Consider the following 72,089-nt stretch of genomic DNA (forward strand, 5'->3'; position numbering starts at 1 on the left):
ATGTGTACCAATTTTACTCTCAGCCTTTTCTCTGATATCATAAACTGTTTGTATCCTTTTGTCCTGAGTTAAGATGAAAAATAGAAAATTACTGAATGAGAAAGATTGAGTAGCTTCTCAGGGTGTCTTCACTACACTAAAACCATTAAGATGCAAAGTAAAATATCTGAAATATCTGAAGGGGCATGTTCAATGATAACACAAAGGCACAAAGTAAAAATGTCAGTGTGAAAATGAAAATCAGGAATTCTGTGAATATTTATGTGGAGACGTGTTCCTCATCTCGTTATCTTGCATCTACACAGATATTCTTTAATTTCCATTTAATTCTCATAAGTTCTTGGAGTATGAATTTATAATCCTGAAGTATTGAATGATTCTTATTTTGTTCTTTCTATTGTTATTCAATTTTTTCAATAGACATGCATTTTGTATAATTATATGTAGATTGTATTTCTAAGCACCATTATATAAAATGTAGATTACAACAATTTTCTGTATCTCAATTAGGTATCATATATTTGTAGTTCTCTCACCCCTAAAGAAGTTAGCGGACCAGAAGGTAAACAGTAGCTCTCTGTGTGGTGGGGATGTGGCGGAATTTTAAAAATATTGTAACTCCTTTTAAATTTCAGATTTTATACATGTGTTTGTTACTTTTTCAACAGAAAAAAAAATTTTTAGCTTTCAAATGTATCACAATCATTTTATGAATGGACTATGAAGTCCAGATCGGTAGGGTGTGAATCTCAACTTCTCCCTTTCCTCTCTGTGTGGTCCTGGGCAAGTTACTTAACCCTCTGTATCTCAGTTTTCACGTCTGTAACATGGGGGGAGATAATAGAATCTACTTCCATAGGCTGCTGTGTGGAATAAATGAATCAATACTTTGAAAGGACCTGGAGCAAAGTCAGTAGTCTGAAAATATTAGCCTTGGTGACAATTATTTTTTAACTGTGGAAGTGTTTTATTGATGAATTTGGAAGAATACCATTGCTAGAAGGACTTTCCCAAGTAAACACTTTAATCCTGGAGTGGGAGTAGTTCCTCAGAAATGTTGTACTGCAGCTTGGAATCTAATGCTGCTTAAACGTGGCTTTTTTGTCCTTGCTTTTTCTCTGACTGTGAGGTGCTGGGGTGTGTCATGACTCCTGTGCCTACTGTGTTGTACCTCGCATTGTGTATGCAATAAACGTTTGTTAAATACGTGGACCTAGGCGTCTTAATCAATGTTTCAGGGAACAGGGGCCTTGGTCTCTGCCCCAGCAGTTCTGAAATATTCGCACACTGCAGCCACTTTCCGTGAACCGGTGGGACTGCAGCAGTGGCTTCCTCAGTGTGGTACCCCATCCTGCAGCATCAGCATCACCTGGGAACCTGTTTAAAAATGCACATTATCAGGCTGCACCCCAGGCTGCCTGAATCAAACACTCTGGGCCTGGGGCCTGGCAATGTATGTTCAAAACAAGCTCCGCAGATGAGTTTTGACCCACATTAAGCCCCAAAGAGTCTGACACAGCAGGTCGCTTCAAGCCCTGCTGCCAGGATGGCCACTGTTCCCACAAGAGGGAGGCAAAGGGCAGGGAGCAGAGGCAGACGACCGCGAGGGAACACCCTGCAACCCTGGCCAAGGCTGTCCCAAGCCAAGTGCAGATGCAGCCTGCAGATGGGAAGGGATCCCCAGGGTGGAGACCCGATTACTCATGGAAGCCGGGTCAAGCTGGGGACACAGGGCGTGGGTGGACCCAGGGAAGTGGAGCCCTGGATGAAGATTGAAATGTTGAAGGGGAACTAAATTAGATGTAGATCTAAGCCCGTAAAGCAAAGCACAGCCCATAAGGCACAGTACAATAACGACTGTAAGGTGCATTTGGGACCCGAGTCAGATTTGCCTGTTTTCTCCTGGGGATCACTCCCCCTTCTGGGGATCAACTGGGTTCCTAAGCCCAGTTGCAGGACTTGTGTTTCTAATTCTTAACTTGATAAGTAACATCTGAGCTGGGTTTTGAAGTGATATTCTGTCTCCTGTTCCCTCTCACTGAGTCCTCGGGTGTCCAGCAGTGAGAAGGTTGTGAGTGCTGGGCTGTCATCTGAAATTCTGCTTTCTATACCTTACCAAGCGCCTCCTCTACAATCTGGGCAATGGTGCTTTAGTACCGTCGCACATATCAAATGAGACATGGATGTGAAAGTCCCTTGTAAACTGAACTTTGTCCAAATGGAACCTATATTTCAACCAGGGTTCTCCGTGACTCAACTTTGCCTCCCCATGTCCCCAAGATTGGTCCACCAATTCTTCTGATGGATTCATTTATTTTGTGAAAGGTGGTGTGGTTATTAGAACAGAAAAGAACAGATTCGATTCCACCTTAGCTTGGTCAGTTACTAGCTCCATGACTCTGGGGAGATACTTACCCTCGTTACCTCTAAAACAAAGCAGAGATCATAAAACCTAACAGCGGGCTTACGTGGGAGGATAGGCCTGGCCCACAACCACACTTGTTGCCTTTTTTTCCAAAGACAACACAACTGAGGTCAAGAAAGAGCTCAAAGAAGAAGCCAGTGATGAAGTTAAAATTTGTGCCGTTTCCCTGTTTGGAGTCCTACAGTGACTTCCCATCTCACCCGGAGTAAGAGCCAACATCCTTAAAATGTCCCTTAAGGCTATTCCCTTAGATAGTTTGGGCTCTGCTATCCCTGGCTCCATCTTCTACTCCCTCTACCGCCCACCTCCCAACCCCCTCAAGGCACTGCAGCTGCACTGGCCTCAACTTTACCCAGCTATCACCCTTTGGGAAGGCCTTCCTTGCTACTTTACCTAAAGTTCTCACCCTCCCCAGTACGTATACCCCTCCTTTTTGTTCTGCTTTTCTCCTTGCATGTCTTTTTATCTAAAGCACAAGTTATTTCACTTATTCGTCTTGTTTATTTTCTCCTCCCTTACTACAAGTTCCATTGGGTTGGGGAATTTTTATATGTTGCTCGTTCCTTTATCCCCAAGGCCCAGAACATTGCTTGGCATGTAGTAGGCACTTATAAATTATTTACTGGACACAGGAAGGGGAACATCACACACCAGGGCCTGCTGGGGGGAGGGGGGAGGGGGAGAGGGATAGCATTAGGAGATATACCTAATGTAAATGACCAGTTTATGGGTGCAGCACACCGGCATGGCATATGTATACATATGTAACAAACCTGCACATTGTGCACATGTACCCTAGAACTTAAAGTATAATTTAAAAAATTATTTGCTGGATGACTCAAGATGACAGCTCTGTCAATTATACTATAATAATAACTAAGATTTATATAGCTGTCTGGATTGACAAGTGCTTTACATGCATTATACTGTTCTATCCAAGAGTGGATGTGCAATAATTTTGTACAGCAGTGGGCTAATTCAATGTACATAATTTTCCAAAACAATTCCTCTAAATCCTTGGCATTATATTGGTTTTTGACTGGAGGAACACGCTTGAATGTTCAGGGATCATTTACAAAGGCTTCTAGTGTCTTCACTTTTGCTGCAGTGCAGAACAGGGGTGCTCTGGAACGTCAGTGTGGATCAAGGACTCTGCAGTGGGAACTGGAGTTCACGTGACATGGGCTCCATCAGCTTAATTCTGAATCCCTAGCTCAGGAACAGCATCAATGCAACATCACAAATACACTGAAGTGTGAGGAGGCTCAGGGGCACCCACACCTACAGTCCTTCACGTAACTCATGAAACTCTACTCACTCTACTTGACAATAACCGTTTAATTTGTTAGAAACTTTAAGTCCTACTTGGCCTGGACACCTATTCCATTCACTTACAGCCTGTAACACCTCTAAGTGAAGGCAGGGCCTGGCCGTTCTACTGAAAAGCAGTCTTCAGGCAACAAGGACGGATTAGCTCATTTTCCACTAGCAAAAACAGTATTATCTATCGTTTTTACTTTGAAACACAGAGATCTGTTTAACTGAAATATCTCAAAATATCTGACTGGCTTTAATCTTTAGTATTCGAAAAAGGCAAAGAAAACAAAGCAAAACAGGCCTCAGGACTCTGAAAACTCTGGCACATGTGACACTAGAAACTCAAAATTCATCACGTGCTGGGAAAAGTTGTGCAAGATTCCTAAATTAGGGCTGTCTGGCCAGGGGTTGTATCCCGAGAAATATTTTCAACATTTCCATTGCTCATTACTATTGTAAAGTCCCACACTGGGATGGTCATCTGCTGGACACAAAAACGCATACTGAGCTCTCTCTCACACCGTATCCAATGCCCAGTTAGCGTTCGCAGGCAGGTCCAAGAAGCCAGCTGCCCCAGTTAAACGTTGTGTGTTTGGGTGCTCTGCCCCTCAGGGGCTGGGCTGAGGAGCGTGCAAAGGAATCAGGTTTTGGGTCAGGACACTGGGTCACTTTCCTCAGGTCAACATGAAAGAGAATGTGTATTTGTATGTGTGTGTAAGAGAGAGAGAGAGAGAAACTTTACACTTATTATAGTGCAGGGATCTATTTCCAAAGGGAACAGAGTGACCGAGTGCAAGGTTTCAAACTACATTCCTATCCCATTTCTTAGGGCAGGGTGTTTTTGTCCCTTGAGGAGTCTTATCTGTGGTCAGGCATGTTTCCCACCAGAGATCCCCAGACATCCGTCTCTGCCTGAGGGTTGGCAGCCATTCCTGTCCTTCTACCACCACTCTCTGCCTCATGAATTTCTCAGAAGGAGGAGAAATGGGAGAGACTACTAAGTCTCCACCAAGGCATCGCATTGCTAACATCACGTGCTGGGTCACAACCCAAGAATTCACTTTGTCCTGTCTGTCCACCCTCCACTAAGCATAGCTGCACTGTGTGACCCCACTGAGTTGTCCGCAGGGTCTCTGGAAGAATGCGCACCCTCACTTGTTCACACCCTAGTCTGAACAAGAGGACCCCAGGATAATCTTCCGCCTTTCTTATGTTCCGAAATTGTGCCAGGAACCTAATTAGCATGCGAGCCTCATTGGCTATGTTGGTTGCTTACCCTTTTGCTCCCTATCAGTCACAGTTATGAACCCAGGACTTGTGGCAAATTATTTAATTTTTACATAGCTTTTGATTTATTCATTGTGATACCTGTGGAAAATTTGAATAATACAAAACGGGTAAACATAAAAGAAAATAAAACACAATCAACTACCTAGCGTCATTCTTTACTTGGCTACTTTGCCCAATTGCTTTCTGTATATTTTTTGCACAGTTGAAATCATTTAACATACAGCATATTACATTTTCTTCTTATCCTCATCCCATAAAATGTTTCCAAAGTAAAAAAAAAAAAAAAAATTATGAGGTACTATTTTCATGGCATCATAATATTTCATCAAGAAGTACTTGATAATTTATTCAATTATTCTCTAACATAGGATATTTAGATTGTTTCCAACTGTTTCTGTGGAAATTATAATTAAATTTGTATTTAATCTTTGTCTACCTTTCTGATTACATCCTTGTAATATTTTCTTAGAAGAGGAGTTATTAGAGATAGGAGTGAACACACATTTTGTTTTTGTGTTTTTTTTTTTTTTTTCTTAGAGACAACATGTCACTCTGTTGCTCAGGCTGGAATGCAGTGGCACCATCATAGCTCACTGAAACCTTGAACTCCTGGGCCCAGAAAATCCTTCCACCTCAGCCTCCTGAGTAGCTAGGACTACAGGTGTGCATCACCATACCTGGCTAATTTTTAAAACTTTTTTGTAGAGATAAGGTCGCAGTATGTTGCCCAGGCTAGTCTTGAGCTCCTGGCCTCAAGCAATCTTCCCACTTTGGCCTCCCAAAATGCAGGAATTACAGGTATGAGCCACCATGCCCAGGGAAACCACTTTAGGATCATTTTACTCTGTGAAAGCCATTGTAATGGGCACTGGCTTCACTGAGTAAAAGGGTCCTAAAGTGATTAGGCAAACATTCTCAGCCTCTTGGATACTATGTTCTAGCTAACTAGAAACTCTGTAGGTTTAAAAGTATGTATCTTTAGTGCAAGAGTCTTGCTTAGTGCATTGTGCAAGTTTTATTCAACACACATTTTTGAGGACCTCCTTTGTGCCAGGCAAGGTGTTAAGATGCCAGCAAAGAGAGAGGCAGTTCAGCAAGGCGTGGTGGCTCATGCCTGTAATCCCAACGCTTTGGGAAGCCAAGGCAGGTGCATCACCTGAGGTCAGTAGTTCAAGACCAGCCTGATCAACATGGTAAAACCTCCCGTCTCTACTAAAAATACAAAAATTAGCTGGGCATGGTGGCACGCGCCTGTAATCCCAGCTACTCTAGAGGCTGAGGCAGGGGAATTGCTTGAACCTGGGAGGCGGAGGTTGCAGTGAGCTGAGATCGTGCCACTGCACTCCAGCCTAGGTGACAGAGCAAGACTTCCTCTCAGAAACAGAGAGAGAGAGAGAGACAGTTCACGACCTTGGCATTTATCCTCTAGCAGAGGGAGGTGCCAAAGGGATCTCACAAATGCAAGCAAGCTTCCTTCTATGATAAATATGATGCAGAATTGCTGAATTGATGCATGGCGTCAAGGGACTTTATGATGGAGGGAGTTGACTTAGAGAGGTCAGGGCAGTGAGGATTGAATCGAGATTTGAAGGAGGAGGAGGATGTGTTGCCCTGCAGCAGATTTGAGGGAAATTGCAGAGATGGGGATGCAAAGATTCTGGCCAAAGACTGTGCCGTGAGCATGAGGACAGGACGGAAGGTCACCATGCAGGGCACGAAGTGAGGCAGGGAACACAGCAAACGTAGGGCCTGGTGAGAGTTCTGAATTCAATGCGTACACTGGGGGTGGGAGCAGGGTGGGTGGAAGCACATAACCAGATTTGGTTTTGAAATGGCCAAAGGGCATTATGATAGGCAAATCAGGCACAGGACTCTGCCTGCTATTAAACCATTGTCTCTCAGCTCCAAACCACCCCTCCGTACTCCGCACGTAGTTGTGATTTTCTGGCAACGTCACTGCCAACTCAATTTCTCCTTTGCAGATTGGTCCCAGTTCGCTTCTGCCACTGGGGCACTGGATCAGGCATTGGAAGGCGGGATGATGGCCGAGGGGACTGGGGGCTGTGGCTCCCTGTTCTTCCTGGTGGGGTACCTCCTTCCTGGTAGGGTCCCTCCGCAAGGACGCTTCGCCCCAGCAGCAGCATTTGGTCAATCCCCTTTCAGCAGTTCCGGGAGCAGCGCCTCTATGGCACCTGAGACGTCTAGGGCCCACCCTGGGCCGTCAAACCTGAGCGGTCCAGGCAGAGAAAAGCAGGCGGGCCGCAAAGGCCACGTAGTGAGCTTGACCGGAGGGCGCCAGCCAAGGCTCTCAGCCTCCAACGCGTGTTAGAATCCTGGGCTTGGAAGCCCCCCAAGTCAGAATCCTAGGGCAGGAGGCCGGCCCTGTGTGGATGGGTGGGATCTGGCCATGGGGATGACACAGGGTCACTCAGGAGCCAGGCCCCAACCATTTTGCTGCCGTCCAGGCACCCTCCGGAAGCTTCCCTGCACCTACTTTGAACCCATGGCTGCCAGGCGCGGTCACTCACGCCTGTAGTCCCAGCACTTTGGGAGGCCAACGCAGGTGGATCACGAGGTCAGGAGTTCAAGACCAGCCTGGTCAACATAGCGAAACCCCATCTCTACTAAAAATACACAAATTAGTTGGGCGTGGTGGTGCGCGCCTGTAATCCCAGCTACTCAGGAGGCTGAGGCAGGAGAATCGCTTGAACCCAGGAGGCGAAGGTTGCAGCCAAGATCGCGTCACTGCACTGCAGCCTGGGGACAAAGCAAGACTCCATCTCAAAACAAACACACACAAAAACAAACACAAAAGAACCCAAGGCTGAGAAATGTCGCCGGATCTCACCTCCTCTAGGCCCGCGTGTCCAGAAATCGACAAGAATTCTAACCAGAGGTTGAGAGGCATTAAGAGCTCACCCCCCGCCCCCACCCCCCCACTCCCCGCCCCCCCACTCCCCGACCCCTCCACCCCGCCTCTGGCTCCACCCCTCGCCTCCGACCTCCCCGGCCCCCCCCCCGCCCCCGACTCCCTAATCCCCACCCCCCTCCACCCCTTCTGCCGCCAGCACCAGCCCGTACGCACCGCTCTGGGAACCGCCACCGCTGCGGCCACCGCTGCGGCTTCCCTCGCAAGGCCCCAGGGCCACAGGGCCTGGAACCAGTGCGCGCCTCGGACGCAGGCTTCGGGAAGGTTCGGCAACCGCAGGGCCCGGCGCCTGGCCACCAACCTGCACTGCTCTTGCTGTGTTGTGCCAGCCTCAAACCAGATTTACGTTGTTTCTGGGAAAAAAAAAACGCATCCTTACTCACCCAGGCCCGGAAACAAGCGGCACCTCAGCCTCGCCCGCCGTCCTCTGGCTGCACAGGGCGGGCGAGTTGGGCCCGCGAGGCCAGGACTGGACACTGCCCGGGATGAGCGCGTCCTGACCCACGTCTGGCCTGCCGCCCACTCAGCCCTGCGCTATGGAAGAGTCACTCAGCGTCGCTGCACGCCTCGGTGCCCCTGTTCACAAACTTGCAGCCCAATCCTGGGCTTCCTCGCCCAGATGGAGCAGGCGGGGCTCCAGGACGTTGACTGAGTCTTCCCAGTCTTGTGTGAACCCCAGGCCCAGGGAGGTGCAGTCCTGGCCCTCTTAGGAGGAGAATCCTTAGGATCACCTTCCTCCACTCTGCGCTCCTATTGAAAAACCCACACTACAAGGGGAAGCGGGGGCCAGGGAATGGGGAGCTTTTCTTCTTTGTTTGAAATGGCATTACAGCTTCTCTGATTATAAGGGTAATACATTATCATCGCGAAAAACCAAGGCAAAAATAATTTCTGTGATATCAACTCCTAGAGATAATTTCTACTAGTATTTTACTGTATTTTTGAGGTACATATTATGAAAAGAGAAAGAGGATAGGTGTATTTTAAAATCAACAATGATTTAATCTTTTTAATTATATTTAAGTGCTTTACTTTAATGCTATTTTGTTTAATTACTTTATTTCCATCTGCTATAATCTTTTAACTACTGTTTTGTAAAAATACTAAGATAACTCCTAACACCTCTTCTACTTTATATTTTTTGCATATTTTTTTCAGTGTTTGAAAGTTGTATGGTATATTTTAGTTGGCGTGGAATAGATTTTTTTAAAGAATATGTATTGAATCAAATGGTGCACTTAATTCAGTCTTCAAGGTTTACCCATGTTGCAGAAATGTGTTAGAATTTCTTTCCGTGTAAAGGCTGAATAATATTCCATTATATGTGTACATCATATTTTCTTTTTATGGTAGTAAACATTTTATTTTTATTTATTATTTTTTAATTGATGGAAAAAATTGTATGTATCATAAACAACATGATGTTTTGAAGCACAGTATCTTCCCTTATCTGCAGTTTCCTTTTTGTGGTTTCAGTTACTTGTGGTTAATCATGATCCAAAAGTGTTAGGTGGAAAATTCCAGAAATAAAGAATCAGTTTTAAATTGTATGCCATTCTCAGTAGTGTGATGAAATCTCATACTGTCCCGTCCATCACACCCAGGATGTGAATCATCCCTTTGTCCGGCGTACCTGGGCTGTGTAAACACTACCTGCCCGTTAGTCACTTAGCTGTCTTGGTGATCAGATTGACTGCCAAGTATAGTGTGTAAACCAAAAAGTGTCTGAGAAAAGTATCCATCAATTCAGAAGTTAATTTTGCCAACTTTAAGGACATGCCTGCAAGGGAGGTCTGTGCCTTGCTCCAAAGACGATTCTGAGGGCTTTGGTATTTAAAGGGGAAAGAGGGAAGTTGTGGTTACATGACTGAATCCATGTGTGGCAAGAGGAAAGGAGCAGGTAAGGGAATAGCCTGTTATGTGTTCTTCTAGCCCTTGGTAAATTGGTGCTTCACTTAAGATAAGGTGAGGGTACAGTAGCTACCTGTGGGGATGTTTAACCTTTTATCTGTACTACTCTGCTTAGGAATAAAAGGAAAAGCAGCTTCTTGCATGACTCAGCTTTCAGCTTAATATTTTCTTTTGGCAGAGTGAAAGTAGGTTCTCAAGTTTTTGTTTTCCTTTCGCAAGTATATACAGGGTTTGGTACTATGCATGGTTTCAGGCATTTACTGAGGGTCTTGGAACGTATTCCCTTGGAATGGATAAGTAGAGACTACTGTATATATACATTGTGGAATGGCTAAATCTAGCTTGCATTACCTCACATAGTTGTCATTTTTGTGGTGGGAACACTTAACATCCTCATTCAATTTTCACACGCAGGTACTGAGTGTCTACCATGTACCAGATTCTGTTCTGATACTGGGGACAGAAGAGAGACAGGCCACACCCTGAACCCATGGAACCAGGAGAGACAATGAATAAGAAAACAAACAAAAAAATTGAGCAAGACGATCTCAAAGTGTGGCATTAGGTAGTAATAAACAAGATGATGAACGAGTCGGCAAGGGATGGGAGAAGGTTATTCAGATAGGATGGTCTGGAAAGGTCTCTGTAGAGGTTGTGTTTGAACTAAGAGCTGAAGGATAAGAAAGACTCGGGGACAGAAGGGACTTGAAATATTACAAGAATGGAAGGGAGGCTAAACTGCTGAAATACCCTTGTGTGCAGGTATGTGTATGTGTGTGTGTGCGCGCGTGTGTGTGCGCGCGTGTGTGTGCATGCGTGTGTGTGTGTGCATGAAAGATGAAAGATGAGGCTAGAGAGAGCCTTTTATTATTGTAAAATATTATGGTTGAAGAGTTTTAAGCTTATGAATGAGACAACCTGAGTATTAGATTTAAAAAGATGGTCCTGGCTACTTTATATGAATTAACGTTTGTGTAAAGTTTTACAGTTTACAAAGTATTTTCCCATTCATAGTCTTATTTTATCCTCATTCCAGACTTGTGAAAGGGTTTTCCTCATTCCCCTTTATTTTTCATTTGTGATAAGAGCACTTAACATGAGATTTACCTTCTTAACAGATTTCAAGTGTACAATACAGTATTGTTAACTGTAAGCATGATACTGTACATCAGATCTCTAGAAATTATTGATTTCGCAAAACTGAAATTTTATGTCCATTGGACAGCAACTCCCCCTTCTCTCCTCCCTCCAGCCCCCAGCAAACACCATTCTACTCTCTGCTTCTATGAGATTGACAGTTTTAGATTCCTCATGTAAGTGGAATCATGCAGTATTTATCTTTTTGTGACTGACTGACTTAGTATAATGTCTTCAAAGTTCATCCATATTTTCACATGCTGCAGAATGTCCTCCTTTTCTAAGGCTGAATAGTATTCCACTGAAGGTATACACCATGCTTTCTTGATTTGTTTACCTTCCAATGAATATTTAGGTTGTTTCTACATCTTGGCTGTTGTTAATAATGCTGCAATAAACATGGGAGTGTTAATTTATCTTCAAGATCCTTATTTCAATTCTTTTGAATAAATACCCAGAAGCTGAATTGTTGGATCCTATGTTAGCTCTATTTTTAATTTGTTGAGGCACTTCAATACTGTTTTTCATTATGGCTGCACCATTCTGCATACCCACCAACTATGAACAAGGGATTCAATTTCTCTATATCGTCACTGACACGTGTTGTCTTTTTTTTGATAATAGACATCTTAACAACAGTAGGGTGATATCTCACATTGTGGTTTTGATTTGCAATTTCTTCATGATTAGTGACATTGAGCAACTTTTCATATAGTGGTTGGCCATTTGTATGTTTTCTTTTTCATTTATTTATTTATTGAGATGGAGTCCCACTCTGTTACCCAGGCTGGAGTGCAGTGGCATGATATCTGCTCACTGCAATCTCCACCTCTTAGGTTCAAGCGATTCTCCTGCCTCAGCCTCCTGAGTAGCTAGAATTACAGGCACGCACCACTATGCCTGGCTAATTTTTTGTATTTTTAGTAGAGACGGGGTTTCACCATGTTGGTCAGGCTGGTCTCGAACTCCTGACCTTGTGATCCACCTGCCTTGGCCTCCCAAAGTGCTAGGATTACAGGCGTGAGCCACAGCGCCCAGCCAGCCATTTGCATGTTTTCTTGAAGAAACATCTATTCAGGTCTTTAGCTCATTTAAAAGTTGTGTTATTAGGTTGTGGGGGTTTTTTTTTTTTGTTTTTGTTTTTGTTTTTTGCTATTGAGTTTTAGCAAATGTGTTTCTTAAATATTTTGGAAATTAACTCCTCATCACATGTATGGCTCGCAAATATTGGAAAACTGGGAATAAATGTGGGTAACTAAGTGTATGAGTCCATTTTTGTGTTACTATAAAGAAATATCTGAGGCTGAGTAATTTATAAAGAAAAGAGGTTTATTTGGCTCACAGTTCTGCAGGCTATACAAGAAGCATGGCACTAGCATCTGCTTTTGCTGAGATCTCAGGATGTTTCCAATCATGGCAGAAGGCAAAGGGGAACCAATGTGTCGCATTGCAAGAGAAGAAACAAAAGAGAGAGGAGGTGGTTCCAGGCTTTTTTGAACAACCAGATCTTTTGTGAATGCATAGTGTGAAAACTCGAAGATGGCACCAAGCCATTCATAAGGGATTTACCCCCACGATCAAAACACCTCCCGCCAGGTTTCACCTCCAACATTGGAGATCACATTTCAACATGAGATTGAGAGAGACAAAACATCTAAACTACAGCACTCTGCAAAGGTCACAGTGGTAGAATTGCACCCATGTCTTCTGACTCAAAATGTCTTCAAGATACTTTTGGACAATCACTACTTTCTTTCACATACTTATTTTTTTATTTCCATTACAATTTTAGTTCTCTAAGTGAATGGACAAAAAATGTCAGTCAGCTGCCTGCTGCTTTACCAGAACCATGTTAAATGCTAAATAGACACTTCAGTTCAGATGTATTTCTTGTACTCAGTCTAGTTGGAGTGTAGTTGGAGAGCCCAGACATATTTTCCTGCATAATTAATAATGTGGGACTACAACAAAGAGCATTAAGAAAGTTACCAGAGATTGTCAAGAGTAATTCTTAAGGAGTTAGGACATGAGGCCTGTTTTATAAAATGAGTAGACATTGGACAGGTCATGGGATGAAGAAGTGCATTTTGAGAGATTTAAAAAATTGGTAGCCAATAATTTAACATCCCAATCCTTACACTCCATAATCATAATACCCACAACTTCCCGCTGCCCCACCAAGTTCCAAAAAATTAAACTGCAATATAAATAAAACCAACATGCCATCTTCACAAAAGTCTCCAGCTAGCAACCCTCAGTCTTTCCAATCACAGAACTGTTGCACAGTCTCTCCTTTATAGAAATTTTGAAACTACTAATGAACAAGCCAGGAATATTTGAAAACAAAAGCACTGAGGTTGAAATTTGTAAAATGCATTTGGAGGATGCAAAGGCCGATGACATTGGTAAAACAGGTTGAGAGTGTTGAACTTTGAGAGGAACATGCATAGAGCTCTGCTTTGGTAAGTTTTAATTTACAGCAGGGAGAATTCAGAATGTCATAGAGACTGAAATCATTTAAAGGGATAGGAGGTTTCCTTGAATAATCCAGGTAGTTAGAATGCAAACAAAGATGTGAAGAAAAAGGACAAATTGGAGAATCACGTTGTGGTCATGTAGAATTGAATTGGGAAGGCCTATTAATTAATGGAGCAACACTCAGCATTCAGTTTTTCTTCAAGAAGAAGGCTATGTTGTCTCATGCTTTATGACGGCAACAGTGTGTAAAGAGCTTGGAACTAGTTCCTTCAAAACAGGCTCATTTTTTTAAACTTGTTTATATGAGTCAGTTTTATTTTACTTTTATTTTAGGTTCACATCACAAAGGAAAACTTGTATCATGGGGGTTTGGTGTACAGATTATTTCACCATCCAGGTAATAAGCATAGTACCCGATAGGTAGTTTTTTAATCCTCACCCTCCTCTGCCCCTCCACTCTCAAGTAGGCTCCTGTGTCTGTTGTTCTCTTTTTTGTGTCTGTGTTTAGCTCTCACTTACAAGTGAGAACATATGGTATTTGGTTTTCACTTCCTGTTTTAGTTTGTTTAGAATTATGGCCTCCAGCTCCATCCATGTTCCAACAAAGAACATGATCTCATTCCTTTCTATAGCTGCATAGTATTCCATAGTGTATATGTATGACATTTTCTTTATCTAGTCTACCACTGATGAGCATGTAGGTTTATTCTATGTCTTTGCTATTGTGAATAGTGTTGTGATGAACATATGCATGCACCTGTCTTTATAATGGAATTATTTATATTTTTTGGATATATACCCAATAATGGGATTACTGGGTTGAATGGTAGTTCTGCTTTGAGTTCTTTGAGAAATCATCAAACTGCTTTCCACAATAGCTGAACTAGTTTATGTTCTCACCAGCTGATTGTAAGCATTCCCTTTTCTTCACAAGCTCACCAGCATCTGTCATTTTTTAAAATGTTTGAAGAATAGCCATTCTGGCCAGGCATGGTGGCTCATGCCTGTAATCCCAGCACTTTGGGAGGCTGAGGCAGGCAGATCACAAGGTCAGGAGATCTAGACCATCCTGTGAATGGTGAAACCCCGTCTCTACTAAAAATACAAAAAATTAGCCGGGCACAGTGGTGGGCGCCTGTAGTCCCAGCTTGGGAGGCAGAGGCAGGAGAATGGCATGAACCCAGGAGGTGGAGCTTGCAGTGAGCCGAGATTGCGCCACTGCACTCCAGCCTGGGCGACAGAGTGCGACTCCATCTCAAAAAAAAAAAAAAAAAAGAATAACCATTCTGACTGGTGTGAGATGGTACTTCATTGTAGTTTTGACTTTCATTTCTCTAATGATTAATGATGTTGAGTATTTTTTTCATGTTTGTTGACGACTTGTATGTCTTCTTTTGAAAAGTGTCTGTTCATGTCCTTTGCCCAGTTTTTCATGGTTTTGTCTTTTGCTTGTTGATTTGTTTAAGCTCCTTATAGATTCTTGTTATTAGACTTTTGTCAGATGCATAGTTTGAAAATATTTTCTCCCATTCTGTAGGTTGTCTGTTCATTCTGCTGATAGTTTCTCTTGCTATACAGAAAAGCTCTTTTGTTGAACTGGGTCCCATTTGTCAATTTTTGTTTTTGTTGCAATTGCTTTTGGCATCTTTGTTATAAAATTCCTTATCCAGAATGGTATTTCCTAAGTTATCTTCCAGTGTTTTTATAGTTTTAGGTTTTACATTTAAGTCTTTACTCTATCTTGAGTTGATTTTTGAATATGGTAAAAGGAAGGGGTCCAGTTTCAATTTTCTGCATATGTCTAGCCAGTTATCCCACCAACATTTATTGAATAGGGACTCCTTTCTTTATTACTTGTTTTTGTCAACTTTATTGAAGATCAGATGGTTGTAGGTTCATGGCATTATTTCTGGGTTCTCTATTCTTTTCCATTGGTCTATGTGTCTGTTTTTATACCAGTACCATGCTGTTTTGGTTACTGTAGCCCTGCAGTATAGTTGGAAGTCAGGTAATGTGACACTTCCAGTTTTGTTCTTTTTGCTTATGATTGCCTTGGCTATTTGAGTTCTTTTTTGGTTTAATATGAATTTTAAAATATTTTTTCTAATTCTATGAAGAAGGTCATTGGAGTTTGATAGGAGTAGCATTGAATCTGTAAACTACTTTGAGTAGTATGGCCGTTTTAACAATATTGACTCTTTCTGTCTGTGAGCAGGGAATGTTTTCTATTTGTTTGTGTCACCTCTGATTTCTTTGAGCAGTATTTTGTAGTTCTTATTGTAGAGATCTTTCACCTCCCTGGTTAGCTGTATTCTTAGGTATTTTATTGTTTTTGTGGCAACTGTGAATGGACTTGTATTCTTAACTTAGCTTTCATGTTGGATGTTGTTGCTGGACAGGAATATTACTTATTTTTGTACATTAATTTTATATTCTGAAACTGTGCTGAAGCTGCTTATCAGCCTTAAGAAGCTTTTGGGCCTGAACTATCAGGTTTTCTAGATATAGAATCATGCCATCTGTGAACAGAGATAATTTGACTTCCTCGCTTCCTATTTGAATGCCTTTTGTTTCGTTCTCTTGCCTGATTGCTCTGGTCAGGACTTCCACTACTATGTTGAATAGGAGTGGCAAAACAGGCTTATTTCTATAAGGAAATAGACTTTAAAGGAGTAATTTTCATCATAATAGAATCCCTTACAATGTTTCTTAACCAGGATGAGGTAAAAACAATTCATTTTGCTTAGGATCACTGTGAATTAATTGTTTAGATTATAATTATTATGAAGTTTTGAACTTCTTGCCAAAATTTAAGACTGAATTCTGCCTTTGAATACAATGATAGACTGATATTTGTTTTTCAAGGACCAAGACTGAAAGAAACCTTATACAAACAGTAGTAGATATTTTTTATAAACATTCAGTGTGGCCTTACCATGCCATACTGACCTTCATCTTTGACCTGCAGAGAAATGTGGCTTATGGTGGTGTGATGTGAAGCCAGACGAAGCAGCAGTGGAGGCTGTCTGGAGAAGCAACTCACGGTGCTAGAATTAACTGGAGAGTTTTTGAAAAGCAGAGATTCCCAGAACCTACTTGTGCGGGTCCTGCCTCAGTGTGCCTGGTGTGAACCCTGGGCACTGGTATTTAGAGAAGCTTTGCAGAAGCTTTCGGTGGTGCTGCCCAGTCTCTTGCTCACTCCCTCTGCTGATGAAGCTGTCCTAAAGGCCTGGTTTGCAGAAGGAGAAAATCTCCTTTTATATTTTTCTTTAGGTTTATTAAAACTTTCTATTAACCTGGAATCAACCTAGGCTTTTTTCCTGGAAAAAAATTTGCTCTTTATTCGTATGTTTATTCGTTCAACAAATATTTATTTAGCAAGCCTTTTTAAAAAGATACAGTGGTCACTTCTAAGACTCATGGGTCAGTTCTTTCATAATGTTTATATTCCAGTGGGGGAAGATTCTTTCAATCAGAAAGAATGAAGGGAAGGAAGGAAGAAAAGAAGGAAGGAAGGAAAGAAGAAGGAAGGAGAGAGAAAGAAAAAAGGGAAAAGAACAGAGGAAAAAGGACCCTAAGGAGAAATATGGCTAAAGGAGTGTTTACTTTCAAAAGAAATATTTACAAATGTGTATGTGTAGGAGAATGGTATGTATTGGTGCAGTGCTCCTGAGTGAGAGGCAGCCTGGTTTGTATCATGTGTAGACCTGAAGGGAGGATGAGAGTGTGGCTACTTGAATCTGGAAAGAAGCTGAATCCTGCACAGTGGGCTATTTGTAGAGAAGCTGCATCATTAGATAGAGGGGCAGAGCCTGGTATAAACTGGGAAAAATTATTCCCAGCACATATCTGATAAAGGATATGTATACAGACTATACAAATAACTCTTACAACTCAATAGTAGAAAAATAACCTAACGAATTTGGCCATTTCCCCAGTAAGTACACAAAAAGGTGTTTAAGAACATTACTCATCAGAAAACACAGATTAAAATCATGATTGACCCACTAGGAAAGCTATTTAAAAAAAAAAGTCAAACAATAACAGATCATAGCAAGGATGTAGAGCAAGTGGAACTTCATACATAGCAGGTGGGAATGTGAAATGGTACAACCGCTTTGGAATATACTTTGACTGTTTCTCCTAAAGTTAAAAATACACTTGTCAAAGGATGCAGCAATTCCTTACCAAAGCATTCGCTCACCGCCCCCAAAATGAAAACTATGTCCATATAAAGACTTAACTTGAATGTGCATTGTAGCTTTACTTATAGTGGCCAAAACCAAGCATGACCCTAATGTCCACCAAGAGGTGAATAACTATACCTTTTGTGGTATAGTCACAAAATGTAATACTACACAGCAATAAACATGAAACAAGCAAACTACTATGGCATGCAGTTCCAAGGATGACTTTCAAAAACATTTTGCTGAGTGAAAGAAAACAGACATTAAAAAGCCCTTAGATAGAATTTTAATCTGCAGGACAGGATAAAGTCTTATAGGGAGATTATGTAGACAGGGAAGAAAATGAGCCGGGTATTAATTCTAGAGTTTTCCAGTATTTCCAGGCCAAGCAGAAAAAGATGATCCAAAAAAGGAGGCTATGGAGATACAGCCCAAGGGATAGGAGGAAATCTGGAAGGAGTGGCACCACTGAAATCAAGAGTAGAAGGAAGTGGTGGCTGTCCTTGTCTGCTGCTGCCGAAAGAGCAAGTGCAATCAGAACATGGAAGTGACCATTGGATATAACAAAACAGGGCACATTGGTGACCTCGACAAGAGCTGCCTCAGTGAAGAAATGGGGAAACAGTGTGACTACACATGTTAGCAGAGGAAATGTGATGAAAGGAAGTAGAAATGGCAGCTCCTGACAACACTAGCCAGCTGTTTTGAATTGAAGGACTGCATAGAAATAGGGCACAAGCTCATGCAGGACAAAGGGAGGTTAATTTATGTTTTATTAGCTTGTGTTTTGTTTGTTCATTTTAGAATTGGAGACACTAGCCCATGGTTGTATATGGAAATGATCTGGCAAAGAGAGAGAAAGAGAAGTAGATGACTCAGAAGAAAGTATAATTGCAGAGGAAAATAGAATGGAATTGCAACAGAATGAAGATAATTAAAAATACATAGTGTCCTTTTAATTTATTGCTTTCCTATTATATATTTACTTTTTAATTCAAGTATTACAACAAAGTCCCCTTATCAATCATCTTCCAGAAAACTTTGATCTCAAAGTTACGCTTGGTTTATTCATTGTATAAACACCAATTTGATTTTACTTGCTGGAACAAGTAAGAGGGAAAGAGTTGGAAAATGAATTGATGCAAGGGCTCTTAATGGAATTAACAAAGAACAGGAAAGAATACTGCCAGAGAACTAAGTGACAACTTTCTTTCTCAAGACAACAGGGAGATAACCATGAAAAGATCAGATAGAATAAACACAAGAGACAGCTACATTCATGTATACAACTTTAGCAATGATCACTTGTATAATATTTATAAATAACCAAAATGCAACAAAACTGGAAAGAAATAAATGTTTAAAATAGCAAAAACAAGCAAAGGCAAATTTAAAAGGTAAATGATGAAGAAAAAAGAAACCACATGGTCCACAAAGGGATAATAAACTTGTAAAAGCTATAACAAGTCAATAAGAAAAAATGGAATCAATGATTGTTTAATGAATAGAAACATGAAATTACTCATAAAAAAGAAATAGAAATAGTATGCAAAGGACCTTTTATTTACTACTGATGGAAGTGTAGTTTTGGGTGACTTTTCTGCAGAACTAATTACTACTATAAATCAAAAGCCTTAAAATGCCCTTAAAAATTGACCCAATAAGTCAATTTCTGGAGATTTCCTGAGGAACTAATCAGACTTATCTATAATGGTTTTATGTACAAGAGTGTCTGCTATAGGAGAAAAGGGAATAAATGCTCCAAGCTTTCAATATGGTAAGATTCTACAGGAGCATTATAAAATTATACTGTGGTGAAATATTCATGCTGTGTTATGAAGCAGAAAAAGACATTTCACAAAGCAATATATACAATATTATCTCATTTTAATGTATTTCACATACGCTGGTAACAATGAAAAGCATATGTGACTAAATATTGATAACAGTTATTGCTGTATTATGGAATACAGTTAATTTTTACTTTTATTGTGCTTTCATATTTCTCTCCAAAGTGTTAGAGTCATAAAAAATGCCACTTTAAAAATGTTAACTTGTGTATCTATTTTTAAATCCAATCTCTCAAATAACTATTGAGTTAAGGAGGAAAAATAAAATTAATGAGAAAATAACATACTTTTTAGCTTTCACTTTGCCATCGTCATAAATGTCTTTATTATTCTGAATAAAAGGAGGAAAATAAATAAACTACCCAACCAAGAAACAAGTGTCAACAAAGACATTTTTAAGAGAACAGGAACAAGAACATAATAAACCTAAACTAGAAATAATTCAAATAAATACAATATATGTAATAATAAAAATTTATTTTATATGATGACTGAAAAAATTTTGTAACAAATCTAGAAAAGAAAAAAGAATGAAAGTGCATATATGTAAAGAGAATTTTTAAGTTTACAAATTGTAAAATAACATGTCATATAATCTCAATTTGTACGTGCATGATGTATGTGTAAACACAAAGACTTGAAGTGAAAACACTAAAATGTTAACAATTGTTCTCTCTCTGTGATGGTATTACAAGTTATTTGTTGTACGTTTATATTTATGTTTATTTCCCACATTTTACCATGACAAATATTTAAATTATATTTTAAGATAACATTATAAACACTTCTTCCTAACAGAATGCAACTATATTTCTCATACAGATGAATGCAAGTTCACTCTTTCTCCAAAGCAGGAAGCACAGAGTGGACCCCTGTGAGGAGGTGGCTGCAGTCACTGCATTCATCCCAGTGTGATGTTAAGCCTTCGTCTCTTTTAGCCACCATTGTACCTTGGACATTCTATAACCTAAAGGCTAGATTGTAAAATTAACCACCAACACTCAGTGTTGTGCGCAATAAGCAAGGAAGAAAATGTGTGTAGCTGCTACAGTCTTTGTTTTGATAATAAAACTAGTTGATTGGTTAAAAAATAACATTATAAGATACTTGAAAACACAAATTATAAGTAAATACTCCATATAATTATAAATAATTAAAATGTCTAAAAGAAATTGAAAATACAGAAAATATAGGCAATCAAATATTAAGCATATTTAATAATTACAGATAAAGATACCAATTTCTTAGCAACAGTATTTCTGAATCATAAAATTAGATAATTTAAAATGTCTTTCCCTCACCTGAATTTTCCACAAGAGACACATACCACTTTTGTTTTAACTGAGTTTCACTCTATTGCCTAGGCTGGAGTGTGGTAGACAGATCATGGCTCATTGTGGCCTACACCTCTTGGGCTCAAGTGATCCTCCTACCTCAGCCTCCCAAGTAGCTGCAACTACAGACACACACCACCACTTACATTTTTTTTAGTTTCTATAGAGACAGAGTGTTGCTATGTTGCCCAGGCTGGTCTCAAACTCCTCAAGTGATCCTCCTACTTCAGCCTCCAAAGTGCTGGAATTACAGTTGTGAGCCACTGTGCCCAGCCATGACACATATCACTTTTTAATAAAGGAAAATAGTATTTATTGCTCGAAACAAGAAGGAAAAGTAAATAATGTGATTCCTTTTAAAAAATACATTGTATATTCTTACTTGTAAGTAGGATCTAAACATTCAGTACACACAGACACAAAGAAGGGAACAGTAGACACTGCGGCCTGCTTGGGGGTGGAGGGTGAGAGGATGGGGAGAACTGAAAAACGACCTACGGGGTACTATGCTCACTACCTGGATGATGAAATAACTCATACACCAAACCCCAGTGACAAGCAATTTACTCATGTAACAAACCTGCACTCGTAGCTCTGAACTAAAATAAGAGTTAGAAGAAAAAAATACTGAAAGAAAGTGAAAATAGCAAAAACCTCCCAAAACACCAATGTCAATGTTTTCAAAATTCTATCAATTTCCTCAAAAGCTACACTTGTACGTATATATAGTTAGTATTGATGGTGAAGGTGCTCAGACTTTCAAGAAATGAATAAATCCCATTCCATATAAACAGTCTCACAGAACAGTAAAAGTTACTGCGTGCAATTCAATTTTCACACATAAGTATTGCAAGTGTAAATCTCAGTTCACAGCTTTGACCATGCGAGGAATGAAACTTTTTGTTTTTCTTTTACAATTCAGGATGGCAGCATTTTAATCCTGGTTTCCTCAGGATTCTGCTTAAATTCTATGGAGTTTACTAGGTACCACAGTGTCACAGGTGACTATTTGATTTAGCCCTCAATGACACTTATTAATGGAGGTATTGATTGATTGGTTCATTATCTGCTATGTTCCAGGCAGCTGGTGGCATGTCCATTGCCTAGGCAGTTAGTTGTGTATGGGGCCTTCCCTCTTCCCCACCTGCCTGGTCTTTTGGGGTTTTGTGGTTCTCTCTGCCACTCCCATGCTGCTCCAGTGTGCTTGGGGATTAGTCTGCTCTTCCTGGATCTTGCTGTCCCTCCAGGAAACCCTGAATGTCTCAGATCCACACATCAGCCTGGAGTTTCTGTCTTCCCCTTGGGGCATGGTCTGGGGAGGAGTGTGCCGAGGTCACTCTTTCTTGGGCCTACAGATATTTTCATCTCAAAGTTTCTTTCCAACTCTATGTCTCTCCCTAATTTAAGGAGCAATAATCTTGGTCGAGAATCCTTGCAGTTAATAATTTTCTTACCATCCCATAAGAACTTTCCTCTCCTTAAGGGTCCATTTTTTTTCTCTCATTTTTGATATTTCATGCCTGTTCTTAAGATAATGAGCACAGGTGGCCAGGGCATCACTGTGGGAGAAGGCCAAGGGAAATATTGAGACAATAAACTCTTCATATTGCAAAAATATTTCCAATATAAAAATGTAACTGGCTGGGCATGGTGTCTCACATCTGTAATCCCCGCATGTTAGGAGGTCGAGATGGGTGGACCACTTGAGGTCAGGAGTTCGAGACTAGCCTGGCCAACATGGTGAAATCCCATCTCTACTAAAAAATATAAAAATTAGCTGGGCATGGTGTCAGGTGCCTATAATCCTAGCTACTTGGGAGGCTGGGGCAGGAGAATTGCTTGAACTCAGGAGGCAGAGGTTGCATTGAGCGAAGATCGTGCCTTTGTACTCCAGCCTGGGCAACAAGAGCAAAACTCCATCTCAAAAATACAAAAAAAAAAAAAAAAAGTAACTGAGATAGCACACATAAAAATGGAGTAGACTACTCAGGAGGCTGAGGTGGAAGGACTACTTGAGCCCAGGAGTTCAAGGCTGCAATGAGCTGTGATTGTACCACTGCACTCCAGCCTGGGTGACGGAGTAAGAGTTCATCTTGAAAAAACAAATGGAGTTGAACAAGCAGAAGAAAGAACTTCAGCACTCGAAGACAACGTTTTCAAATTAACCCAACCCATCAAAGACAAAGAAAAAGGAATTTAAGAAAATGAACAAAGCCTCCAAGAAGTTTGGGACTATGTTAAACATCCAAACCTAGAATAATTGGTGTTCTTGAAGAAGAAGAGAAATCTAAAAGTTTGGAAAACATATTTGAGGGAATAAGCGAGGAAAAATTGCCTGGCCTTGCTAGAAATCTAGATATTCAAATACAAGAAGCTCAAAGAACACCTGGGAAATTCATTACAAAAAGATAATTGCCTAGGCACATAGTCATCAGGTTACCTAAAGTCAAGACAAAGGGAAGAATCTTAAGAACTGTGAGGCAAAAGCATCAGGTAACCTATAAAGGAAAACCTATCAGATTAACAGTAGATTTCTCAGCAGAAACTCTACAAGCTAGAAAGGATTGGGGTCTTATTTTTGGCCTCCTTAAGCAAAAACAATTATCAGTCAATAATTTTGTATCCAGTGAAACTAAGCTTCATAAATGAAGGAAAGATACAATCTTTTCCAGACAACAAATGCTGAGAGAATTCCCTACTACCAAGTCAGGACTACAAGAAGTGCTAAAAGGAGCTCTAAATCTTGAAACAAATCCTCAAAATACACCAAAATAGAACCTCCTTAAAGCATAAATCTCACCTATATAACAATAACACAATGAAAAAAAAAAAAAAGAAGAAGGTATTCAGGCAACAAATAGCACAATGAATAGAATAGTACCTCACATTTCAATACTAACATTGAATGTAAATGGCCTAAATGCTCCACTTAAAAGATACAGAATTGCAGAATGGATAAGAATTCACCAAACAAGTTTCTGCTATCTTCAGGAGACCCACCTGACACATAAGAACTCACATAAACTTAAGGTAAAGAGGTAGAAAAAGACGTTCCATGCAAATGGACTCCAAAAGTGAACAGAAGTAGCTATTCTTATATCAGACAAACTTTAAAGCAATGACAATTAAAAAAGACAAAGAGGGACATTATATAATGATAAAAGGACTAGTCCAACAGGAAAATATCACAATTATAAATATATATGCACCTAACACGGGAGCTCCCAAATTTATACAACAATTACTGCTAGACCTAAGAAATGAGATAGATGGCAGCACAATAACAGTGGGGGACTTCCATATTTCTCTGACAGCACTGCACAGGTCATCAAGACAGGAAGCCAACAAAGAAACAATAGACTTAAACTATACCGTAGGACAAAGGGATTTAACAGATATTTACAGAACATTCTACCCAACAACTGCAGAATATACATTCTATTCATCAGCAGATGGAATATTCTCCAAGATAAACCATATGATAGGCACAAAACAAATCTCAGCAAATGTAAGAAAATCAAAATTGTATCAAGTAATTTCTCAGACCCAGTGGAATAAAATTAGAAATCAACTCCAGAAGGAACCCTCAAAACCATGCAAATACATGGAAATTAAATAACCTGCTCCTGAATGATCATTGGGTTAACAATGAAATAAAGATGAAAATTAAAACATACTTTGAAATGAATGATAATAGTGACACAACCTATCAAAACTTCTGGGAAACAGCAAAAACAGTGCTAAGAGGAAAGTTCTGTGAACCTCAAAAATTTGAGACAGGTCTCAGTTAATTTAGACAGTTTATCTTGCCAAGGTTGAGTACACGCCTGTGACACAGCCTCAGGAAGTCCTGATGACATGGGCCCATGGTGGTCAGGGCACAGCTTGGCTTTATACATTTAGGGAGATAGGAGACATCAATCAATATATGTAAGAAGTACATTGGTTTGGTCTGGAAAGGTGAGACAACTTGAAGCAAAGGCAGGAAGACTAGAAGCAGCGAGGGCGCTTTCAGGTCACAAATAGGTGACACAGGATTACATTCTTTCAAGTTTCTGATTAGCCTTTCCAAAGAAGGCAAATCAGATATGCATCTATCTCAGTGAGCAAAGGAGTGACTTTGAATAGAATGGGAGGCAGGTTTGCCCTAAGCAGTTCCCGGCTTGAGTTTTCCTTAGTGATTTGGGGACCCAAGATGTTTTCCTTTCACAGTTCATAGCATTAAATGCCTACCTCAAAAAGTCTGAAAGAGCACAAGCTGACAGTCTAAGGTCACACCTCTCAGAAGTGGAGAAGAAACAAGAAAAATCCAAACCCAAACCCAGCAGAAGAAAATAAATCACGAAGATCAGAGCAGAACTAAATGAAATTGAAACAACAACAACAACAAAAATACAAAAGATAAATGAGGCCGGGCGCTGTGGCTCATGCCTGTAATCCCAGCACCTTGGGAGGTCAATGCAGGTGGATTCACAAGGTTAGGAGATCAAGACCATCCTGGCTAACACGGTGAAACCCCATCTGTACTAAAACTACACAAAATTAGCCAGGCATGGTGGCAGGCACCTGTAGTCCCAGCTACTTGGGAGGCTGAGGCAGGAGAATGGCGTGACCCCGGGAGGTGGAGCTTGCAGTGAGCCAAGATTGGGCTACTGCACTCCAGCCTGGGTAACAGAGTGAGACTCCGTCTCACAAAAAAAAAAAAAAAAAAGATAAATGAAACAAAAAGCTGGTTCTTTGAAAAGATAAATAAAATTGATGGCCCAAATACACTCAATTAGAAATGAAACAGGAGCTATTACAACTGACACCACAGAAACACAAAAGATTATTCAAGACTACTATGAACAGCTTTATATGCATAAACTAGAAAACCTAGAGGAGATGGATAAATTCCTGGAAATATACAATCCTCCTAGATTAAACCAGGAAAATATAGAACGTCTGAACAGACCAGTAACAAGCAGCAAGCTTGAAATGGTAATTTTTAAAATGCCAATAAAAAAAAAAAAGTCCAGGACCAGACAGATTTACAGCTGAATTCTATCAGACATTCAAAGAAAAATTGGTACCAGTCCTATTAACACTATTGTAAAAGACAGAGAAAGAGGGAATCCTCCTTAAATCATTCTATGAAGCCAGTATCACCCTAATACCAAAACCAGTGAAGGACATAACAAAAAAAGAAAACTACCAACCAATATCCCTGATGAAGATAGATGGAAAAATACTCAACAAAATACTAGCTAACCAAATCCAACATCATATCAAAAAGATAATCCACCATGATCAATTGGATTTTATACCAGGGATGCAGGGATGGTTTAACATACATAAGTCAATAAATGTGATACACCACATAAACAGAATTAAATACAAAAATCACATGATCATCTCAATAGATGAAGAAAAAATATTTGAGAAAATCCAGCATCGCTTTATGATTAAAACTCTCAGCAAAATTGGCATAGAAGGGACATACCTTAAGGTAATAAAAGCCATCCATGACAAACCATAAGCCAACATTATACCAAACAGGGAGAAGTGGAAAGCATTGCCCCTGAGAACTGGAACAAGACAAGGCTGCTCACTTTCACCACTTCTATTCAACATAGTACTAGAAGTCCTAGCCAGAGCAATCAGAGGAGAGAAAGAAATAAAGGGCATCCAAATTGGTAAAGAGGAAGAGAAACCATCATTGTTTGCTGATGATATGATGATATACTTAAAAACCCTACAGACTCATTCAAAAAGCTCCTAGAACTGCTAAATGAATTCAGCAAAATTTCAAGATACAAAATTAACGTACACAAATCAGTAGCTCTGCTATATACCGACAACAACCAAGCTGAAAATCAAATCAGGAACTCAACACCTTTCACAATAGCTGAAAAAAAATTAAAACACTTAAGAATATACCTAACCAAGGAGGTGAAACACCTCCACCGGGAAAACTAACACTGCTGAAAGAAATCATAGACAACACAAAGGGAAACACATCCCACGCTCATGAATGGGTAGAATCAATATTGTGAAAATGACCATAATGCCAAAAGCAATCTACAAATTCAATGCAATTCCCATCAAAATGCCACCATCATTCTTCACAGAATTAGGGGAAAAAATTCCTAAAATTCATATGGAACCAAAAAAGAGCCCCCATAGTTAAAGCAAGACTAAACGAAAAGAACAAATCTGGAGGCATCCCATTACCTGAATTCAAACTATACTATAAGGCCACAGTCACCAAAACAGCAGGGTACTGGTATAAAAATAGGCACAAAGAACAATGGAACAGAATAGAGAACTCAGAAGTAAAGCCAAATATTTACCGCCAACTGATCTTTGAAAGGGCAAACAAAAAAATAAAGTGGGGAAAGGACACCCTATTTAACAAATGGTGCTGGGAAAATTGGCAAACTACATGTAGAAGCATAAAACTGGATCCTCATCTCTCACCTTCTACAAAAATCAACTCAAGATGGATCAAGGACTTAAATCTTAAGACCTGAAACCATAAAGATTCTAGAAGATAACATCAGAAAAACTCTTCTAGACAATGGCTTAGGTGATGACTTCATGGCCAAGAACCCAAAAGCAAATACAACAAAAACAAAAATAAATAGATGGGACTTAATTAAACTAAAAAGCTTCTGTACTGCCAAAGAAATAGTCGGCAGAGTTAACAGACAACCCACAGAGTGGGGGAAAATCTTCACAATCTATACATCTGACAAAGGACAATTTCAGAATCTACAAAGAACTCAAACAATTCAGCAAAAACAAAACAAAACAAAAACAAACAAACAAAAAACGAACAATCTCATCAAAAAGTGGGCTAAGGACATGAATAGACATTTCTCAAAATAAGATATACAAATGGCCAATAAGTATATGAAAAAATGCTCAACGTCGCTAATCATCAGGGAAATGCAAATCAAAACCACAATGTGATATCACCTCACTCCTACAAGAGTCACCATAATCAAAAAAATTATAATAATAGATATTGGTGTGGATGCAGTGAAAAGGGAACACTTTTACACTGTTGATGGGAATGTAAACTAGTACAACTACTATGAAACAGTGTGAAGATTCCTTAAAGAACTCAATGTAAATCAACCATTTGATCCAGCATTCCCACTATTGGGTATCTCCCCAAAAGAAAAGAAGTCATTATATGAAAAAGATACTTGCACACACATGTTTATAGCAGCACAATTTGCAATTGCAAAATTATAGAACCAGCCCAAATGCCCATCAGTCAATAAGTGGATAAAGAAAATGTGGCATATATATATCATGAAATACTACTCAGCCATAAAAAGGAACAAAATGATGGCATTTGCAGCAACCTGGATGGAATTGGAGACTATTATTCTAAGTGAAGTAACTCAGGAATGGAAAGCCAAACATTGTATGTTCTCACTCATATATGGGAACTAAACTATGAGGATGCAAAGGCACAAAAATGACACATTGGACTTTGAGGACTTGGGGGAAAGGATGGGGGTGGTGAGGGATAAAGGACTACAGACTGGGTACAGTGTACACTGCTTAGGCGGTGGGTGCACCAAAATCTCAGAAATTACCACTAAAGAACTTATTCATGTAATCAAACACCACCTGTTCTCCAAAAACCTATTGAAATAAAAAAGTAAAATAAAATAAATTTTAAAAAGAAAAAATAAATTGAGTAGACACCACTTAGGGTGGCTGCCTGACTCCAATTCACTTTTCTCGGAAAACTCTCCCAATACACAGTGGTTGCTGCCAACCATCCTGTCCATGGTAAGGAGCCCTGCCTCCTGCTAGAGTCAGTAAATATTTGACTCAAACTGAGCCCATCGAATTTTGTGCCAGGATTGTGTAATTTGGAGCTGAGAATCTAGAGACATATGAACCTACAAAGTGGAAACTATGGGCCCCACGGTGTATCCGTAGAAGCACTCTATGGGGACAGCCATGAGCCCCTGGGTGGAAAACCTCGGATCTGCCCTGGTTCCGCTTCCAATAAGCTCTTCTGTGATTCCATTCCGTAAGCCCTTCATTGCAACGTACTCCAACTGGGGAAACAAACAAAAGGATAAACACAAACAAATCCAGGAAGATGCAAATCAACCTATTCCTGCAAGTCTCCTCACTAGGGAGAGAGGCAGTGCCATGAGCAGTAATAAAATTGAAGACTTTATGTTCACCCTATCTGGGGGCTGAGACTCAGGGTGACCATATAGTGTATTTTCTAAACTGGATCACTTTGCAAGTAAAAGTGCATTATTAATTATGTTGGAATAGGAGCTGCAGTCTGGTATACAAGGACAAATGGTCACTCTTCCCAGACTGCACCTGATGCATCTTCCTCAATCCAAAATCTGTGATAGAATGGGTAGCTGCAAACCAAAGACAAAGGAGGGCTTACAAATGATGAAATTGTCTAGGAAGATTTCTATGTGAAGGAGTCTGCAAAAAGATGCAGGAAAGCGTAACTCCCATGAAATGAATAAAAAGCAGAAGCATACAGGCCTAGCTGAAGGCAAATCAGAAAAGGAAGCTGGAGGTTTTAAGTCTCTCTGGCAGGAAGAGTTGCTTTCTGCACTGCGCCAGAGCTGAAAATGGCTGCTCCATTGTTCAAAATCATTGTTCAACATTGTCCAACACCATTTTACTTTCTATAAACACCGCGACACTCTTCCTGGCAAGTTTCACGGTGTGAGCTTTCCAATTTTACATCCAATATTCTGCGGTTTGCACATGCACATGAGCTGACTGGAATTCAGCCAGGGTGGGGTGTAAAACAGAGACGAAAACCAGAGCAATGCTCTAAGGAAGTCTCATCCAGTTCAGAACTGTCCTGTGCAGCTGTCTCCCGAAGGCGCCCAGCACGGCAGTGTGCTAAGGCTTTCTAGCTTGTGACTGCTGGTAAAACAGGAGAGATCATCTCCTATAGCAGAAGGTCTCTGATGGAAAAGATCCACAACCAACACAGAAAATAATGTTCTTGAGGCAATTAGGAAAAGATGACCTTTCAAAAAGACTGAGTACATGATATAGCTTGAGAAAAGAATACTGGCTTCTCTTTTTTTTGTAAATAATTAATTCTTTTTCAAGGAGACATGCAGTATAATTCCACAATAGATAATTAAGATGGTCTGTAGTTGATGAAAACAAATGGAAAAATGATAATTGTAATAAAAGTGGAATTCTATATTGAGCACTGATGATGTTCCAGAGACTGTGTTAAGCATGCTAGTTTAGTGCCTCATTGCTCACAGTGGTGAGAAGACGTGTAATATCTGCATTTTACAAGAGAAGAGACATTAAGTTCGCATAGCCAGTGAATGGTAGGTAGAGCTGGTTTGAATTCACATCCGGCCAGTCTGAAGGAGTGTTGATTGTCATTCCAAACTACCACAGAGTCTTAGCGCAGATAGGGATCTAAGCAGAAGCTTCTCAGAGCCCCACGTGTGCACACTGTACACTTAAGTCAGTGAACTGTGCAGTAGGCATTACAGGCCCTGTGAAGAGGACTCTTAATGGGTAATGTATTAATTGGATATTACTCCAAAAGCAATGTGCACTTAATGTCAATAAATTAGAATCCCATTTACAGTAAGTATAATTAACCCACTGAATATCCATTACTAGCCAGCTTTCTGCAGAGAAAGATCATTTTATTAAAAAACTTTTTTTTTTTGAGACAGTCTGACTCTGTCACCATGCTGGAATGCAGTAGCACGATCTCAGCTCACTGCAACCTCTGCCTCCCGGGTTCAAGCAATTCTCCTGCCTCAGCCTCCTGAGTAGCTGGGACTACAGGTGCCCGCCACCACACCCGGCTAATTTTTTTTCTTTTTTTGAGACGGAGTCTTGCTCTGTCACCAGGCTTGAGTGCAGTGGCCGGATCTCAGCTCACTGCAAGCTCCGCCTCCCGGGTTTATGCCATTCTCCTGCCTCAGCCTCCCAACCCGGCTAATTTTTGTATTTTTAGTAGATATGGAGTTTCACTGTGTTAGGATGGTCTCGTTCTCCTGACCTTGTATCCGCCCGCCTCAGTCTCCCAAAGTGCTGGGATTATAGGCATGAGCCACCGTGCCTGGCCTACAATGTCATTTTTTAATAAATATACTTTTTTTCCAGAAGTATACAGCTAATATTAAAATATTTTTAAGCAACCGTCAAGCAGCAGGTTCAGTAAGTCTCCTATTCAGTAGGAGGGTGGAACTTTCTTTGTACTCAGTGTAAGTAAACTAAGTATGATTTTCAGACTCTACATGGAAAATGGCTTTTCCCTGCTTACATCAAACAAGTAGACAATTTATCAACACATCACTTCTGATTATTTCACGTTTGAGTGAGAGCCACAGTTTAAAACCCCAGTCCGAACAATGCATACATGCTCTCTTTCTGACAGTGGAATGAAGGAAAGGTATACCATTCTGACTTTAGTATACGTCCCCAGGAACGTGTTTACACTGAGAAGCGTGTGGCATGATGAAAGTCACTTGGCAGTTTGGCCCTTTCTTCTCTTTGGCAGTGGGAGGCCATGACAGCCGGAATTCTCACGAGCAGCAGCGGCCCTGCGGCCCTCAGCAGAGGGACAGACTGGAAGCAGATGTGGCACAAGTCTCCCGATGTAGCTTCACTGTTGACTCTCAGGACATCTACCCGGAGACTTCCTGCACCAAGAAGACCTTGAGGCGAGATAAATAGGCATCTTTCTTTCAACATATTAAACAAAAGTGGATAACTTGATGAAGTAGCTGCAAATCAAGGTCACTTGCTTTTAGAAATGAGGCCTTATAAAGTGAAGGTGAATTGGAACATCTGGAAATATTTTTGAAAATAAATCACTACTCAACTGAAACATTAAATAGCATTTTTTTTTTTTGGCAAGTGATCTATCTTAGCATTACTTAGAAATGAACTCCTGGCAAACTACAGACTTAATGCTCTCCGATGAGATCAGCATGTAATTTGTTGTATTCTTAGGATTATTGTGCTTGAACTATTTCAAGAGTTGGCCTGTCAGGAAATGAGTTTAGGGTGAAGTGGGGATGACAGGCACTACAATTTCTCAGAGCAGATTTTTATCAATCTGTGTTCAAGTGGAGACCTGCATAAAGTCAGGAAACTTTACAGGAAATTGTCTATACATACTTGGTTGAGAATCTTATTCCCATAAAACCACAGTTAAAGTAAAAAACATGTGAAAAGCCATATTTGATGGAAGTAGAGACACTCTATAAAAAGAAACAGGAAAGCCCCAGAGTGGAATTAAACACACAAACTCACATTTACTTCAAAGAAAATAGAATAACTGTGTCAAGACCTCATATGATGGGAACCTCCTCTTTGCAGAAAAAGCAATGCTTCCTGTTTTGGGTTTTCATTATGTTTCTATAAATCCCTGAGAACAGAAAGTGTGATTTCTGATCATTCTTCAACTACCATGTTTATGATAAAAGGCAACATTTGTGTGTGGGGGTGTGGGTGTGTGTGTGTGGGTGTGTGTGTTCTTCTCTGTGAAATGCTTTGGCCAACACAAAAAATTAGTGGTGTAGCAAAATATTTTTGTGTGTGGAAAAATAAAAAAAATCATAAACAAAATGATACTAACTATAGTAACAATGATGCCAAGATATGCTAACATGAGAACAGCAGGGAAAAGGTGTTTACAAACAAATGAGCCAGGGACCTGTAGGAGGGGCTGAAGAAAATTGTATTGACTTTATTTTGTTTATGTATTTTTAAATTAATAGCCCTTTAGAAGATCTTAGGAGTACCCTGTAGACTAACATACATTCTGGAATTTCTTTTCCTGAAAAAGAGCTCTGATCAGCAAGAATTATAGGTTTTTTTTTGTTTTGTTTTGTTTTGTTTTTTTGTCTGTGTAGGAGTGTTTCTTCAATGATTCATTTCATTGTTTTGAGAGCCTCAACGAATTGGTAAGAAAATATTTAAGATGGATAAGAACTCATTTTCTTAGGAAGAAGAAAACATTTCTGGAAACTTGGAAACACCCATTCAGCATGTGTAAGGAAGTGAAATAATCTTTTATAACGTGTATACCAGTAAGACACAGAATGATATTGTTCTTTGTTAAAAGGTGGCAGGAAGGATTCCTATCTCACTGCTGAAGGAATATCTCACAGTCCAAACAGATGGTTTAATCTGTTCTCCTCAGTAGAACATTGACCAGTAATAATGTTAATTGGCACCAACCATCTATGTGACAGTCTAACTTTAGAGAACAGTGCGATTTTATTTATGTGTCCCTAAGAATGTCTTTATTCTAAAATTCAGAGTGTACTGCAATTTTGTAAGTGGCTTTGCTCCCACAGTTGCTGGGATCTAAGTGAGTTCACCCATCAGATCAGAGAACTTATGTCCAGTACTGACTTTACTTCAAAACATTTCCACATCCATCTGGGGTCTTTCACCAGAGACCTTTAAAACTGAGATGAAAATCTATTTTAATACATTGAAATGTATTCAACTTTAGCAAATTAAAATGTATTAGTGGCCAAATTGTCGTTTGTTTCACTTGGGCTGATTTCCTCTGTCTAGTTATCTGCTAACTCCAAAAATATTTGTCAATAGAAATACTAACTAGCATTTATTGAATGCTTAACCAAATGATAAGAAAATTGCTATAACTGATCGGGCATGGTGGTTCATGCCTGTAATTCCGGCATTTTGGGAGGCCAAGGCAGGTGGATCGCTTGAGCCCAGGAGTTTGAGACCAGTCTGGGCAACATAGTGAGACATTGTCTCTACAAAAAATAAATAAAAAATTAGCTAGCTGTGGGGTGCGTGCCTGCAGTCCCAGATACACAGTAGGCTGATGTGGGAGGATAGTTTGAGTCCAGGAGGCAGAAGTTGTGGTGAGCCGAGATTGCACCACTGTGCCAGCCTGGGCAACATAGTGAGACCCTGTCTCAAAAAAATTGCTGTAACTGAGTATTAAATTTAGCCAACACAAAAAGATGCCACAATAAATGTATAATGCTTACTGGAAGATTTTAAAAAAATCTTGAAGGAAAAAAAGCATGTTTCTGGCCATATCCTTTAGACAAATATTGCCCTATAAATTTTGCTTTGACAAATATTTGAGCGCCTATTTGTACCAAGTCTATTGTGGGCAAAGGTGAATATATTGATGCACAAAATAGGTAAAACCCCTGTCCTTTTGCATTCTGTAGGCAAACAACTAATAAAACATATAGGATGCCAGATGATGCTATGAAGAAAAATTACAAGAGAAGTGACATAGGGTGAGGTGTGCTGGTCTCCAGGATGGCCTGGCCAGGCCTCATCGGAAGGTGACATTTGAATTTCCATTGCGAGGGATGCGAGGGAGTGAACCATCTAGAGAAAGAACATTTAGGGTGGAGGAAATAGCCACTGTAAAGTCCTGAAGCTAGTACAGTAATACAAGATCTTTTCATCTGATAATCTTCCACACTACCTATATGGTAATATCCTTGTAGAGAGTTCAAAATAAAGTTGAGCCTGTGCTATTTAATAGGAATATCTTTCCTTAGATACTTGGGCAGATACTTTATTTGGGACTGGTACCAAAGGAAGTGGCTAGAAAAGTAAGACAGAAGGGAGGAAAGTCAAAATAGGGTATGTTCATGAGCTTGTTTCTGGGTGCACAACTAGGTCTCTGTTCACTGGGACCCCATTCACACAGAAATCTCTCACTAGACAAAGGTGTCTGGGCACTTATTTTTTATTATCATTTTTTGCAGAGACAGTGAGGGTCTCACCATGTTGGCCAGGCTGGTCTCAAACACTTGGCCTCAAGTGTTCCTCCTGCCTCAGCCTCCCAAAGTGCCAGGATTACTGGAGTGAGCCACAGCACCCAGCCCCAGGGCATTAATTCACTGCATTTTCTTTTCCATTGGTTGACGATTTTCCTGAGCACTTTACCCTCCTCCACCTCAAGGTTTCTGATGATTGGCTGTCCCCCAACTTCAGGAAGAGCCCAGAGGAAGCAGGGCAGAGAGATACCTGGTAGAAACCTGTGGGCGACAGCTCACCACGCAATGCATCATGGACGACTGCCGCAGAAGAGAATAGTTACTGGTACTTTCTGCTCAGTGCAGATAGTCTGTTTCTAACGAGCGACAACATGAAACAGACAGTGTGACTATACAGTTGACAGTATGTTATAAAAATGTGAGAGCCCAACTTACCTCTCTTGAGCAATAAGCCAATATGCAGACTTATCAAAGAGACTCTTTAAGGTGCTCACAGGCAACACCCTTTAATTTTAATTTTGTGCAAAAAATGCTGGAATTTGCTTTAAAAATTTAAGAAAACCTTGTTGAAATCAAGGACATTGATAGAAGAAACAGTTTGACTTCAAAACTTTTCAGAGAATTTCAGTAGACTCCAGTTGGCTTTGAATAGCATTAGATTTTCTCCAACCTCTCAGAAGACCCTTAAAAATATACCTCAAATACCTGAATGTGTGATGCATTGAGTAAAGTGAGTTACTGGGTAACATTGGAAGATCCCTGGGCTCAGTCATCACTCTTCTTCTTCTCTGTCTACAGTCACATGCTTGGTGCTGTCCCCATCTCTGATGGCTGTAAATTCCATTTGCCTGCTGCTGTCCATGAACGGAAGCCTACCCAGGACCCTCTCCTGACCTGGAGACCCATACATCCAACTGCCTGCTTGGCAGCTCCCGTGGATGTTTCGTGGTCAGCATTCTCAGCAGTGAAATCCTGAACGCTCCTCCCCAAATCCACTGGACGGTCAGCCCTTCTGTCCCCAACACCTAAATTGGGATTGAATCATCTCCTGTGTCTGTCTTACTTTATTTGTTTATTTCAGGTGCAGAGCATTGTTCTGTACTTATGACCTGCTGCATTCTCTCTGGAATCACTGGAGGCAGGTTGGGAGGAAAGGATGGCTCTCTGTTTTACTTTAATTATCCCCTACACAAACACTTTATACGTTGAAGATGTGTGACCCACAATGCATTGGAATAAAACTGTTAAGTAAGCCACATTGCTTATAAGCAATACTCCAAACTACTACTGTTGGTGGGGAGAATTAATGTCACTATCCAGAAAGTCTTGTGACAAACTTTTTTGGAGACATCTACTTCAAAATCAGTTTATTCAAAAGAGATTAACATGTTCACTCCCACCCCTGCCCTACACGCTCACGCCGTCAGTGTGACAGGGAAGGTCCAGGGAAGAAGTGCTCCCAGATCACAGACAGTCCATTGCGGTGTGAGAGACCCACCTCGCAGTGAGGAAAACAGTGCGTTTTATAGGAGCACGAGTCCACTGGTAATGTTCACGAAGGCTGCTATTCAGTGGATCTTTCAGCAAGTGCATACACAAAGATGATGACTTCCTATGAACAGTTACAAAATGTTCAGTCTTCTGACTAGGTCGAGAGAAAAAACAAAAACAAGAAAACAGACAAACAAAAACAAACAACAAAAAAACAGACATCCCAGGTTATATACAGCTGTCTGCACTGGCAGGATGCTCCCAGTGAGGGGAACCCCAGCTTGGAAAGCTCCCAGCAGGCACTGCCAGGTAAGCAGCTCCTCTTAAAGAATGCAGTCTCTACTGGGTTGTTTAGCCTGTGTGTGCCACACGTTGATATTCTGCCCAAACAACAGCTGTTTTAACTGAAGTGGAATATTCCACGCAGCACTGATACAAAGGCAAAATACCTCTTCGTTGTATATTTTCCTATCTGGAAAATATAGGCTTTCTCAATTCCATAAATGTAAAAAAAAAAAAAATTACAGAAAATGTAAAGCCTATTGCCCATATTGGAAAGCCTGTTTATGTTGTGACATATTGTTACATTCAAATTATATAGGAAGTTTCCTGGCAGTGCTCATTGCTGAGACCAGTTTGTTTCTGAAGAGACCATGTGTGTCTGGAGTTGGTTCCTGCTGGTGGGTTCATGGTCTCGCTGACTTCGAGAATGAAGCCACGGACCTTCATGGTGAGTGTTACAGCTCTTAAAGATGGCACGGACCCAAGAAGTGAGCGGTAGTAAGGTTTATTGTGAAGAATGAAAGGACAAAGCCTCCACAGTGTGGAAGGGGATCTGAGTGGGTTGCTGCTGCTGGCTGGGGTGGCCAGTTTTTAATCCCTTATTGTCCCAGCCCATGTTCCATTTCTATCCTATCAGAGTGCTGGCTGGGGTGGCCAGTTTTTAATCCCTTATTGTCCCCCCCCATGTTCCATTTCTATCCTATCAGAGTGCCATTTTTTCAATCCTCCTCGCAATGGACTACTTTTAGAATTCTGTTGATAGGTGCATTTGACAGAGCACTGATTGGTGAGTTTTACAATCCTCTTGTAAGACAGGAAAGTTCCCCAAGTCCCCACTGGACCCAGGAAGTCCAGCTGGCCTCACCTTTCACATGGACCTTGGCAAACCCTCAGCTGGGCATAAGAGAGGTGATAGGCATCTCAGGTTGGGCTCTACACCCAGGGTTACCCTGGAGGCAGCTCCTGTGGGCTCCAAGCACCAATTGTTAAATGCACAGGAATTCTATGAGGAAGTTGCTAAACTGTTTATAGCTTGAAATCAGCTGTGGCAGGAATCTTTATACCACAGAAATCAGCAAAATGCTGCAAATCAGGGTTGTTGTTTAAATTCAGAAAGCCTGTTTACACCACCATGCCTCATTCCAGGAGGAGGAGTGTAAAAGGTGGAGAATTATTACAGGATGATTACACTGCTCAGAGGGGTAAGAGATGCTATCCAGAATGCAACAGCATACTGTACCAGGAACATTTTTTAAAGCTGCCTGGTAACATGTTTCGGTCTCTGAATTTGATTGGATTATTAAAGGTTCCCATCCTGCATGTTTTTATAATTATTCTTTCAAATTACAGTAATAATTTCAGCCTAAGAATTAGCTAGCCAACGTTTGGTCTCCTTATATGTCAGAAAACCTTTCCATGTCTGGTTACCATGCTTTCAACGGACATCTAGTGGAGAGGCAACAAAAAGAAGCAGGCCAGGAAATTGCTTACATGTAATTAGAAGAGAAAGTTGTCAGCAACCTTGTCGGAAGTCCTAGTCACCTTCCAACTAGTTCTGACTCAGCAAGCCGCTCAGGAGTGCACCCACCAAATCCAGCGGAAGGCCCGGTAGGTAGTGAGGGAAGGTGCCAGCCTAGCGGGTAGCTCCTCAGCTGAGATGTGAGTCAGTGAAAAACGGAAATATGCTCCCCTGACTCAGCCATACTGTGCTATGGTAAAAACCCAAGGGGCTAAGAGCAAAGTGTGATTTTTCACGGAGAGAAAATATTGACACAAGAGCACATGTAGGAATTTTTCCATTTATCTCACAAATTATGCTGATCTAATTGACCCAGGCATCAAAAAGCCAGTACTCACAGGAAAGTTGCAGCCAATAACATAAAGGAGTGAATAAGATAGATTTGCAAATATCAGAATATCAAGAAGGATGCCAGGCCTGAAGACACAGAAGAAGATGTAGAATAATTATCTGAGCAAGAGAGACGCATCTGAGACTTAGTGAAGGGCACAGGGGCCTTGAGTTACAATCCAAGGGCAAATGCAAGAAGGGTTAGCATCGTCATTCAAGTAAGTTTATTCCAGGCAGAAATTTCTACATACCAAGTAATGCCTGAGGGAATGGTCCAAACTTACTGGGCGGGGGGAGGGGAAGTAGTATTGTTTAGGTGCAAAGCAAAGACACAGTAATAAACTGAAGCAAAACGTACAAATGCAGGTGTGAACGAAAGGACTGGAGAAGACCCAGCCTGGAGCGTGGCCCTGAGCCAGCCGGCAGCTGCTTGGGAAGGTGTTGCGCTGCGGCTGATGAAGAATCTGACTTTGACTGCAAATGCTACCTCTTACCATAGCCTTCCCTGATGCTGGCCTCTGATGGCTCTGATCTTTGCTGCCAGAGCTGCCCTGAGTTTTCTCTCTCTGCTTTTTACATTTCCTTGGCTATTTTAAAGAAAAAGTTTAAAAAAAAAAAAAAAAAGAGGCTATATCCTGTTCTAAAACATTTTCAGGAAGTCCACTACAAATTGCATTTGTAAAGAAATAATAAGTGCATTCAAAGCACTAGGCATGGATTTATATTCAGCCCACAGCCTAGCAGAGCCAATAAAACCAAAGTCAAGTCCCAGTTTCAGGTGGAGACCTCTCAAGTCGCGACATCCCTTTTAAAGATGTTAGGTTTATTTATATACAGGAGGTGGATGGAAAAACAGGGTTTGTGGATATTAGTATTTTTGTTCCACAAGGGAACAGTTTTATATTCCTTGACTACCAAACAACTGGGCTAAAAGCTTGAAATTAGCAATCCTTGTCATAAAGACAGAAGGATATTACGCTGAAATGGAGGAGAGATAGTATTTCATTAATTCAACAAATTATTTTGGAACAATGTTTTGAAAGAGTCACACTGTCAGATACTAGAATATGTAAATGAATGAGACATATTTACCACTCTCCTGGGACTGAGGGACTGCTGAGGAAGACATGCGGAAAGGTTGTTACAATCCAGGTCAGTGAGATTTCATGTGAGTAATGCACGTAACGATCCCATGAAATGCGGAGTTACCGAATGCACATGACGTTCTCATGTTGGCAGGCTAGCTTACTGATGTGCAGAGTTGGCTAGTCATCAGAAGTGGAGAAAATCAACTGTGTACTAATTCATTCGGATGAAACACAATAAAAGGAACTCTTTTTCTGTTTTTTTTTTTTTTTGAGACAGAGTCTCGCTCTGTCGCCCAGGCTGGAGTGCAGTGGCGTGATCTCGGCTCACTGTAACCTCTGCCTCCCGGGTTCAAGCGATTCTCCTGCCTCAGCCTCCTGAGTAGCTGGGATTACAGGCACATGCCACCACACCTGGCTAACTTTTGTATTTTTAGTAGAGACGGGGTTTCACCATGTTGGTCAGACTGGTCTTGATCTCCTGACCTCCTGATCCTCCCACCTCAGCCTCCCAAAGTGCTGGGATTACAGGCGTGAGACACTGCACCCAACAAAAGGAACTCTTAAAAGTTCATTAACAAAAAGCATCATGGAAATGCAAAGGGGAACTTCATACGGTCTGTAGAATTGGGAACGGTGTCCTGGGGAAAATGATATTTTTGTTGTGAAAACAGGAGTTGGCCAGAGAGGGAGGATAAAAAATTGTAAGGTGGTCAGAAATGGCACAGCAAATGGAGGACCATGGGCAGTTCTGTGTTGCTGGGTCATGATGTGCAAGGCACAGCTGACAATGGCAGGTTGGAGAGGGAGGACCCTGTATGTGCTGGTAGCATACTTGGATTTCTTTCTTTCTTTCTTTCTTTTTTTTTTAAGATTCACTCTTGTTGCCCAGGCTAGAGTCCAATGGTGTGATCTTGGCTCACTGCAACCCCTGCCTCCCGGGTTCAAGTGATTCTCCTGCTTCAGTCTCCTGAGTAGCTGGCATTACAGGTGCATGCCTCCACGCCCAGCTAATTTTGTATTTTTAGTAGAGATGGGGTTTCTCCATGTTGGTCAGGCTGATCTTGAGCTCCTGACCTCATGTGATTCACCCCCCGTCAGCCTCCCAAAGTGCTGGGATTACAGGCATGAGCCACTGTGCCGGCCTTGGATTTCTTATGTGGGCCATGGCAAGGCACTAAAAGGGGCTAAGCCAGACAAATTTCCATTTAAAGGTGAGTGCCCAGACCCCAGTGTGTAGGACAGATTTAAGAAGGACAAGACTTGAGACTAGAGATGATTTTGGAGGCTACTGAGTTATCTAGGTGCAAGTGAGGGTTTGGACTGAAGCAGTAGGAGTAGACGAGGAAAAGCAGAGCAGGCTGGAGAAATATTTATGAAGGGAAATTGGCAAGGCCTCCAAGGGTAGAGAAGGTGATGAAAAAGACAGAACTTCTGGGTTTTGATAATTGGTGATAGTCCCTACCAGCCACAGCAAAGTACAGAAAAGGTAGGGGCTATAGTTAAAGAGGTAGGTGATGATGTCACTGGAGATACCAGAGGAATACTTATGATGCCCCGGAGGCAGTTAGGTCCATGTCTCTGCAGCTTGGGGAAGGGCGGAACTGGAGCGCAGGATTGGAGAGTCAGAGGAAGTGGGCAAAGAATCCAAAAAGTGCTCATGACATTAATTAAGGGGAGTGTGTGGAGGAGATAAGCAGGGAGCCAGGAATTTAAGGTCTGAGCCAAGAAAAAGAAAGAAAGCTATGGAAAAGCTAGAGATACCTCTAAAGTTCAGGGACAGGCATTTGGGGTGATGGGGGCTGCTGTCCTCAACTTCCTTGAAGAAGCAGGATGCAGAGTGGCCTGCTAGCACAGAAGAGGGGTGGCTCGAGGAGGAAAACAAAAGTCTTAAATAGACACAATTCTTAATTTAAAAACAAATTTAAAAAAGAAAAAAAAAGAAAATTCTCACCAAAGACAATTAGGAGAATAAAGTGAGGCCAGCTGAACACTGATAACGTGCATTTTCAGTGGCGCAATTCCGCCATGCTCTGTATTAATCATTTTCCCAAGCTGGTCATCAGTTACCGGGGTTGGAAGAGAGAAGGCTGACCTGAGCACGCACATCACTAGATTCTATTGGGCTGTGTGAGGAGAGGCAGGATGGTGGGGAGTGAGGGGAGTGGCTGGGTTCAATGTGGGTGCGGAAGGACTCGAGGCCAGGCCAGACCTGACAGAGCGTGCTGTGATTTAGAGTCATGGTACTTAATTGGCTGTGTTTGTCAGAGGTATTTCCCTCCTTCCTCCTCATCTGACTTTCACCTCTCCGACTTCTGTAAATTATCCTTAGCTGTTTCATGGCTAAGAGCTTTCTAATACTTATTTCATTACTTTTATCCCATGATAATTTTCCTTTTATCTGGGGTTATCTCTCAAACACTAAGTTGCTTGATACATGAACAACAACTCCATTCTATCTTGCTCACCAAAAATGTTTCTGAAGTCGTTAATGTGTTCCGCCCCATAAAGTCAAATTAAGAATGTTAAAAAGTCTTCTAGCCATTTATCCCATGTTATCTTAATTCAAGCCATTTCATGTTTTATGAGCTCAGTTACACAACACGTCATCGTCTAATTGGCTTAACTCCTCTTCTGAACGAAACTTGAAAAATTTTCTTTGAGATTGGGACCACCTCTTGCGTCTTAGTTCTTAGACTCAAATGTGAGTGAAGTTCAGAAGAGTGGTCACTGAGGGAGGAGTAAGCCAAGTTCAGAGTGCAAAGGGTGACTGGGGAAACAGCCTAGGGTCTTGAAATTTCCGATTCCTGGGCATAAATGGATGACTTTGCAGCCCTTCATCCCAAGGCGATGACTTATGCCCTTGCATCTGCCTTTGCATGTGAGAAAAGGCCTGGGCTGGGGAGAAGTTCTGTCCCTGAAATAACTCCCTCAATTCCCCTCACTAATTCAGAAACTCACCAAAGGGAGGATAGTTTAAAACATGCATCTTTGCCAATATGTGTAAACTTTCTAGTCATGACCAGCTCGATGTGAACGAGTCTGAGAGCCACCTCTTCCTAACTGTGTTGGCCATCACGTCACAGATGGGCGGGGCTCGCAGTAGGCATTTGTTGTTCTTCTGTTAGTACAGTCCCATCGTTCACTGTTTTTCTAAAAGTGAGTTTGGACCTGTGAGAGAAGAAAGCTAAGTCATCAGAAGCTAAAATGTCTGTGAGCTCTGTGGTGTTCAGCGCCCTGGCACAGCCTGGGTCGTGAGGTGTTCTCACACTCTCTCCCACCCTCAGTGTGCATGGGACAGGGAACCCCACATAGCCGCCTTTGTCCTGTTGGCGGCCCACGGGCACTGCGTCAAAATTAGCAATAGTAGCACACTGCCTTTCTGTGCCCACAATACTTCTGTCCTCCTGATGCTTCCTTCCCTTGCCCCTCTGCTAACCTTGGGCAGCTTTTGGCCTAGGTCCCTTCTTGTGTCTTGAATGGCATTTCAGTGGTTAGTCCCCACATTGATACATGATGCCTGCCTAGAGCTGGCCATGCCTCCTTTTGACTGGTTCTCCCCTGAAGCCTGTGTTGCCCTGGCCAGTCTTGGTCAAGACATACAGGCCTTGATGAGGCAAACTATCCAGATCTTCTCTGGGTTAATAGTTCATGCGTTCATTTTATAGACATTAATTAGTGGGACACCAGCTTGATGCCAAGCTCTGCATTAGGCCTGGAGATAGCAAGATATATAGACAATGGTCTCTGTCTTGGAAGGTCTTTGAGGTACCCACATCGCAGTGACAATAACCCATATTTGCACTTGTGAGAGCAGTCTGATTATTCTGGAGCTAGCAGCTGATATCTTTTTTGATGTCCCAGCACATAATATCTTGTGATTTTAGGCATCCTGCAAATACAAACTTAGAGGCTGCCAACAAGATTTCTTCAACATCTGTGAAACCCAGTGCACTGACGGAGGCAAGGAAGTTAGCACAAAGAAAATTGGAAATACATATTCCTATGCGATTGAGAGCTCCATCTCCTTGGTGGTCAGGACACCACGTAGCAATGGCAAGACTTGGGCATATGCCTCTGTTGAAGATGGAGGTAGAACTGCAGCTTTTAAAGAAAATAATCAGCTGTGAAAAACTGGGAAAAATAGAGCTTTTGAAATGCCACTCTGCCTTGCATAATTCTGGAATAAACAAAACAAAAAGTTTCCAGAACAGTGTTTTGGCATGTGTCCTTAATAACCTTGTTTATGAAAAGCACTTGAGATATAACCTAGTGCCTAGAGTAAATGAAAGAGTAAATACATGTCTACCGGAGCTACTTTATGTGATACCACTGGCCAGGTCCATATCCTAATACCACAACACTGCTTCTATGAGAAAATTTAATTCTACTTCTATCGATTCAAATACAGCCCCTTTCCTGATGCATGTGTGTAAGAGAATATCCTCTGGCCCAACACGTCCTTTTTGAGACAGATCTCAGCAGGGACATGCGTCCTTGGCCCTGCCTTCCCTAGACAATGTCACCTCAACCGGATATCATTACCAATGAACAAACCTTAAAATAAGTGCTCACCCAGGTCTAATACAGGGCAGAGTGGTCATTTGGCATCCCTTGAAATGGGGATTCTTTGTCTTGGTCCAGTGCTTTTCTAGAGGAGAAGGCTGGGTGCTGCCTGAGAAAGAAGGGAGAAAGGTGGTCCCTGTCAGTCATTCTTGCCTTTCTCTAAAACAGGAGCCTTTGGGAACAGCCCTGCCTCCCTACAGACAGAATAGTGACCAGGTGTCACTCAAGCATGTTCACGTTGATGGTCTAGCAAAGTGTTTTTTTCAATGACATCAGAACGTCCTGAAAGACTTGTGATGATCACGCTACACAAACATCTTACCAGCTTTCCATGATTATGGACTATTGCCCACGAACAGTTTGGTGGCCCAGGGGGTTGGCACCACAAGCTGCTTAATCCAGGACTGATGAGAAAATGATGTTCTGCTCAGAGATGAGGCTGAAAACAGACCCTCTGCTTTCTCTACGCCCTGGTGAGTCTCAGGTTACACCAGTAAATAACTCCTCTTCTTTATTAAAGAACCATGCAGAAGTAGCTCAGGAAATTACTGTTTAATCACGTAATACCCAGATTGCTCAAAGAGTAATCTAAAGAGAGAATTTTTATGGTGCATTTAATATTTTGGTATTTCAAGAGCATGCTGCCTTGTGTATAGCAGAATGTCTGCAAACATTTGTGGACTCATTGATTATAGAATTAAGCTATTTACATTTTTAAAAGAAACATCAAGAATTAGGCTTACGGCCGAGACGGGTGGATCACGAGATCAAGAGATCGAGACCATCCTGGTTAACACGGTGAAACCCCGTCTCTACTAAAAAAAATACAAAAAACTAGCCGGGCGAGGTGGCAGGCGCCTGTAGTCCCAGCTACTCGGGAGGCTGAGGCAGGAGAATGGCATGAACCTGGGAGGCGGAGCTTGCAGTGAGCTGAGATCCGGCCACTGCACTCCAGCCTGGGCGACAGAGCGAGACTCCGTCTCAAAAAAAAAAAAAAAAAAAAAAAAAAAAAAAAAAAAAAAAGAAAGGATACACATCAATGCTTTTCTGACTGTGAATAATTAAAATTTCTAGAAATTATCCTGCATCATTTTTAAAGGACATGCATAAGGAAATGCACTCTACAGTCAAAATATTAAAAATATCAATGCAAGGTGGAGACGGCATGACAAACATTGCAAAAGAGGAAAGAAACGCAGGCCAGGGTCGCCCACCCACTCATCAGCTGGGGATACTGCTGTTGGGGAACATGATTTACCCATATTGACAAAATTCCTATTTTTGTTGTTACTCTAGTTTTTATCCACAAAATACACACCAGAGTCAGTCGATAAGTGGAAAATAATATTTTTTTTCTGGAAACCCTAATCAGTATTTCTCAGTGTTTACAAAGAATCGAGGAAGAACAAGTAGTTTCAAATACAACAGAAAATATTTCATTCAATAAAAGCATTTGGAGGAAAATATTGCAGCATGGCCTTCCTGGCTTCAAAGTGTTCTTGGGAAGAAAATGCACATACATCTGTGATGGCTTGACAAAACATGTCTGCCTGAGGAGGAAAAGAAGCCAAACTCATCCATCTCTTAAGGTTCCTCTAGTATTAAAGTGATCTTAATCCATTTTTAATTAGATTTGTATGAAAGTAGCTATCACATGGTTCCAAAGTTGTGACCAAGCACTCACATCATAAACATCTTAATTTGCAAAGTACCAACCCTGGTTCTTGGGAAGCAGGGATATTGTGTCAACAGGATTGCCCAGTAGGTGGCCTGCAAATACAAACTTAGAGGCTGCCAACTGGATCTCTTCAACATCTGCAAAACCCAGAAATTGTTTACAGCATGTATTATCTTTGTGTACGCACATTTGCCAGAGAGAGGATCAGTCTCAAAGAGGCCCCTGACGCTAAATCTGCCGCCCTTGGGAATTCTGTGACCAGCATTGTGCTCTATTTAATGGCCCCCAAACAAGATAACCTCTTAAACCTCCCTCGCTCGCTCCCTCCCTCGCTCGCTCCCTCCCTCCCTCCCTCCCTCCCTCCCTCCCTCCCGCCCTCCCTTCCTTCCTTCCTTCCTTCCTTCCTTCCTTCCTTCCTTCCTTCCTTCCTTCCTTCCTTCCTTCCTTCCAAGATGGATTTTCACTCTTGTTGCCCAGATTGGAGTGCAATAGCGTGATCTCAGCTCACTGTAACCTCTGCCTCCTGGGTTCAAGTGATTCTCCTGCTTCAGCCTCCCAAGTAGCTGAGTTTACAGGCATGTGCCACCACACTCAGCTAATTTTGTATTTTTAGTAGAGACGGGGTTTCACCATGTTGGTCAGGCTGGTCTCAATCTCCCGAACTCAGGTGATCTGCCCTCCTTGGCCTCCCAAAGTGCTGGGATTACAGGCATGAGCCACCACGTCCGACCAACCTCTGTATCTTTCATTACGTTGAGAGGACCTCCTCTTCTTACTTCTGGGACTCACTAAATCCAAGAGTCCCTCTGAGGAGGATGCGTGTGTGCTGGGCTCCCACTAACCTCTGGGCCCAGCCTTTTGCATGGTTTCTGGAATTAAGGCCAAATAATATGTATCAAATTGAATGGATTTGATGACTCTCCTGTCCCCCCATTTCTTCCATATATAAAGCTGACCAGTTTCTTTTTTTGTTTGTTTTTTGCATGTGCTTACTTTTTAATCTTAATTTTTATTTGCGTTTAACGTTTAAATTCAGGGGTCTATCTGTAGGTTTGTTACATAGGTAACAAACTATGTAACATGGTTTGTTACATAGGTAACAAACTATGTAACATGGTTTGTTACATAGTTTCTATGTAACATAGTTTGTTACATAGTTTCTGCGTAACATGAACAGTATCATGGGGATTTGTTGTACAGATTATTTCATCACCCGGATATTAAGTCTAGTACCCATTAGTTGTTTCTCCTGATCCTCTCCCACCCCTTATTCTCCATCCTCCAATAGATAGGCCCCAGTGTGTGTTGTTCACCTCTATGTGCCCACGAGTTCTCATTATTTAGGTCCCACTTACAAGTGAGAACATTTGGTATTTGGTTTTCTGTTCCTGTATTAATTTGCTAGGGATAATGGCCTCCAGCTCCATCCTTGTTCCTGCAAAGAACATGAGCTTGTTCCTTTTTATAGCTGCATAGTATTCCATGGTATATATGTACCACATTTTCTTTATCCAGTCTACCATTTAGGTTGATTCCATGTCTTGCGATTGTGAACAGTGCAGCACTGAACATACGCATGTATGTGTCTTTATGATAGAATGATTTATATTCCTTTGAGTATATACCCAGTAATGGGATTACTGGGTTGAATGGTAGTTCTGTTTTTTGGTCTTTGAGGAATTGCCACACCGTCTTCCACAATGGTTGAACTAACTTACACTCCCACCAATATGTATAAGCATTCCTTTTTCTCCACAACCTTGCCAGCATCCATTATTTTTTGACTTTTTAGTAATAGCCATTCTTACTGGTGTTAGATGGTATCTCTTTGTGGTTTTGATTTGCATTTCTCAAATGATCTGTGACGTTGAGCTTTTTTCATATGCTTATTGACCACATGTATGTCTTCTTTTGAAAAGTGTCTGTTCATGTCCTTTGCCTGCTTTTTAATGGGGGTGTTTTTTTTCTACTTGTAAATTTGTTTAAGTTCCCTATAGATGATGCTGGATATTAGACCTTTGTTGGATGCATAGTTTGCAAAAATTTTCTTCTATTCTGTAGGTTGTCTGTTTACTCTGTTGACAGTTTCCTTTGCGGTGCAAAAGCTCTTTAGTTAAACTATGAAAGAGGTCCCATTTACCAACTTTTAATTTTGTTTCAATTGCTTGTGGCGTCTTCATCATGAAATATTTGCCTGTTCCTATGTCCAGGATAGTATTGCCTAGGTTATCTTTCAGAGTTTTTCTACTTTGGGGTTTTACCTTTAAGTCTTTAATCCATCTGGAATTGATTTTTGTATATGGCATAAGAAATGGGTCTAGTTTCAATCTTCTGCATATGGCTAGCCAGTTATCCCAGCACCATGTATTGAATACAGAGTCCTTTCCCCATGGCTTATTTTTTGTCAGGTTTGTTGAAGATCAGATGGTTGTAGGTGTGCAGCCTTATTTCTGGGTTCTCTATTCTTTTCCATTGGTGTATGTGTCTGCTTTTGTACTAGTACCATGTTGTTTTGGTTACTGTAGCCCTATAGTATAGTCTGAAGTCGGGTAGCATGATGCCTCCAGTTTTGTTTGTTTGTTTTCTTAAGATTTCCTTGGCTACTGGGAAATGAGGAGCCCCTCTGCCCAGCTGCTGCCCATCTGGAAAGAGAGGAGGGCCTCTGCCCAGCCGCTGCCCCATCTAGGAAGTGAGGTGCGCTTCTGTCCAGGGCCACTGTCTGGGAAGTTGGAGCGCCTCTGCCTGGTCACTGCACCGTCTGGGAAGTGAGGAGCGCCTCTGCCCGGCCTCCGCACTGTCTGGGAAGTGAGGAGTTCCTCTGCTCCACCGACGCCCAGTGTGGGAAGTGAGGAGGGCCTCTGCCCCGCTGCCCCACCTTCTGGGAAGTGAGGCGCACCTCTGCCTAGCCGTCCAACTGCCTGGGAAGAGAGCACCTCTGCCCAGCTGCTGCACCGTCTAGCAAATGAGGAGGGCCTCTACCGGGCCTCCCCACTGTCTAGGAAGAGAGGAGCACCTCTGCCCAGCTGCTGCCCTGTCTGGGAAGTGAGGAGCGCCTCTGCCTAGCTGCCCAACTGACTGGGAAGAGAGGAGCACCTCTGTCTGGCCGCTGCCCTGTCTGGGAAGAGAGGAGTGCCTCTGCCCAGCTGCCCACCATCTGGGAAGTGAGGAACGCTTCTGCCTGACCCCCGCACTGTCTGGGAAGTGAGGAGTTCCTCTGCCAGGCAGCCCCAGTCTCTGGGAAGTGAGGAGCACCTCTGTCTGGCCGCTGCCCCCTCCAGGAAGTGAGGAGTGCCTCTGCCCTGCCACTGTGCAAGTGTGAAGTGACAGCCTTGTGTGTGGTCTTTCTGCCTTCCCCAAGTTTGCATTTTCGGTATTAAAGTTTACTTTTTAATTTAAAAAAAAAAAAAAGTCCTTGGCTATTTGGGCTCTTTTTTGGTTCCATATGAATTTTAAAAATAAGTTTTGCTAGTTCTGTGAAGAATGTCATTGGTAATTTAACAGAAATAGCATTGAATCTGTACATTGCTTTGGGCAGTATGGCCATTTTAATGATATTGATTCTTCCTATCCAAGAGCATGGAATGTTTTTATATTTGTTTACATCATCTCTGATTTCTTTGAGCAGTGTTTTGTAAATTTCATTGTAGAGATCTTTCACCTCCCTAGTTAGCTGTATTCCTGGGTATTTTATTCTTTTGTGGCAATTGTGAATGAAATTGCATTCCTGACTTGGCTCTCGGTTTGACTGTTGTTGGGCTTACCAGTTTATGATTAGGAAAATTTCTGGAATTCCTTCTGTCTCTTCAAGTTCTTTGCACAGTAACTTTTCCTTAGGCTCCTTAATCTACCACTGAGGGAAATTTTAAGAAAATACAGAATAGTGCAGAATTAAAATGGCCATCGATCCCACCTCAGCACAAAGGTTTGGCTTTGGGTTTGCAGTCTGCTTTTCTCTTCCTCAATTGTTTTGGCACAACCGGCTGAACAAATAAAGAGTTTTGGAGTGTGAAATGATGAAATAGTGTTTTAACATGAAACTCTACGGCAACAATGTAATGCATTCATGGTAAGGGGCACAGTCAGAAGATGTCACTCTGCCAATGTTTGATATTTTACTAGTGTGTACAAACTAATTAAACTGATTGCACTATAAGTATGACTTGGTATTTCCATGTACTTTCTTCTGACAGAAAAGGTGTCAAATGTGGAGTCTGATCTTACATAAAGGCCTGTAATGACATTTACTTTCCTGACCTGCGTAGCCAAATTGAAATTTATACAGTTCTTCCTTGAAGCCAAAAGAAATATAGGTTGGAGTCAAAATTGCTTTTAGGACTCTGGCGTGAGAGGCCCAGGCTGAATTCATGAAGATGACGCGTGTCCCAGGGGTGCTGCTCTTGCCTGTGGAAAAGGATCTCCTTGTCCAGAGCCCAGTTTGAGCCACAGGGAGATTGCAATGGGCATTGGACAACAAAGGAAGGGCTCTGATGTCTTCCAGTGAGAACAGCCATTTCTAGGACTGTAGGATTTTGACACCTGGACGTCTGTTTCTATAGAAATGCTGAGAAACAAGAGGCAGAGGGTGGGTGGCAGGCACTGGACCAAAATGATTTTAAGAATTTCAGTCAAGGAAAATACCAGCTAACTTGGGTCTCAGAAAATGAAGGGAGATTCAGGCATGATATTAAGGATCCAAGCAGCTCAGTTCCCGAAAAGAGCCAGCATTCTCCCTGGAGCTGCTGTACGCGCTGGGCCCTGGCCGGGCGTCTGTGTGGCACTAAGACCCCAGAAGAGGGTCTCCCTCCATGGGGCGAGAACTGCTTGAAACAGGGGGTACACCAGGTGCCTCGGCTCCAAAGGGAAAAAGACCTACAGGGTCCTCACATCACTCAGTGAAAAGCACTGTGGGGCCACCCATGGCTGCGGTTTCAGATGAGAACTGCAGGAAGAATTCTGAACTCAGGTGGAGAGAACACAAAACGCGTTGAACATGAAAACTCACGAGCACCAGAGGAAAGCAATGTCTGCCTTCTCCAGGTGCCACCATACCCCATGCGAGAGTGGATGTGCTCACTTAAGGGTTCTAAACTCCAGCTTCACAAAAGCAACCTCAATCACCTTCAAGGGCATCTGGTGACATCTGAGATAACAGAATTGGGCTGTGTGGGTTACTGGACTCAATTTCAAGATTGTCTCAGAAATGTTCTTGATTGACACGTTTCTGAATCAAGTTCCTGTGCGTATCTGTAAGAACTTATCAGGGCTGCAATATTTTGAGACTTGATGGTCAGGTGGCAACTCTCTCCTGCTCTTTGATGACTGAGATGGGGAAATGTCTGCAACAAAATGCGTGGGAATCCTCGATGTCCTCTCAAACCCTGGAACAGCGCCAAGGCTCCTTTCACCCACTGCTCCTACTTCTATCCTCCGTGGTCCTGCAGAGCAAGGCTGGCCTTCTTTTGGGTGACTGCCTTTAAGGTGGCTGCAGATGGTTGGCAGCATCTCCAAATTCTCTCTTCCTCCGTGTTTCCTCAAAGGACAGGATTTTGAGTCCTTCAGCTGTCTTTGTTGCTTTTTTTTCCCTGAATGTGCCAGTCTATCAGAAAATATTTGGGTTTAGAATTTAACATTATATTCCTCAATAAACAATCATGAAAAACATCAGAGAGCCAGCCTGAAGTCTGCAGAGAAGCGCAGGCCTACTGTGTGCAGACATCTCTCCTGCTATAGCATGTGGTAGGCTCACATCTATAGAGCTCTAGAAACAGCATAGTACCAGAGAGTAACACTCATGTGTTCTCTGCTAACTAGAAACTGAATTCATAACTTAAAAATTGAGAGCAACCAAAATGACCTTTAATAGTTGAATGAATGAAACCATTGGTTTCAAAAAAGCTCTCACGCTACAAAAAGACATGGAGGAACCTTAAATGCATATGGCTAAGTAAAAGAAGTCAGCTTGAAAAGACTCCATACTATATGATTCTTACTGTATAGCACTCTGAAAAAAAAAAAAAAACGTATAAAAACGTAAAAAGATCAGTGGTTTCTCGGTGTTGAGAGCTACAGGGAGGACCATACATATGCTAAGCACAGGGGATTTTTAGGGCAGTGAAAATATTCTGTATGCTGCTAGATAATGGATGAGTGATATTAGCATATGTGAAAACTCATTAAACTGTACAACACAAATTATACAACTATATAACAAAAGGGTAAACCCTAATGTAAATTACGGATGTTTGCTAATAGGAGTGTACTAACATTGGTTTGTTGGTTGTAACAAAGGTACCACACCAACGCAAGGTGTTAATTTTTAAAAATAACCAAAACGCAAAAAAACCAACCCCCAAACAAAATCGAAAGTACTCTTCCCAATCTCTTCTACTGCGTTTTCCTGTGGGGTGTGAACCCAAAAGAAGGCTTTGAAGCAGCCTGTCCCACCGCATTGCTTGCTGCCCCAGCAGGAGAGTTTCTGACCCTGATTCTGTTGCCTGACACGTGGCTGTTCTTTTGTACATACATGAGTACTTGCTAGCCAAATATTTGGTGAACATGCTCTTTATTCATCCATATGCCATGAATATAAGTGAATGGAGCAATTTACTCAACAACTATTGGTTAAGTAACTGATAGGAAGCAGGCATTGCTAGGTGTCATTGAACACAATGGCCAATAACATCTCTGTCGTGGAGCTGAGACAGCGTGGCATTGTAATGAGGTATGCAGTGACAATACTGTTTGATTCACTGCATCGTGGAAGCCTGTGACAGTAGGTGGAGCATGCAGATCTGAGTGGGATCCTACTTGACCAGTTACTAGCGAAGTCTTCTTGAGAGCTGACTTTACTTTCTGAGCTTTAGCGCTCTCTTCTGCAAGTCCGGGGTCATTACTTCCGTGAAGAACTTTTTTCAAGCTTGGAAAAGATAATGTATACAAACTCCAGCAGATCGGGTTTTTTGAGGAATTCTCAACTGTTTCTGTCTCTGTCCCTGTGTTTCCGTTTTACCCCTTCCACACACACACACACACACACACACTTGTGCGCACGCGCGCGCGCACACACACACACACACACACATTTCCTTCTATAGTTTCCTATTTCCTATTTAAATGAATGCTACTGTTAAAAATGGAAATTTGCTCTTACATGCCTTGCTGTGTCCCTAGGGTAACTCTTTAGTCTCCTAGTTGGTGACTGACGTGTTTTAAAAACTGTTCCAGAATTTTTAACACTCACTATAACAACATCGTAGATGGGAGAATGCAGCATATTTGGATTTCCCAATTCCAGTCTTCTACCACCCTGACGCAAATCCTGCGTGCGCAACAAAGAAACTACTGTAATGCGACAGGGGTCCTTGATTTCTGTGAGGCTGCACCAGGCAGCTGAGGGAAGAAACTGAGCCTGGACAGACAGGGTCCTCCAGAGTTGGAAATAGGCGACATAGCTTTGGTGGACAGACAAGAAATTGTGAAACGTGAAATGCTGATGGGATTATCCTAAAGTGACTGATCATTTTGCTCTGCCGGGGTGATGAGGAGTGAAGTGAGGAGCTAGGGTAATAGATCCCAATGGTGCAAAGTGCAGGGTGACTTGGAATAAAAGACTGGGGAAGGCGAAGAGAAAGACTGTGCGGTTTAGTGAAATTTAAGTTTATTATTTCAGAGGAGGGATAATCACGGTGCTGGCTTAGCTTAGGGTGTGGCCAAGAGCACAGACTACTCAAATAGCATGGAAGTGAAGACTGCCTCTTATACGAGAATGTTTTTAGAAAAATAATAACAAGGGATAAGTGTCTGTACCTGATATCAAAACATACTACAGCATCATGTTGAAAACAAAGAATTATGAATGAAAAATATAAAAACATATGAATGCAAATGCGTAGAGAGCCCAGAAATTGACCTAGATTAGTGTAGGATTAATATAACCTTGCAAAAACAGCAAAACATCATAAATGATATTGGGTTAATGATACAGTGCTGTGGAAAAGAAATAAATATACAACTACATTCAGAAGTTTCCAAGTATATAAAACAACAAGATATTAAGGAAATTATAGATGGGCCAGCAAAATGGCGAACTTTAAAGTGTTGATAACTTCTAAGAATTAAAGCAATATAAGATAGAAGAGAAAAATAACAGATACAATTACATAAAATTATAAATTTTTCTAAGTAAAATAAAGGATAATATAAAAATTACAGAAGAAGATTGGGTAAGACATACAAGTAGAATGCAGACATGTAATGAGGCAAGTGGTATAAACAAATACAGCCCTCATGGAAAGTTAAAAGGCTATGAAAATGTTTATATGACTTGGACCAGTATTCTAACACTGAAGGATTTATTCTAAGCAAACAGTGGAAAGGAAAAAAAGTGAAGTCCATTGAAGTATTGATTGTAACATCATCTGTAACTGTAAAATAATTTTTTAAAAAAGTATCTAACAATAAGGAAATGGTTAAGGAAATTGGGACATAGTAGCTAAATGGCATATTTAGCTATTAAAATAGCAATTTAAAAATATGAAATTATACAATAAAATATGAGAGAAAAATTTAAGGCTATGGATATAATTATTTATATGATTACAGACATGAAAATAAGAGACTAAAATGTAGAGTAATTACTTTGTGAGTTAGGGTTATGGATGACTTTTTTCCTACAATTTTATTTAAGAGTTTAAAATATTGTTTTATAAGAAAAGTATGGGAGAATGAAGCAGATGGCATGAGCAGGAAAGAAAGCTGAGCCAGTTCCAGGTCTCACTGAAACCAGGGTGGCAAGGCACCCAGATGAGGCACAGGCTGAAAAACATCTAGACTGAGTCTGAGGCTCAAAGACCATTTCCTAAACACCAAATTCTCTAACACTAAAGTTAATTTGTGTTACTCACAGGAGGTGGGTTTGCTCTAGGGTGCAGAGAATGAGGACTGGAGGAAGGAACACTGGAGAAGAGTTGTTCTTGGTTTTGAATCTGACAGACTGTCCATGTCCTAACCCCCCCCCCTCCGCCCGACACACACACACGATAGCTACTGCGGGCCATGGATGTGCTAATGTGAAAACTGTTACACAATGAATATGTGTATCAAATTATCACATCTTAGGCCTTGATTGTAACCGCCTTTTAAGTAGTTCGTTGGCTGAACTGGGTTTCTTTGCTATCTGAGCCATTAATTTCACAGAAGTCTGGCAGGGGTGCAGAGTGCATGAGGGCCCTCTTCTGCCGTGGGTCCATGCTGAGGCGGTATGGCCCACAGTTGCCAAGAAGGTGAACTTCTCGGTAGCAAGGCCATGCTGAATGGCTAAGGGCAGTTTGGTTGGAAGTCCTCTCTGCTGGGCTTTTCCCAAGGAAGGGGAGTGAAAGCAGAATCTTCAGCATCTGCATTGCAGGATAAAAGCTGCCAAGGGGAAGACCATTTCGACAGGGAGAGGGATTGCCCGCCATAGAAATCGCACTCTGGAGTAAGGCAATGAAAGGTAAAGTCTGTACTTTTGCCAAATGTTCAGTATTAGTTCTCTTCTGGGGTGATACTTAAAATATTCAAGTGGTTAGGACCTAACCATTCTGAATTAAACCATTCTGAATTCTGTAGCTGCTGGAAAGCGGAAAGACAGTGACAGGGCACTAGGAAGGTGGTGGGCTTGGAGCAGTGGCCACTTACCAAGCAGTTGGAAACATCTCAATATTTTAACAAGAAGCAAGGTCATCTCAGTGCTTATTAACCAATTACCAGCCTTGGTCCTTCCTCTTCTCTTCTTCTTGGTGACTGCAGCCTCTATTTGTTCTTTCTTTGCCTTCGCCAGCTAAGCGCAATTCCCTCTCCCTCTGATTATGAGTCACGTCATGCCATGCACTTCCTGTCCTGAGTGGATGTGTGTGTGACAGGGACTGGGATCCCACATGTGGACTTACTGGTTAGGTGACATGAGGGCAAGTGAGCAGTGATGCAATAGCCAAAGAAAGACCCACCATCACAAGAAGGCCACGGTCTGTTCCTGCTGTGGGCAGGAGGCCAGAGGGTGCCATGGTGGCCAAACAGTGTCGACAGGGATGTTCCCAATGGGAAGTGTGCTCCGTGACAGGCATGGGTGCAGGCACCCTTACAAACCACGTCCCCCCAGATCACAGTGAAACCTCATTTTGCTTTCATTCCTGGTCAGGCATGGTGGGCAATGATCAGGATGTGAGTGCTAGAGTCAGATGCTTTGGGCTGCAGTATTGGCTCCCCAAGTAACTGCCTGAGTGCCGTTTGATTATCTCATCACTCTGAACCAACAGCTCTAAAATGAGAACAGCAATTGTACCTACTGCTCTAGGTTACTGTGGAGGTTAAATGAGTTAGTGTTTGCAGAGTGCTTGGGGCATAGTAAGGACTCAGTAAAGATCTCATTGTTATTATTGCATTCCTCCTGTTCTATGCTGCAATTGCTGAGACTAGCTTGACTCCTTCACCCCAATCCTGTCTCTCAATTATACTCACATCTAGATCTTTAAAGTGGTCTACTTTGTGCTAAGACAGTTTCTCAGCCTTCTTGACCAATGCGTACTTCTGATGAACATAAAAATGGTATGCCTAGTTCTCCAAGGAGATTTTGACCTACTCTTCAGTGGGACTTGCCCCTACCACCCCTCTCCTCAACTCCAATCATCCCTTGGTGGATAATCAGGGGTGAGCATAGTTTAGTTTTTAATGACAAAATAATCACTTATTCAATTTGACTATGTCCACAAATTCCAAAGTACATGAATAATTTGTCCAATATTGGCTGTTAGTCTTCCAAAGGGACAATGTTAGAGAACACCTCCACAAATGCACAGAGATTTGAAGAGATGGACTTCCATGAATGACCTGCATGACGAAGGCTGTGATAGACTCCAACTTCAGAGGACTGTGTTAGGGGAGGAGGAAGGTGGAGGTCAGGATTAATAAACCCAAGAGGAGAGACGATGGGGTGCTGCACCAAAAAGATGCAAACAAAGCCCAACCTCAGATCTAGATTTGTTCCAGGAATAACCCCCGGGGTCTGGATCCAAAAAAGAAAGAAGAGCAGAAGCAGCAGGTGGAGAATAAGCAGAAAGTGGAGCCTGGAACAGTGCTTTTGCCTGGGGCTGGCTTTCACAGGGAAGCCTTGCAGGGGCTCGTGACAGCATAGCAGGCCTTGAATAACCAGGGACCAACCACAGGGGATAGTGGTCTGACAAGAGTTAACTTCCGGAAATTCTCAAACCCAGCTGTGGATTGTGTGCCCATGATGGCACTTTAAAAGACCACAACAAAATCACTATTTGACAAATACCACAGGAGCAGCTATTGCAGGCAAAAATTATCAACAGGTGTTAAAACCAGCTGGGCGGGAGGGAAGTATAATGAGAAACAGGACATTTGCTTAGTTTCAGTGTAGCTCTCTACAAGATACTTAATAATTGCAACGGGAAAAATAGTAAATGTTATGGTCGAGAAACCTGCCATATACTACCTTAACAAAGGCATCAAAGTGTAAGATCACACACATGCTGATATGATGCATTTAGAAGGCACAATAGTCATGTTGTGGGAGACTGAGGCATGACAACTAAATGCCACTTGTGTTCCTGGTCTGGATCCTGACAAAGGACATTAGTGGGGCACTGCAAGTTGAATAAGGTGTATGGATGTATTTCTAGTATTCTAGCAATTTAAGTTCCTGACTTTGATTATACTACAGTTATTTAGGATAGCAACATTTTGGGAAGGTACGAAGGGTATATGGGAATTTTTGGTAGTACTGTTGTAATTTTTTTGTTGTCCAAAATTATTTATTTATTTATTTATTTGAGATGGAGTCTGTCTCTTTCGCCTAGGCTGGAGTGCAGTGGCGCGATCTCGGCTCACTGCAAGCTCCGCCTCCAGGGTTCACGCCATTCTCCTGCCTCAGCCTCCCGAGTAGCTGGGACTACAGGCGCCCGCTATCACGCCCAGCTAATTTTTTTTTTTTGTATTTTTAGTAGAGACGGGGTTTCTCCATGTTAGCCAGGATGGTCTCGATCTCCTGACCTTATGATCCGCCCGCCTCGGCCTCCCAAAGTGCTGGGATTACAGGCGTGAGCCACCGCGCCCGGCCCCAAAATTATTTAAAAATAAAATGTTAAGAATAAAGAATAATTTTTAAAAAGACAAAAACAGACCTCAGCAGTGGAAATAATATTAAGCAATTTCCAGGCTCACCATAGTTACCTAACGGAGGCAGTGGTGGAAATTCCCATTCACCACGGTGCCACGGAAGGAAAGAGGCTGGGACCCAGTCAGTAGCATGCAGAAGCCTTGTGCTCCAAAATCAAAGATCCTGACTAACCTGGAAAGGGCTGCTAGCTGTCCAGCCCAGCTCCATGCTAGAATGCAGATGGGATGGCTAAAGTTTATGCAGCCCCGGGGTTGAAGCCACCTGCAGAGAACGAGGCTTCAGAAACCTGGGAGGTGAGTCGCCCTTTCAGAGGACGCTGTGTGGCTGTCACAAAGGGCCCAAGCTGCCTGTATGCAGGCTGCCTTCGCATGCAAGGAAAAGAGACTCCTACCTTCTTTAAGCTATTGTTAGCTGAAATCTTTCTATTAGTTGCAGCTACTCCTCTGTTGCCATCTTGTCCTTGCTCAAAGATACTGCAGAAAACTACACTCCCTCCACCACCCAGGAGCCCCATTCTGAGTGGTGACATGTATACTCAATTCCCTGACCTCACAGGCACCACTCATGTCATCTCCATTCCACACAACAACCCCCAAAGGCCATGAGGCCGGGTGCATGGGAAGCGAGGTGCACCTGGCCTTCCTGGAGGTGCAGTGGTCACATGCAAAGTCCTGTGGCAGACAAGGAGAGGCTGTGTACAGCCTTGGAGGCCCTGCAGCGCGTCCACCCCATCCGTGGACACCTCCTCCTCCCCATCTTGCACCTGTATCCTGTGCTCTCGGCACACTGTGCACTTGTACTTCCCTGCGTTCTGCCTGTTCTCTGATGTCTCTGAGCCTTTGACATACAATACAGCTTCTTCTGATAGGAACATCCTCTATTCCACCTTTTCACTTGTGCCACCTATTTTATTCGTAAGGTCTCTGTTTAAATATCATCTCTTCCAAAAAGCCTTCCCTGACCTCGGAAGATGGGTTAGATGGCACTCTGGTGCGTGAATATTTTCACTTCGTCTTTCTCCATCACTGCATCCACCACATCACATCACGGTCACTCGCTGATTGGTCCATGTGGACTATGGAGCAAGGACAGTATATCCCCGGAACCTAATACAATACCTGGAATATAGTATGACTTCAATAACTAATTGATCAATGGGTCAATGGCAAACTTTATGAAGTCACACGATCATGACTTATCCCAGTGATGTGATATTGGACAGCCCGTAACACCTCTAATTTCTCAAAGTTGCAACTATTGCTAGCTTTTGTGAGACCACCCAGACCCCCACTGAGCCCAGCTGCAGCACTGTTTCATAGCAACGGATTCACTGGACCATATCCTGAAGTAGGGGTGAGATTGGAAATGGGAAGGCTTTCCCATGAGCCATTGATTTCGTTAATCGCATCCTCACTACTTCCATCATCCACTAGAACAAGAAAGTCATCTGTGCTGCTGTCTCCAATTCAAGCTGGGAAGAAAAAGGAGTAAGTGTTTCACATCATAAAGAGAAACAAAGGAAAAATAACAATGCTTTAAAAGAGGTTGACGATTTCAACACCTCCAATCCACTCTCATTCACTCAGTACTTTACTTAGTAAAGTAAAACAAAAAAATGTCCCATTAAAGAAGCACACAAAACATTTGCATTTGAATGAGTAAAATTCCAAAACCCTGGTAATGTAAAGCAGCAGCTGTGGTGTGGGAGAAAAGAAGTTTTGGACTAGGAGATCTAGGCCTGGCTCTGCTTCCAGTAGCTCGGTGACTTTTCCAACTCAGCCAGTCTGGACTTGGGTTTCCTCTTTAGTACATGAAATGTTGAACTAAATAAACGACCTCTAATAGCCCCAGCCAAGTTTCTCTCTTATCATTGTGTGCAATCATCTCCCCCAACCAGTTTCCAATCATCTCCCCCAACCAGTCCACACCCAGGAGAGCCTAGAGGTTAGTGAGTGGCACCCGCAGGGAAGGATTATGCAGCTATACTTTCCCCAGTGCCCCCCTTACATTATCAGTAGTGGTGGAAATGCTTTCAAACCTAGAAGTCCCTGGGCATAGATGAGAGGTGAGTCTTAGAATATTCTTATTTTTAAATGTTTTTTCCCGTGAGACAGAGTCTCGCTCTGTCGCCCAGTCTGGAGTGCAGTGGTGTGATCTCGGCTCACTGCAACTTTCGCCTCCCGGGTTCAAGCAATTCTCCTGTCTCAGCTTCCTGAGCAGCTGGGATTACAGGCATGCACGACAATGCCCAGCTAATTTTTTGTATTTTTAGTAGAAATGGGTTTCACCATGTTGTTCAGGCTGGTCTTGAACTCCTGACCTTGTGATCTGCCCGCCTCAGCCTCTCAAAGTGCTGGAATTATAGGTGTGAGCCACCGCGCCCGGCCCTAATCTTATTTAAAGACCATAATAATCTATAAAACATTTTTTTTTTCTTTTTTTTTGTGCTTTGTGCAGCAAAATCTTCTTTTTCAGGAGCAGAGGAGTCAGAGAACATTTGGTGTGTGGTGCTGCTGTGTCTAGGTAGAGGTTTCCTGTCTGTAATTTCTTTCCGCTCCAGACAATCTGGGCTCCTTGAGGAATGACTGTCAGCACTATTCCCTGGCAGACAGGGTGGATTCTTCATGGCGTTTCTATTATTGTTTACTTAAACCGTTATTTTAAACTATTACTGATATTTTACTTTTCAAGTATGAAAGTCTTGTGCTTCTAAGTTATAACAATTATGATTTGATGAAAATCTACCATGTGCAACTTTTGGGGATATATACTTCATATGCAACATAATTTAACTGTCAAAACGTATCTTTGACTGAAGTGTTCTTCTTCATTTTACAAAGAAACCCAAACTAAAATATCTTGCCCCAGTCAAACAAATGGAGGAACTGAAATCCAGAACCAGGTCACTGCAATCTTGGTTTCTCACCCACTCCCATGCCTTCTGAAGGTCAGCATTAGTATCTTTCACTTCCATGGTTTTTATTCTCAAATTCTTATACATTTTTTATATAGAAGAAATATTTATTAGCATAAATTGTATTTCTTCCTGATAAACTCTCTGTAATGTAAGTATAATGAATGTAAGTATAATGAATGTAGACTGAAGAGGTCCCACTTCGTCTCGTCGAAGAGGCTTGAAGAGACTTGGTGACTGGGGTCTACTCCTCCCAGGTGGAAGCTGAGTACCTTCTGAGCTTAGGGAGACCAGGCATGAGCCTTTCAGTGGTTCTGGTTGGAATAAGATATATAGGAAGGAAAAGAGAAAATATTCTAAGGAATTGCAGGCTGCTGGGTTGATGGCTGGATTCAGAGAACCGTAGTGAGTGAAAGGGTGGGATGCAGAAAGGTTCCCACACTTAGCATTGGAAAGTGAATCACGTCCATCCCAATGTGGACATCAAGGAAGCACCTGGAGCTGGTGGTGGGGATGGAGGAGCTGTGGGTGAGTTGAGTGTCAGGAACCTGGGGGGCTGTTGAGTGGAGATTAGTCCATTTTTAGATATAGCTACAAACGTTATTGAGAAGTTTGACTGAAAGCCTGTATTTAAGCGAAATTTGAATCTATGTGATCAGATGAGGTTAAAAAAAAAGTGTCAGGAGGAGAATGGATTGATTGGGGACTACCATTGATGTTCAGGAGGTGATCAAAGAAAGAAACATCACTTAAAAGCCCCGACAGGGAGCAGGAAGAGAGCAGCATCAAAACGGGGAAAGATGGCGCTAAGGAGAATTCTAAGAAAAAAGTAGTCAGGAGTGTAAAATGTCAGAGAGGGTAAGACTGTGTTAAACTAATCATTAGCTTAAGAAATCTGCTTTAAAGCTACTGCAACAGACTACTTGACTTGTAGAAACACATAGTGACCTAATGGGTATAATTTCTCCATTATGTGTAATTTTTTCAGTTCCTAAGAGACCTGAAACACAGGTATTACACTGGTGGCGAAAAGTAATTCCACTAATGGGCCATCATGGAGACCGCTAAAGATTTGTTTTGCTTACTTAATAGTTTTTATTGACATTTTGAAAACAAATTTTGTCCATTTTACAAGTCAATAATATCTATTACAAGGTTGGTATTTGTGAAATGGGAGCAACCAGAACACTGACTTCATCTCCAGGGAAGCGTATTCTAATAAGAAACCCTCCTGAGGTGCATGTGATCAAGTGCCTGATGAGTATTTCATGTGTAGTATTAGTCATTCTCCTCAGCATTTAGCTCATCGTACACTTTTCCTTCATTTAACAAGTTTGTTCACTTTTCTAATTTAGAAGCATTTCAAAAATTGATTGTGATGCAGTAAGCATTAACAACGTTGACCTTATCACCATGGAAATGACTTCATTATCACTCTTGTTGCCAAAACCCATCCAGGGCAGTCTGTGATGCTGGTTTGAGATGAACAAAACAGTCAGAATGAGAAAGATTTTTATTGGTATGAAAGGCAATTGGCCTATGTCTTCCAAAGAATCCCAATCTCTTTCTCTGACAAAAGTAAACATGAAACTTTGCTTGTGGTCTCGGCTCACTGCAACTTCTGCCTCCCGGGTTCATGGCATTCTCCTGCTTCAGCCTCCTGAGTAACTGGGACTACAGGCACACCCGGCTTTTTTTTTTTTTTTTTGTATTTTTCGTAGAGACAGGGTTTCATCGTGTCAGCCAGGCTGGTCTCTACCTGATCTCCTGATCCGCCTTGCTTGGCCTCCCAAAGTGCTGTGATTACAGGCGTGAGCCACCGTGCCCAGCCATGGTATGTATTTAAAACCAGGAAAGGAACCTCTAAGAGTTGGAGCCACATCAGTGGCTGCCCTCCTGCTGTGCCTTCTGTGCGCAGTTACAATGCTGCAGTAAATTAGACACCCCCTCCCCATCAGCTCCAGGTCACTAGCAAGATATCATTTCCAGTAAAGTTGGTCTTTCTCTCTGAATTTCAGTTACTTTTGAATCATGATTTTGTTATTACTCATTCTACTATTCTCCCATTCATGCAATACATATTTTTTGACTGCCTTTCTATGTGCCTGGTCCTACTGTAGTGGTAAACAAGATAAAGTCTCTTTCTTAATGGGGCTTATATTTTACTGAGGAGAGGCAGACGAGCATGGCCCCAGGGACTCACTTCCTCCCTGCTTTTATGTAATAGCTCAGCAGAGCACTTGGTAGGCACCCTACCCGAGCCTAATAGGGGGACGGGTCAGTGTCTGGTTTCCAGGTTCTGGAGGACCTTCCCTTCCAACAAGGCCACTTTCTCAACTAGGAAACGTGTGCGGTCCCACAGCTATCCCCTGCCCTCTTCTCTTAAATACACACCATAAATATACAGAGCATCATGGGGACATTGTTCTTCCTTGCTGGTGCCTTGGCCCGGATGCACCAGACTGTCTATATCCTAAGTGCTAAGGAGTAACATGACTTAAGGAGATCGTGCACCCCGCTACTTCTTGGCCTGTTTTCCTCCAGTAAACTCTATTTTACACCTGAATTTTGTGGTGCTGGAACAAATAAAGACAATTTTCAACAGCGCTAAGTGTGATGAAGGAAACGAAATGTTACCATGGCTTACACAGGGGCTGAGGCTAAGTGAGGACTACTTCAGTTGGGACAGCCGGGAAGACCTCTTTGAGGAGACAGTGATAAAACCAAAGCAGGAATTGATAAAAGGCAGCAGCCGGGAGAAGAAAGAATATTAGAGCACGGGACTAGCAAGTGGGGAGGCCTGAATGACAGAAGGAGCTTGACACGCGTGTAGTCGGAAAGAGCCAGGAGCACAGCGAGTGAGGGCAACAGAGGGAGCCAGGGTCTTTGGAGGGTTGATTTGACTCCAGCTACAGCAAGCAGCTATGCAAGAAGTGAAAGTGAAGAGTTAACATGATGTGATGACTGTATTTAAAAGTTTAAGTCTTGGATGTCGGGAAAATGGCAGGCAGGGCCACGAATGAAGAAGACAGAGAACCTAGCCAGGAAGCTGTCACCATGGCCCAGCAAGAGCGAAGGGCAGAGGAGCAAAGACCATTGACTGCAGTGAGAGGTAGAGGAGAGGATGGGTCCTGGATGCAGAGAGAGTGAGTGCTTTTAGTCCTTGTGTGCACGGTCACAGAAAATCATGTAAAAGTTGCCACTGACAAAAAAAGAAAAAAAGGAAAAAAAGAAAAATATATAGGAGGCAATAGGAAATGAAGATGGGCAAAGACTAGAGAATCTCATGTAAATGGGAAGTCCGCAAGGCCAAGGTTTGACAAAGCAAGTGGTTCTGAAACATTCTTGGAACATTGATAACTCTCCAGCTTGCTGGCTGCAGCCCCCCAGGGGCTCCTTTGGGGAGGTCTAGCAAGCTGGTGCTCACTGCAAAAGTGTGGCCGAATAGTCTTCAAACCTGGATTTCAAAAAGGGAGACAGACAAGATAACCAAAGCTTGTGAGAAGCAAACTCACTGCGTTTACGGGTAAGATCAGGACCTGAGACCCAGCTGACTTGGAAGGTTGCCACTAGAACTGATCTCAGTAACGGAGTTAGTCACAAGATGCCAGGGAAACCACAAACAAGAGGCGGGAAGCAAATTAATGACAGAGTGAAGCCCTCTGTGTCGGCGCTTTGCACATGTTATCCCTGGTAGTCCTCAAAAGCAGCCCTAGGAGAGAGGTCTGGTTTCATCTTTTCTCTGGAAAACAAACTAAAACTCAGGGAGCTTTGGTAACAAGCTCAAGACATTAGGAGTAGTGGTTGGGAGCAGAACCAGGCTTGCCCTCTTCCAGCTTCCACTCATCTCCCCACAGCATGGGGAACCTGGGTGGGGCAGCAGGGCCATCAGGGCTGCAGAGTTGGGCCTTAGCGAGGGAAGCCTGTCAGGTCCATGCATGGCCCTGCTAGGAAGTCAGCCTTTACTCACCGTCTGAGGTTCCCTGTCTCTGCGCTCTTCTGTTTGTCAGAACCCCACCCCCCCGGCCGCCAGTGACTGTGGTTGTCCTAAACTTCGTCCTCTGGTTCTTCAAGGTAGTGAGATATTCTCCATGTGAGCTTTCACCATCCACATGGCACAGACCAGGGGCTGCCCCAAGAGTACAAGTCGTGGAAATGGGAGGTTCACCTGGCGCCTCCTCCCCCTGCAGGACCCTGCCCTCAGCTGGCCCCTGCCTGCCCTCTCTCCAGTCTGCACTTAGCTGCTCTGTACATCGAGGCTCTACAGTTATCTGTAGAGTTCTAGAGTTCGTCTGATGGACACAACTTTGTCATTACCAAGATTTTTTTTTTTTTTTTTTAAAGACAGTCTTGCTCTGCTGCCCAGGCTGGAGTGCAGTGGCATGATCTCGGCTCACTGCAGCCTCCACCTCTCAGGTTACAGCGATTCTCCTGCCTCAGCTTCCCGGGTAGCTGGGATTACAGGCACACACCACCACACCCGGCTAACTTTTGCGTTTTTAGTAGAGAAGGGGTTTCACCACGTTGGCAAGGCTGGTCTCGAACTCTTCACCTCAAGTGATCTGCTCACCTCGGCCTTCCAAAGTGCTGGGATTACAGGCGTAAGCCACTGTGCCCAGTCCAAGAAATACTCTCTTAAACAAAACATTCTGAATCAAACGGATGGTTTCCAGAATGGATTCATTTTCCCTTCCCCTCTGCTAATAACCTGGTCCTAGGCTCCCTTAGGAGATGCAGTTGCTGCAGCGTTTCCCGCCTCCGGGGCAGATGAGGGCATTCATGCTTCTGCACTGCCCTCCAGTGGCTGACTGCCTGAAATGCGAATCCGATTCTCTGGGATGCAAAGCGCTCTTCCCAGAGGTAAGAGGACTTCTCAGGGGCTTCCATTACTGAGTAACAAACTGCAGTAGACATGAGTCTCCCTAATAACGAAATAGATTACTGATTGCAAACTATTTACATTTTTCACTTTTATTTGCAACAACAGAAAAACAGAAGCTCTATTTCAAAGCTCTTGAGATGTTTTAAGGATCTGTGACGTAGTTATTGAGTGTAGACAGTAATTAAGTACATTAGAGAAGACTCCCATTAGCACCTGGAGAAGAAAATACTGAGGACAATCGTGTCAATGACGTGAAGAACTGCCAGGTGACATGAGACTTTACTGAGAAAGGCACCATACACTTTTGCTTTCTCTGAGTAACACTGCCATCTTGTGTCTTTTTTCCATACTTCTGATAAAACTGGGCAAACCTTTTGCTACTTTGAGCACTTCTAAATGTTTTCTAATAGAAAAACTTTGGAATGTTTTTTCAAAGCTCAAACAGGAGAAAATAAATACACATAAACTCTTCTTAAAAACTGCAGTGAGGCATATTTTTTATTCAATAAACTGCACCTTTGTATCAGTTCAAGGAGTTTTGGTGAATGTATACACACAGTCAACCTCAACACAGGATGTAGATTTCCCTCAACTCCCAAAGTACCCTTGTGCCTATTTACAGGCAAGCTCACCCTAGCTCTTGTCCAGGCAACCACTGATCTGCTTTCTGTCAGCAAAGATCCGTTCTGACTTTTAAGAATTTCATCGAAAAGTAATTATATAGCGCATACTCTTTTGTGTCTATGTAAATACTTGCTTTTTCCATTCAACATAACACTTTTGATATCTATTCATTTTGTTAAATCTAACAGTATCTTATTCATTTTTACTTCTCAGTACTATTCTCTTGTATGAATATACCCCAATTTACTGACCCAGTCTCCTGCTGATGAGCACCTGGGTTGCTTCCAGTTTTTGACTATTAAGATTGCTATGAGCAAATGTGTATAACAAGTGAGTACAAATGTTCTCATTTCTCTTGGTAAATGCCTAGAAGCAAATTACTGGGCCTTAGAGTAAGTAGATGTTTAACTATAAAAAAACAGCCAAAGTATTTCCTAGTGATACCATTTTCTTTTTTTTCTAGGCTGGAGTGCAGTGGCATCATCTCACCTCACTGCAACCTCCACCTATCAGGTTCAAGCAATTCTCCTGCCTCAGTCTCCCGAGTAGCTGGGATTGCAGGTCCCTGCCACCATGCCTGCCTAATGTTTGTATTTTTGGTAGAGACAGGGTTTCATCATGTTGGCCAGGCTCATCTCAAACTCCTGACCTCAAGTGATCCACCTGCCTCAGCCTCCCAAAGTGCTGGGATTACAGGCATGAGACACCGTGCCTGACCATTTATACCATTTTCTATTCCCACGGCAATCAGTGAGAGCTCCGGATGAGCCATGTCCTTGTCAGTATCTGTTATAATCATCCTTTTGAACATCGATTCTAGTGGGTGTGTGGAGGTGACTCATGATGAGTTTAATTTGCGTTTTCCTGCTAATAATGCTGAGCATCTTTGCATGTGGCTATTGGCTATTTGTATCTATTCTTTGGTTAAAGTCTGTTTAATTCATTTCCTTGTCTCCCTTTATAAAATTGGGTTATTCATCTTTTAATTATTGAATCATAAGATTTCTTTATATATATGATGCTCTATAAAAGTATCTTGTTACATATATGTAGTTTTTTTCCCTAGTTTGTGACTTGTCTTCTTATACTATTAATAGTATCCTTTGGGGAGCAAACATTTTAAATTTTGATAGTCTAATGTATCATTTTGTAAAGTTATAGATTTGTTGGCCAGGCACAGTGGCTTACAACTGTAATCCCAGCACTTTGGGAGGCCGAGGTGGGTGGATCATGAGGTCAGTAGATCGAGACCATTCTGGCTAGCACGGTGAAACCCTGTCTCTACTAAAAAATACAAAAAATTAGACGGGCGTGGCTGTGGGCGCCTGTAGTCCCAACTACTCAGGAGGCTGAGGCAGGAGAATGGCATGAACTCAGGAGGCGGAGATTGTAGTGAGCCGAGATCATGCCACTGCACTTCAGCCTGGGGTGACAGAGCAAGACTCCGTCTCAAAAAAAAAATAAAAAAAAAAAAAAAGTTATAGATTTATTACCTCAGAAATGTTTGCCTACATTGAGATCACAAAAATTTTCTCCTCGATTTTTCCTAGAAGTTTTATTGTTTTAGTTTTTGCATTTTCATCCATGATCTTTTTCATGTTGACTTTTGTGCATGATATGTTGGAAATACTAAAGGTTTTTTTTTCCCCCCAGACAGATATGTAATTGTAACAGCATCAGCTCTGTTGCTGTTCTTAGTTCCTGTTCTTAGAGAAAATAAGTTCAGTCTTTTGCCATTAGGTAGATGTTAGCTGCACATTTTTAAAAGTGCCCTCGATAAGCTTGAGAGTTTCTTTTTATTCCTGCTTTGATGAAAGTTTTTGTAATAAATGTGGCTAAATTTTGTCAAGTGCACTCTTTCTTCTAGTCCTAAGGGAGAACAAAACATTTCCCCCTCCTATTAATATGAGGAGTTGCCTTGGTTTTTCAAATATTAAGACAACCTGATACTTCTAAGAAATATTCCACCTAATTGTAATATATTGTCCTTTTTATACATAGATGGATTCTATTTGTTAATATCCTGTTAAAGAGTTTTTGCATCTAGATTCATGAAGAATATTGGTGTAAAGTTTTCTGTAAAGTATTTGTCTGGTTTTGGTATCAGCATGATGCTGGCTTCAAAAACTGAGTTGGAAAGGGTTCTTTTTATATTCTGAGAGAGGTTATGTTTTATTACAATTAGTGCTTTTTTAAATGTTTGATAAAATTCACCAGTGAAGACATTTGGGCTTGGGAGTTTTGCTGTAAGAAGGAAATTATGAATTCAATTTCTTTAATACATATAGAGTTATTCAGATTTTCTATCAACAGTTTTTGCTGTACAATTTTGTCATTGCTTCTAAGTTATCAAATTCAATGGCATAAATTTGTTTGTACTGTTATTACTCATTTAATGTTTGTAGGACTGGTAGCACTGTCTTTTCTTTCATCCCTAATACTGGAAATTTCTATGTAAAATTTTTCTTTTTTTCTGATCAGTTTAGCAATAGATTTATCAAGACTGATTTTTCAAAGAATGCTCCTTTTAGTTGTATTCATTTATCTCTCTTGTCTGTTTCTAGGGGTAGCGAATTTTTCTGTAAATAACTAATACATATTTTAGGTTTGCTGACCATATGATTTCTAAGGCAGCACTAGACAACAATTAGTAAATAAATGAGTGGGACTATTTTCAAATACAAATATTCACAAAAACAGATGTGAAGCCAGATTTTTGCCTGAAAGTTGTGATTTGCTGACCCTTGTTTTATTAATTTTACATCTTTACTTTTTGCTTCTTTCTACTTACTTTGGTGTTAATATACTCATTTTTTCTAGCTTTCTGATGTAGAAATAATTCCTTGGTTTTGAAGAACATTCCCAATGGATATGGAATTCGAGGTTCATACCCCCTTCTCTCATTCCCCACCCCAACTAGTGGTTTAAAGAGGTGATTCTGTCCTTAATTGTTTCCCATGATGTATCTGCTCTTGGTTTTATCTTTAGTCCTCGTATATATGTGTACTTTGTAAAATTTGGCTTTTTAAGATTATCTTTTTCTACTGTGTCTTTTATTTAGTTTTTTGAGCTTATTGGAGATGTCAGTTTATAATTAGTCTAATTTGGAAAATTTTGTATTCGTTGATGTCACATTGGCACCTTGAAATCAGCCACGGTGGGAATATTTACATCATGAAAATTGGCCAATGCTACAGATTGAGGCTTTTTTCTCCATAAAGGTATTTGTTAAAATTTGCCAATATATTTCTGCCCACAGGTCACTAATGTTGGGCTCATTTTCAGTCTTCTTTTCTCTCTGTGCTTCTACTATCATAGTTTCTACTGGTGTGTTCAAATTTACTGATGTTTTCTTTTGAAGTTCTCACTGATGTTACACCTATAGTGGAAATTTTTCATTCTAGATATATTTTTCAGCTCTAGAAGTTCTCTTTGGTTCTTGTTAAAACATTTTCTATGGATCTTTTCATGATGTTTAATTTTTTTAAAATCCTTGGGCTTATTTTTACAAATGATTTTTAAAGTCATTCACTTAAGTTCTTCCTCTCTGCTATTTCTGCATCTGCCTCTGTTGACTGATTTTTCTCCTGGTTACAAGTCCACATTTCTCTGCTTTCTTGCATGTTTTGTAATTCTGAGTGGATGTCAAACATAATTTTTAATTTCAAGTATGTAGTTTTAATTTTTTTCCTTCCTTTCTTTGCACAAGTTTTTACGCTATGGCTAATTTAGCCCTGTTACTAAGATGCCACCCTCCTGAGGTTTCTACTGAAAAATGTCCCATACAGTCAGGGAGGACTCTCCACCGGGCTAGTGAGAACTCATAGTCTCCCAGCCCCTGTGTCCTCTGCGAATTGTTCATCTTACAGCTCCTGGTCATTGTCAGCCCAGCCTCATGGTGTTGCATCTTACATAGGCAGGATTGGTTTTCCTCAACTGACTCAATGGGAGCTCTTTGCAGATTTCTAGAGCTCTTTTTCCATTTAGCACCCTCCTCTATGCTAGTCTGCCCTAGAAATTCCAGCTATCTATCTTCCTGGTCACTAATAATTACCATTCTCTGTATATAATCTTTTCGCCTTACCTTGTGGCTTTGGTTTGAAAACTGCCTTTCAAGCAGAATTCTGAGGTGATAGACTCACTCTATTTTTTTACCGTCCCCTTATGAATCACAGTCTTGTATTTCCTGTTTCCCAGTGTCTGAAAGAGTTGTTTCACATATTTTTTCCAGTTTTCTCATTTTTGGTATTGGGAGTACAGGTCTTGCTCCAGTTTCTCCACCATGACTAGAAGCTGAAGTCCTTGTACACTACAGACCCAACCAATTATCCTCTTCCTTCATCGAGGATCTCCCAACCCCTTGGACAGAGCTGTTTTCTCTTTGCTTGTTTTTGTTTTTTAACAGAGAGACAGGGTCTTGCTCTGTCACCCAGGCTAGAATCATAGTTCACTATAGCCTTGAACTCCTGGGCCCAGGAGATCCTCCCACCTCAATCTCCTCAGTAGCTAGGACCCAGGAGCATGCCACCAGGCTCCACTAGGTTTTATTTTGATATTATTTTATTTTATTTTATTTGTAGAGACAGGGTCTCACTATGTTGCCCAGGCTGGTCTCAAACTCCTGGCCCCAATTGATCCTCCTGCCTCGGCCTCTCAAAGCACTGAGATAACAGGGATAACTGAGCCACTGTGCCCGGCCTCAACAGAGCTCTTGACAGCACTATCAGTCTTAGGTGGGAAGCATTATGAACAATAAAAAGGGAGGAGATATGAAAATCCGGTTAATTAATCCCAATTATAACTGAGGGAACTGGGCATTGCAGCTGGGTGGTCTTTTGTACAGTGAGTAAATTATGTCCTTCGTTGATACTCAGTTCTTAGACTGAACTGAACTAACCTGAGAACTAGGTATTAAATTTCCCATTTCTAAAAACAGATAGAAAGTAACCATCCAGGGGCCAGTAAGGGATGGTAGAAAAGCACACAGATAAAACAGGGGAAAAAATGTCTGTCCTGGGAGTTAGGAAGCTTGGTTCAAAAGCCTCTATATGTATTTTCCTCACTTGCTTCCATTTCTGTCTGTAACACTAGGCAAGTGAACTCTTTACAATAATCCTGCTGGCTCCTTCATTTTTCTAATGTTTTGGTTTCTCTCCCTTGCTAGCATTACCCTCTGTTTAGTGGGGTCATCTGGGTAGGCTGGAACAGCTATCCCCTTAAAGGTTAGATCACTCCCACTGCACCAACGAGCACAGGGTAGGTCTGAGAGCAATTCAGGGGAAGTGAATGGCATAGAAAAACAGGACATATCTAATAGCTTCTTGAAATAATAGGGACATTTCTGTGTTTTCCAGTTAGAAAGGACTTCTGAGTTAAAAGGATCACAAGATGGCAGGGCCTGATATTTTAATTTCCCATCTTCTTATTAAAATAGCAATGGCTGTGAAGTAAAACAGGCACCCAGAATTCACCTCCTCCAACATCTGATGTAATCAACAGTAATTATTGACAGCAGCAAAAAGAGCAAGAGCAAGAACCCAACAGGGAAACGTGTACAACTTCATGCCGCCATAATGAAATAAGAAAACAGAAAAAGCACACTCTGCCATGGCTTGGCATAGCTACCTATCATGGACCCTAAGCCCCCACAACAGAGTGAACAATATGTCGAGAATTTCCACAAATTGTTCCTGCTTTGGAGAAATGTTGTCTGAAAGGTTGAGCTGGAAGCTCAGCCAAAGTCAAAACACAATCCAGGAGCAGAGACCTCTCCAGCAATATGCAGAGCGCGGGCGAGAGGGATGTTAGCTGAGGCCCTGGAGGAAGAGCCTGAGACCCAGGGTTCTCCCCCACTGTCACCGTGTCCTGGATAGGGCCCTGGGTCAGACTTCTGAGGAGAAAACAGAATCCATATCCTTT

General features: G+C 41.8%; 2 long non-coding RNA genes across 3 annotated transcripts; one reads left to right on the forward strand and one right to left on the reverse strand.

The window, feature by feature from the left end:
- Positions 1-5,075: 5,075 nt before the first annotated feature.
- LOC144340148 (uncharacterized) lies at positions 5,076-8,776 on the reverse strand. The gene is made up of 2 exons (XR_013415874.1): positions 8,345-8,776; positions 5,076-7,789 (listed from the first exon to the last, which is right to left on the reverse strand). It is a non-coding gene; the product is annotated as an uncharacterized LOC144340148 (long non-coding RNA).
- Positions 8,777-9,698: 922 nt separating this feature from the next.
- On the forward strand, positions 9,699-36,404 carry LOC144340149 (uncharacterized). Of its 2 annotated transcripts, XR_013415875.1 has the most exons (4): positions 9,699-9,861; positions 32,753-32,803; positions 34,061-34,180; positions 35,423-36,404. It is a non-coding gene; the product is annotated as an uncharacterized LOC144340149 (long non-coding RNA). The 2 variants fall into 2 exon arrangements; XR_013415876.1 differs by lacking the exon at positions 34,061-34,180.
- Positions 36,405-72,089: the final 35,685 nt, after the last annotated feature.

This window comes from Macaca mulatta, chromosome 3, assembly GCF_049350105.2.
Source record: "Macaca mulatta isolate MMU2019108-1 chromosome 3, T2T-MMU8v2.0, whole genome shotgun sequence".
Lineage (NCBI taxonomy): Eukaryota > Metazoa > Chordata > Mammalia > Primates > Cercopithecidae > Macaca > Macaca mulatta.